This window comes from Teleopsis dalmanni, chromosome 1 (genome assembly GCF_002237135.1).
Source record: "Teleopsis dalmanni isolate 2A chromosome 1, ASM223713v2, whole genome shotgun sequence".
NCBI classification, from domain to species: domain Eukaryota; kingdom Metazoa; phylum Arthropoda; class Insecta; order Diptera; family Diopsidae; genus Teleopsis; species Teleopsis dalmanni.
Window position 1 is genome coordinate 49,918,717 of NC_051846.1, and position 63,670 is coordinate 49,982,386.

General features: G+C 29.4%; 6 protein-coding genes across 10 annotated transcripts in view; 2 read left to right on the forward strand and 4 right to left on the reverse strand.

The window, feature by feature from the left end:
- The window catches only part of LOC119669586 (nucleolar protein dao-5-like), a 3,851-nt gene extending 1,805 nt beyond the window's left edge, over positions 1 to 2,046 (reverse strand). For both annotated transcript variants that reach the window (XM_038079539.1, XM_038079538.1), the window contains exons 1-2: positions 1,850 to 2,046; positions 1 to 1,663 (exon numbers count right to left, since the gene is read on the reverse strand). The exon at positions 1 to 1,663 is cut by the window's left edge and continues 221 nt beyond it. In XM_038079539.1, the coding sequence (XP_037935467.1) occupies positions 1 to 1,663; positions 1,850 to 1,945 (1,759 nt within the window). In that variant the 5' untranslated portion in view covers positions 1,946 to 2,046. The remainder of the gene's footprint in view (positions 1,664 to 1,849) is intronic.
- A 3,833-nt stretch (positions 2,047 to 5,879) lies between these two features.
- Positions 5,880 to 6,467, forward strand: LOC119669588 (small integral membrane protein 8-like). Of its 2 annotated transcripts, none has more exons than XM_038079541.1 (3): positions 5,880 to 6,078; positions 6,137 to 6,223; positions 6,288 to 6,467. In XM_038079541.1, the coding sequence occupies exons 1-3, from the start codon at positions 6,046 to 6,048 to the stop codon at positions 6,444 to 6,446; spliced, it is 279 nt and encodes a 92-aa protein (XP_037935469.1). In that variant the 5' UTR covers positions 5,880 to 6,045; the 3' UTR covers positions 6,447 to 6,467. The 2 variants fall into 2 exon arrangements, with proteins under 2 accessions (XP_037935469.1, XP_037935470.1); XM_038079542.1 differs by having other exon boundaries at positions 5,883 to 6,078; positions 6,159 to 6,223.
- Positions 6,468 to 6,477: 10 nt separating this feature from the next.
- LOC119669587 (eukaryotic translation initiation factor 2A) lies at positions 6,478 to 9,631 on the reverse strand. Its single transcript, XM_038079540.1, has 6 exons — positions 9,522 to 9,631; positions 8,496 to 9,293; positions 8,265 to 8,435; positions 7,901 to 8,075; positions 7,568 to 7,839; positions 6,478 to 7,243 (listed from the first exon to the last, which is right to left on the reverse strand). Exons 1-6 carry the CDS (start codon positions 9,559 to 9,561, stop codon positions 6,759 to 6,761), a joined length of 1,941 nt encoding a protein of 646 aa, XP_037935468.1. The 5' UTR covers positions 9,562 to 9,631; the 3' UTR covers positions 6,478 to 6,758.
- A 5,220-nt stretch (positions 9,632 to 14,851) lies between these two features.
- LOC119668142 (delta-1-pyrroline-5-carboxylate dehydrogenase, mitochondrial-like) lies at positions 14,852 to 22,193 on the reverse strand. The gene is made up of 9 exons (XM_038077548.1): positions 22,114 to 22,193; positions 17,724 to 17,869; positions 17,160 to 17,666; positions 16,931 to 17,102; positions 16,280 to 16,467; positions 16,003 to 16,225; positions 15,578 to 15,945; positions 15,389 to 15,507; positions 14,852 to 15,322 (listed from the first exon to the last, which is right to left on the reverse strand). Exons 2-9 carry the CDS (start codon positions 17,786 to 17,788, stop codon positions 15,207 to 15,209), a joined length of 1,758 nt encoding a protein of 585 aa, XP_037933476.1. The 5' UTR covers positions 17,789 to 17,869; positions 22,114 to 22,193; the 3' UTR covers positions 14,852 to 15,206.
- Positions 22,194 to 25,996: 3,803 nt separating this feature from the next.
- Positions 25,997 to 34,328, reverse strand: LOC119670220 (mediator of RNA polymerase II transcription subunit 12-like). The gene is made up of 11 exons (XM_038080392.1): positions 33,408 to 34,328; positions 32,159 to 33,353; positions 30,707 to 32,095; positions 28,970 to 30,656; positions 28,725 to 28,912; positions 28,468 to 28,669; positions 28,099 to 28,413; positions 27,774 to 28,037; positions 27,319 to 27,601; positions 26,364 to 27,263; positions 25,997 to 26,307 (listed from the first exon to the last, which is right to left on the reverse strand). The coding sequence occupies exons 1-11, from the start codon at positions 34,018 to 34,020 to the stop codon at positions 26,144 to 26,146; spliced, it is 7,200 nt and encodes a 2,399-aa protein (XP_037936320.1). The 5' UTR covers positions 34,021 to 34,328; the 3' UTR covers positions 25,997 to 26,143.
- A 2,877-nt stretch (positions 34,329 to 37,205) lies between these two features.
- On the forward strand, positions 37,206 to 60,512 carry LOC119670221 (bifunctional 3'-phosphoadenosine 5'-phosphosulfate synthase-like). Of its 3 annotated transcripts, none has more exons than XM_038080396.1 (5): positions 37,206 to 37,482; positions 58,965 to 59,079; positions 59,237 to 59,766; positions 59,843 to 60,116; positions 60,178 to 60,512. In XM_038080396.1, the coding sequence occupies exons 1-5, from the start codon at positions 37,441 to 37,443 to the stop codon at positions 60,480 to 60,482; spliced, it is 1,266 nt and encodes a 421-aa protein (XP_037936324.1). In that variant the 5' UTR covers positions 37,206 to 37,440; the 3' UTR covers positions 60,483 to 60,512. The 3 variants fall into 3 exon arrangements, with proteins under 3 accessions (XP_037936324.1, XP_037936321.1, XP_037936322.1); XM_038080393.1 differs by lacking the exon at positions 37,206 to 37,482 and adding an exon at positions 48,283 to 48,683; XM_038080394.1 differs by lacking the exon at positions 37,206 to 37,482 and adding an exon at positions 53,864 to 54,004.
- Positions 60,513 to 63,670: the final 3,158 nt, after the last annotated feature.

Consider the following 63,670-nt stretch of genomic DNA (forward strand, 5'->3'; position numbering starts at 1 on the left):
TTGCTTTTTGTGGCTTTTTCGCTGTGGTTTCATCATCATCTGATGAACTGTCATCGGATGTACTATCATCTTTCTTTTGTGGTGCACTAACTATTGTTTTCTTCACTACAGGTTCTGTTGATTTTTTCAACTTTTTCGCGGTAGGTTCGCCATCATCCGATGAGCTATCATCTGATGTACTGTCATCTTTCTTTTGTGGGACAGAAGCTGTTGTTTTCTTCACTACAGACTTATTAGTATCTTCATCATCTGAACTGTCTTCATCAGAAGACGACTTATTATTTTTAGCAACTGGTTTTGTGACAGCTGCAGGTGATTTTATATTAGGTTTTTTTGCTGCTGGTTCATCGTCCTCTGATGAAGTATCATCGGAACTAGACTCTTGTTTTTTATTAATTACTTTTTTCTCAATTACTGTCTTTGCAGGAGCCGGCTCGTTATCATCTGATGATGAATCATCGGAACTTGATTTTGCTTTTTTTGCACTTACAGCAGCTGGTTTACTTACGGCTACAGGCTTTTTAGTCGCCGGTTCATCTTCAGAAGATGAATCATCAGAACTTGATTTTGATTTTTTTGAAATTGATGTAGTTGATTTATTTGCTACTACAGCTTTTTGAGTGGTTGGTTCGTCGTCTGAAGACGAGTCCTCAGAACTAGATTCTGCTTTTTTGTTTGCTAAAGGAATTGGTTTGTTAACTACGGCAGGTTTCTTAGTAGCTGGCTTATCGTCATCAGAAGAAGAGTCCTCTGAACTTGACTCAGCTTTTTTTGGTTTAGCCACGGCTGCTGGTTTTTGCACACCTGACTTCGTAGCTACTACAGGTTTATTAGCCTGTGTAGGTTTCTTACTTGTATCTTCACTTTCATCTGAAGAATCATCAGAACTTGAGTCCGGTTTTTTAACGGAAGGAGTTAAAATAGATTTTTTTACCATAGGCTTTACAGGTTTTTTCTCTTCTTCACTTGAGCTCTCTTCGCTAGTAGTATTTGGTTTTGGAATCAAAGGTTTCAATTTCTTTACATCCTCTTCCGAGCTATCCGACTCAGAGTCAGAACTGTCCTTTTTTTTCAGGACAGGTGATTTACTAGGTTTGTCATCATCGTCAGATTCTTCAGAAGAACTTGAAGCAGCTTTCTTAGCTGTAGCTGGTTTTGTTACCGTTGGCTTAATAGCTGCAGTGCGTTTTTCACTTGAGTTTTTCACCGGTGCTTTACTTTTTTCATCCTCATCGTCACTACTATCGTCACTATCAGATGATTCCTGCTTTTTTACTACTGGTACTTTACTGACTTGTACTTTATTTGCCGGTGTTTTATTTGCTGATAGTATAGACTTGTTTGCTGCAGGTTTCTCATCTTCTGACGAAGAATCTTCAGAGCTAGAAGCAGTTTTCTTAGCTGTAAGCGTTTTCGCAGTGATGGGTTTTCCATTTGTCTTGGCTGGTTCCTCTTCATCAGAACTATCATCACTGCTTTCAGCTTTTTTACCAAGTTTACCATTTGTTAATGCAGCAGCAGTTATATTAGGTTCATCATCTGAGCTATCTGATTCACTTGAGCTCTTTTTTGATTTTTTAATATCTTGAATTTTCTTTTTACTATTTTGTTGATAAAACAGAAATATATCTTCTATGGTTGGAGAGTCTTTTCCAATAACCCCCTAGAATATAAGTGTAACCACGTGGTGTGTTAAAATTATGAAATAACAATTGGATGAATTTATATTAATATTGATACATAAATTTTTTGTATCTAACAACTTTTATATACGATTAATATATACATTTATAAAGTGGAGCCAGTTAGTTTTTTTTCACTCCACATGCAAACATTTTAACATACTTACAGCTTTTGTTTTCCCCTGAAAAACTTTCGCAAGATTTTTATCTTTTTTTTGTAAATAATTAAGCACAACGGCAGCAACAATCTCTGCAACCGCCATTATTAAAATTAATCTATTAACAAATCAGTTTGTTTTAACAAAAAAAAACACGTGCTAATACCGAATGTCCGACAAATGCGTTCTCAAATGTGGTATGTAGATATACAAAAGTGTACTAAAGTGAGTTGCCTTATTATACAAAAATTCTGTATTAAAATTGGCAGTAGGTTTTAGTACAGCAGTTTTAGTACAATTTGGTGTGCATTTATAATTGTAAGTTTTTAATATTAAACTATTTCAATAAATTAAATTTGTAATTATCATACAATAAAATTAGCTGTGATGTGTATAATACTATACGAACATTTATAAATAAAACTATGTAATACATTTATAATTTAAAACTATGTAATAGTTAGTACTATTACGAAAGTAATAAAGTACTTTATAAAATTTTATAATAACTATTAATCCTATGTGTACATTACTATATTAAAATTATTAGTTAAGTTCACATATCAAAACAATATAAAAGTTAGTTCAGAAACCAATTATCAATTTCTGTCATTTATGTTAATGAGCTCATTTAAGCAGCTGATCGAACTTTTATAAAATTTTATAAACTTCACTTAATAGTACATCACATAAAAAAATTAAATATATAAATGCTATAAATACATTTTATATATCAATTACATATTACATATCAATTATCAACAACAAAGATTTTTTTAAATATTTACTTTCTCAGTATATGATACATATTTCAAATTTCCCTTGTGAGAACTTTATTTTTAAGGGTTGTATTCGATAATTTTCGCCTTAAATAAGCTGATTTATTGATAATGAGTTCATTTACATGAAGGTTGTAATGTAAGCCGTAATGTAAGGCTGTAATGAGCCGTAGTAAACCGTATGATTTATTCAACATTATGTATAGAATAATGTAAACAGAAAACATATAATCAAATATTATATTTGTCATTTTGGTGTAAATATGATTAAACAAATAACAAATTAATTGCAAATTAACCAATTTGGTATTTTTTGCTTAAATCCTAAAAGTAGTTTTAATGGTCTTGATTCATTTATAGCTTACCCTTATTAAGAAATTGTTCTTAAAAACACTTTTAAGCCGTGTGTGAGTTCGAGTAAATTGATGGTAAATTGAGGGAAATAGTAAATTCTGTCGGTATGGCAGCAAATGTTGGTATTTACCAGAATTTCGAGTAGGGTAAATTATATAAAAATTAGGTAAATTAGGTGTGAAAATTATATAAGATGTTTAATTAATAAATAAATAAATTTGAAAACTTTTAATCAAAAATAATAAATAAGTGCAATAAATAAATAAATAAATATTTACATAAGTGCAGTGCAAAAAATCCCTAGGAAATTTCAATTTACTTTACCTCGATTTACTCGGATTCGCACACGGCTATAATAATTTTTTCTGCTGGCAAATACAAAAAAAGGTAATATTTGCAGGTAATTTAAATTTTTCAAAATATGCACCAAAGAATACCTTACAAGAACGGCAACTCCATTGTGAACTAAAATTTGTTTTTTCGCACAACAACAATTTGCCGTAGAGCTCTTGAAAGTGTTAGTGAAAAGTGCACTAACACCAGCTGAAATCACTGAAATTTTTCACCTTTTCACCTTTTTCCGATGCTTCGAGTACTTTTGAGAACGGAATATTTCAAAAAGTTTACCATGAAGAGTGTAAGAAAGAGTGTGGTTTTGTTTTTTGGTTTTGATTTTTTGAGAGTAATATAAAATTTCGTTGCGCCAAATCATACAAAATTTACTGCGCAAATATTTAACAAAAAGTAGTTAAAATTTTGCAAACACTTTAATAGCAGTTACCAAAAAGTAGGTATAGCACAATTTTTATACCAAAAATTAAAAAATATACGTCCATATGTTTGCTGTCAAAACTGCAAAACAGACAATATTTTAACTCTTTTTATAAGGGTACGCATGTATTTCCTGTTAAAATTTTTTAATAGGGTTCTGAATACACCTGACTATAAGCAAAAGCTCTTGCGTGTAACGCATTCATAAGCTTAGTTTTCCACATGATATTCAGTTGACTTTTACATATAAATTAAGTTTTTACTTTAATAATTTTTTGCTTTTAGTTTATGTATATTTAAATTTGCAATTAATTTTTAAAAGTATTGTAATTATTATTCTGTTAATTTTGTATTTGTAAAAATCTGTAAAAAATTATAACCAATATATAATGGTGGATATGCCTCTTGGGGAACCGACATATAAACTCGGTAACGCACCTTTATGCATACCTATTGGGTGGTGTGGAAAATGCATACCAAATCTTGAACTTTGGTCGAATAAACTACATAGCTAAATAAACTAAATGTAGAAATAGGAAAATACAAGGGATGTAAAAAATTTGTTATAGTTCTTTTTTTAAATTTTCACACAATAATGATGAAAGAAAATTAATTTTCATTTAATTTCTATGCATATTTCTAATAAAACAGTTTAACGAAAGTATTTTACTATTTATTTTAAAATATTAGTAAGTGTGCATTTTATGTTCACATTGAGATTAAAATATTTAAAACATAAACATAAGGCGCTACATGTTAATGATCATATCATGAACCCTAATAAATTTATATTTTTAAGATCATTTAAATTCTGAAGAAAATATTCATATATTCTATACATAAACAACACAAAAAAAATAAATATGTTTTTAATTTTTATTTTATGTAAATATTTATAATATTCATTAAACAGATGAACTAAAAATGTATAGCATATATCTCGTTTAAATCTTGCATTAATTCTGGTAAATAATCAAGTCTATTTCATTTCATAACAATAATAAATTATGTAAACAACTTGTACTTCTTTTAATTAAACTTAGCTAATATTTTTAAATACTTTAGTATTTATATATAAATATATTTTATAATCATAATATAAAATTAAAATTTTTCAATATTAAAATTTAAAAATTGTTGAATTTTATATAAAAATATATCTTCATAAGAAAAACTCATAAATCCGACAATGAATGCGCATGCACCCACTCTTATCAATAGATTTTTCGCTACTGATCACACACTAATGTACGTAAATTAATAATAAGTATTATTCACCACATACATTTAGAGCGGATGCGCGCACATCCTCCCTTATCAACAGATTTATTGTTACTAATCAATTAGAAATGCATGCAAGGCAATAATACGTACCACACATTTAAAGGGAATGCGCGTACACCCTTCCTCATCAACATATTTTTTGGCACTAAATTTAAAAATTAAGTCTTCGCAGAGAAACACAATTTATCATGGATCACTTAAGTGCTGCCGTATAAAAAAGTGAATTAGTAGTAGCTTCAATCTTTGTTATTAATTTCACATCAAAACGGTATTTAATGCTATTATATCAAAATTGTTTTTGAAATAATGTTTTACACGCTCAAAAAATATATAAGAAAATATAACTCACTAAATAAGAAATATTCAAAACTGTTTGTTTTTATTTAATTAAAAAATTTGCTTCTACAAAAGTTTGTTGCCGAACGTAATAAATTAAAATACTATAAAATTCATATGAAAATAGCAACAAAAATTAATTTACTGAATATATATTACATTATTAAACAAACTAAACTGATTTAAATTAATTGATTCAAATTATTATATATTAATTTATAAATTTATTTATCATATATTACTTGTTACAATATATATTTTGTTTACGTAATGTAATATTATTAACCAAATAAGGAAGCATAAGTTTTTTATATTACTAAAAAGTTAACATATGATTAACAAGTAGCAGCAAATTATTATACTGCAACCCCAAAAAGAGAGCAATTTGATGTTATCGTGGTAAGATCACATGTATTTAATACGTGTGCCGAAATTTTATAAAAAATAAGTTTTCAAAAACAATTTCAAATGCACTCTCACGAAGTGGGCGGAGTTTCCGTTCTTGTAAAGATATTCTTTGATATGCACACTTAATACATTTCGGTAAACATAATTATGTCACACCACACAACCCATTTTGTGGTCGCAGGGTGATTGCGAAGCAAATAGTTATATCAAGTTTATAGAAATTAATATATAACCGAAGCGCACTTATTTATTGAATAATGGAAAAACCAGATAATGTTAAGACTAATATGTCAACACCCGGAGATGGTATAACATAGTTCTTTTTATTTTTGTATAAATTTTCGAATGTATTTTGTAAAAGTAGTTTGTTTATATCTTTGTAAAAGGAATTAGAGCTGTTCGTACCACAAGTGTTTTTCGCCTATTAAATTTTGAATTATACGCTAAACCTGTAAGTATTTGTTTGGAACAGAATCTATCTATAATGCAACGTCACGCATTCAATATTTTTTTAGAATAAAATAATTATGGGTGTGGGTATTGCCTGTTTTGCTGGTGTTCTTGGTTATATTACATATATGCGATCTAAATATGAAGATCTCGGCTATTACGCTGCGGTTCAAGATGATGGTAAGGAAACATTCACAAAGAAAGTCTCTAATTGGGAAAAATAATATGTATATTGTTTTAATAAAACGTTCATTGTTATAATTAAATAATTTACTTTTATTAATTCTTTAGTGGCTTATTCCTGATGGTTCACAAATCACAATAGTTTAATTTTGTTACAAATTTATAAGTAAAAAAAAATTAATTTAACATACAAAATATATATCAAAACTCAAACGAAAATTTACCAATGATAATTTTGAATTTTTAAAACAATGGAAAACGCTGGACGCCAAACCACATAAACACTACAAATTTAATTGAGCGTTAATCATGCCAAATGACAGAATTGCTCCCACAGGTCCTTGTAAGTAAATCTAAGCAGATAACTTCAAAGACTTCAATTCCTCAAGCAATTTACCTTCCATAGATATTTTGTTCAGTTGATTTATTTCGAGGGTTTCACCTTGCTCTTGACGAGCTTTAAGTTTCTTAATGTCAGATAACTTTTTAGCAACAACTCGTATTTTCTTATCCTTTTCAGCATTAACCACCTTTCTTGGTTGCTGTTGCTGTTGCAATTGCTGGTGTTGCTGTTGTTGTTGAATTTCAGTTTCACTGCCATTTTCTTTTACTGTAGCAACAACTTGCTGATTTGCAGCTTTATTTTTTGCTTGTTGTCTTCGATTCGTATTTGAAGACCGCTGACGTTTTACAGATTCATCAGATTTAGTTGTGTCAAGATTTGCATTATCTACAACTTCACAAACAGGACCTTCAAGAATAACTGCAGCTTCCTTTTTATTTCGCGACTTATTCTTGTTTGATTTTGAAGAATTCCGCTTGTTTGCTGCTCCATTTCCTTCAATAAAATACAAGAAAAATATATTTTTTAATACTTTATTTTAATTTATATATAATATAATATGTATATAATATGAAAGTATCTTAGTGTTGTCTAATTTAAAAAATGAGATATCTAATTAAAAGCTTAAGCAAATTTTTTTTATTTTAGTTCAACGTCTGTTTTTATAAGGTCGGTAACGATTATTTGAACGATAAAGGTAACCATCATTATTAGTGGTTTTGTGATGTTTTTGATTTTTTTGTATATCAGCTCTTTGGCTTGCCCTCATAATAGGATTGTTTGTATCATATTGTTTTTGCCAATATTTGCGTTGATTACCTGTTGTCATTCCTGGAATTGTGACTTTCGGTTGTGGAATATAATTTTCTGGATTTTTACCCTCCTTCATTAGGCGAAGATGTGGTGGCGTATACGCTTTTTTGCTTGCTTCAGGTTGACTCGATTTTATACCCTCCTGCTTCACTTTTGTTATAACAGGTTCTGGGAAAGTGTTTTCAGGAAACTGTTGCCATTCTACTCCCAATAACTCCTGTCCTACCGGCCAAATAGTTTCGTGCATTAATGCACCAGAGTAATGATATACCTTAAACCTGTTTAAAAAAAATTTAAAAAGTTCATGATATTAATAAAGAAAACATTATTTCAACTTACCCGTTACCTATTCGTAGTCTCGGGGATGTAGTGGCAGTGATAAAATACTCGCCGTTTGGATTCCATTCAAATTGGGTAGTGTCAGGACACTTAATATTCACCAATTTTTCACGCTTTTGAACGTCCCATATTTCAACATTACCAGGCAAGTTTCCAAAACCAGCTAAAACAACTAGTGCAAAGTAGTTAAGGAATAACTTTCGAAGTTATAATTCTATAAATATGTATATAAATAAATATATATTATATATTCTTTATCGCACCAATGGTAGTTGGATATATTAAGGTTATTTCTAAATTAATTAAATTAAATTTTATCAAAATATATAATTAGGAGAAAAAAAGCTTTGTTTGTAAAGGATATAATTTCCAAAGGCATTAAAATATGCACAATTGCGAGGGCCTTCACCAAAATCGAAAACAACGTCGCATTTTAGATTATATAAAGCAGCTTTGGATGGCATGAAACCATACACAACAACGAATTCATTAGCCTTTGGACTCCATTTAACACAGTGTACGGGTCCTTCCTTAGCTATTGTGAAATAAAGAAATAATTTAAATTTATTACATTTTTTTTCAGTTATATACGTACATAATGGCACCGAACACGTATCACCTTTTGTGGCCATAAAATGCAACGCTTGGTTACCATAATAAGAGGCACCGCTCTTGTCTACTTCAGTACTTGTCAACAAAAGCAAGCCTGTGCCTCTCTTATTCCATAACATTTCTATGCGATCAGCTTGGAAAAAGCTTTTACATGCTATGGTTTGATTTTGCGAAAGTGCAGGATACTTATATAGTTTACACATCGATGGTGAATCCTTACCCCCTGGCGTATAAAATGCTAAGAACGGACTTACACCAGGTCCCAAGGATAACATTCCACCTCGACTGCCGCCAATTTTTCGCATTGTTTCCTTGAAGCCGGCAATACCCTTGCTTAAGTCATAAAAAAGTGCCTCTCCGCCTACAACAATGGCAAAAATGGACTCGTCCGTCGACCATGATGGTTCCCAGTCTGTTTGTTTCTTTTGAACAATTGACAACACTTCTTCGCCAGTCGTTAACTCATATACAAACATATTTGGTGAACCATCTGGTTTATCCTTTGTAACGGCATATAATTCCCAAGTGCATAAATAATTGCCACGAGGAGAAAATTTGAGATAAAAAGCTTTAGGACGCGGCAATGAACATTGTATTTGCCAATCATTGCTCTTGAGAACTTTAATTTCATGCCCGTTAGACAATGCGAAATAACGACCATCCGGACTAAATGATATCGATCGAGAATTTTTCGTCTCCTCTCGTGGAAGGTTTGACTTGTACTCGTACGGGAGTTTTGCACCCGACGAAGCCCAAAGTTCTATCCCCACGCTAGAGCGAACTGAAAAAAGTTTTTAAGTCAACAAAAAAATGCAAAAAATCGAATTACATTATCTACGTTTATATAGAATGAGTAATAGAAAAACTCATTAGTAACAATGTCTCATTAGTAAACTTATAAAAATTGATATTTTAAAAGCAAATAGTATACACTACTTTATTAAGAATTGCATTAATATATAAAAAATTTAATTTTTATATATAATTTTTAACTTTATTTAATATTTACTTGCAAGGGCAGGAGAAACACGACGTCCGTCCGCAGCCATTGTCAAAATTCTAACCTCGAGGAATTGGCTTGTATACAAGGTTGCAAGATGTATTGAAAAACATATTTAAACATTTACTACTATTTGACATATTAATCATAGCCAAGACGATACAATTTTTTTTAAATTAATATCTATCACTTTTGAAATTGTTTATACAGAATACTTAGAATATCTATATTCTTTATTTGACAATTCTTTCCACAGAATGTGAGCAGTCAAAAATAAAATTATTTAGAAAAGTCTATAGTATATAATTCTTATATGAAATGTTTAAAATGTTTCTGAGTTAAAAAAATAATAGCAGTTGATAAACTATATCGCCCTTAAAGTGTAAATTCTTTCAGCACCACAGAAAATATTTTTTTTAAAGTAATATGTATTAAAGCTTTATATATTATTTAAATACTTTGATATTCTAACTATTCGCCGAAAATATGTGAATGTGACTTGCATCAAATAATCTATATGCATAAAAAAGTCAGTATCTTATCGATATGAAAGCAATATGGACTCTCCAAATATTTGATATTTTTAATTCTCATATGGTTAGATTTTTTTGCAAATCATTACTTTTAGCATGAAAGTTTTTTGGTGAAATATAATTTTTAATTAATGGTTGGTTGATGTTTTAAAAGACTTGATAACTTTATAGAAAAAAATTATAACATGCATATGTATATTTTATATCATAATCAAAATAACATGGTTATATGTATGTATGTATGTATCTATAGCAGAACAAATTGTTTTTGATAAACAATTTATTAAAATTTTAACAAATTCAATTAATAAACTGCGAATATTTTCACAATTACATTATTTACAATTTGCTTTGACTTCATATTTATTGCTTTGATATAATATTATAATTTTATATAATTTATGATTACTACAAATCAGCTAAATATGATTCAGGGCTTTCATTGAAGCGCAGCAACGCGGCCATCTTTATTCTTTTGTACTAGATGATTGCTACTAAACGTTTCTATTACTTTTACAGTAAATCTTGAAAATATATCACCAAATAATAAAAAATTGTTATGCGTCCAAAAGCGATGAACACTACAGTATACACCCTTAATAATTTCCAGATATTCATTAGCGATAATTTCACAGTTCAAATAATATGTTGAATAATTTTATATTTATTAAAAAATTAAAATTAAATTAAAATTGCAATTAAAAACCAGCAAAGTATGCCACAGAAAATTTAGACTTACGAATTAAAATCAATTAAATGAAATTAATAAAAATTAAAATAAAAGTAATATAAAATTAGTTTTAAAAAAGAATTTTTATTATATTAATTTTATTGTTAGCATATTATGATATGCTAATTGTTACACAAATTTAAAACTATCCATCAAGTCACATTACACAGAATTGTAAACATCCGAATAGTCTCGGCTATTCACATATTTTCAGTACTCCCACATGAGATATTAGTAACTATCTGGGTAATTTGCAATACCAAATTTTGCAAATATTTTATTTAAGAAGTATTTACTCTGTCTTGCAAATTCATTGCAACGTCCAATGAGATTGTACGAGCCTGGAATTGACAAAAACAAAATATACACATAAAGTTTCTTGCAATTGCTTCCTATACCCATACGCTTGTACATATGCTTGCAACGAAACAGGAAAAAAACAGATGTTTTGACATTTCTTGCTTATCATATGTATGTGGTATGCTGCGAAAACAGCTGTTTGATTTTGATGTCGCAATTCTTCAACAAAGGTGTTCTCTCACTCTTGCAATTTTAATATAGCATTCTTGCATTTCGTACACCTTGAATTGACTTTGCAAGACAGAATGAATATCCCTATTATATTGTTGAAATGAAATGAAATGCCTATAAAAATATCTCATATATATCTACACAAAACAGGTTCAGTATATTGTTATGTTGATGTAGCATTTAAAGAAACAATAGTTGTTTGTATGAACACATGGGTATATAATTAATACTTTTTTGCAATTAACTCTAATAAAATACATATCAAATACAACCCTGTATAATTGAAACGATTTGTATTTTAATTTGTTTATGTGTACACTCGCAACACAAACAAATGCGCACTTAGAAACAATTGGGATAAGATTTTATATTATATATTTTTGTTTATTAAATAAATTGATATCAACAAAATTTGATATAAGGTATTAAAAAATATTGTGTCAATGATACAATAACAAATGTCATCACTAAATAAATGTAGTCTGAGGCTTTTATTTTAATTAAAAGGCGTATGATATATAAAATCAACACTCACATATATAAATGGTAACTGGATTGCTCAATACTAGATTTAAATAAAAATATTAAAATCATCACGTGAGGGCTCAATTGATATAGCATTGTAAACGGAAATTAAATTAACGCATACCTACTGTGGCAATGTTCAAACAAATCATTTTCAATTTCTACTTGCGAACTAACATCAAAATTATTGCCGGCACATTAATCGTTTGAAAGAAAGAAGTATAGGAATATCATGTATTATTTATAAAATGATGTAAACATTTTTCTATTTTTATTTATTATTTACATTATCATATATAGTCGAGCCTACTCAAAATAAAAAAAATGTCCAGCTTTTCACAATTTTTGCTTTTAAAGCAAAAATATCTCGCTTCAAACTTCAGTTTTGTTTAAAGATTTATATGCAGGTTAGTAGAAGAAAAGGGATATAAAATATATAAATAGGGCGCTAATTGGTATTAGCCTTAGTTTAAGTGAAAGAGCACTGCCATTTCGATTAGCCATAAATTTATGTTTCCAATTTGCGTGTGTTGGAACACGATAATAAATGAGCAACATCAGCGGGAAAGATATGTGATTATAGTACACATTGAGTTGAGAATAGGCGTGTTTATAAAGATTACAATATATGTATATATATTCTTGCTTTTGCGGGCATCCTACAGTTGCCATGATTGATAATGTCCTTTCTTTATCTTTCATTTACCGATTCCTTTTCTTAATATAAACACATCGTGGAATGTTTCAAAGAACTGCAGTATCAGTACCTATCCGTCATAAATGAGGTGTAGTAACAGCACGTATCCGTCATAAGTGAGATGCAGTATCAGCACCTATCCGTCATAAGTGAAGTGAAGTATCAACGACCACGTATTAAGACCACGTTTGTATCTGAAATCTCTAAAGATGAAAATATTCCATGATGTAATTGATTTCGTGATATATATATATATATATATTTTTAATTTTTTTTCATGGGTCCAAATTATATTCCGTAAGTGATTATTATTATTTGATATTTGAGTCTGTATTGAAGGTTCGGATGTTTTTTTAATACCATACTACTAGTCTAGCATCTAATCTCTTTCAAGAGAATCGACTTTTAGTTTTTTCGCCTGCAATAGTAAATGCAAAACTTTAATCTTTGCTAATTAAGTAGGTATTAATTTTTCTTATAGTATTGTTTTCGTCAAACGATTTTTGTCTATTGGCCGAGTTTTATTTTTGGATTTGTATAATTCGGAAGAATTATTTAATTAAGCTAACAATTTATTCACCTTTATATAGGTGCATACTCTGAGTACTCTATAAAGGTCGGGGTACTTTGATTGAAGTTTGCCAGGAATATATTGCACCGAAAACAAATACTTAGACAATACTCAGTTTTTTTTTTATAATAATTTTTTTTTTACACTTTTCATTTTTCTGTAGCTACTTTTAACAGAACAAAGATTGAAAACAGCATACTGAATTTAATCGAAAATTTGGAAGTTCTGTATATAGGACTTCCAAGGTAGTCTTAATTATTTCAGTGAAAGCTATACTAAACAGACACTTCTAAAATCGTACATCCCGTTTTAATTGTTTATTCACAGCATGTTCTCTTAACATCCCATAATTATTGGTTATTGGCTGTCAGTATAGACATCCGATTTAATGGTAACAATAATATTTATTCCGTTTTGTTGTGATCCTACAAACATGTATTACATGCGTTTCAAACGCTTAATAAAAATCACTAAGCCGGAAACAAATAACATCTTCGATACTGTATTGTAAGATAAGACATTAAAAATTTGCAAGGTTGATGAGGTAATAGGAGTTTCATATGATAAATGATTGAATGTGTGTGATTACAACGTTGTGATAAAGTTGATAGCAAGACAATTATCAAGTTTGCGCATATTCGATCTGAAACGTAGCGTGGTAATCCAAAACAAGTTGTTTTATTACTCTATTGTAGCTTGTCACATTCACTGCAAATGTTAGTGCATTATGAACTACTTTTTCGTTTCTATATCGAGTTTATACTTTAGGAATCAACGTCGATCTTGTTCAACGAGCTTTGAATAATATTTGCTAGTGATCGTTTTACCTTTCTTGAAGTAATCGATGTGAATGACACCGCTTGCATCCCAAAAAACTGTGGCCATGATCTTGTTGGCTGACAGACTCTGTTTGGCCTGCTTCTTTGGTTCACGTTCACCTCTAGTAACCCACTGTTTCGATTGTTCATTGATCTCTGGCGTGTTGTGATGGATCTATGTTTCGCCCACAGTAACAAAACGGCTCAAAAATTCGTTCGGATAACGGCTAAACATCGCTAAACACTCTTTTGAAGTGGTCTTACGATTGCGCTTATGGTCGAGTGTGAGCAATCGCGGCACCCATCTCGCGGAGAGTTTTTTCATGTCCAAATATTCGTGAAAAATATGATGTACCCATTCAGTTGAGATACCTACAACATAAGCCAACTCACGCCAATTCACAATTCAAAAAGCCACTGACTTATCAAACCGCCTTCGTATATTATATTTAATATTATTTGCATGAAAACTACCATCAGTAAAGTGTTTACTCGTCGTTAAGGTCGAGTATTAATTAAATATAATAATTGGTAATTAATGGTGCGTGCAGTTTTTGTTTTTGTTAGTTACATCCCATAGAGGAATGTAGTCTCCAGGAAAAAAATCGCTTAAAATAACTAATTCTACTAACAACCATTATGAAATATATAACAAATATATAAAGCATTTGATGTAATAAAAACTCAGTTTTGTAGTAAATGCATGTACGTTTATATTTATACGTTCTCAAGCACAGTGTTTAACATTTTATTGAAGTTTTTGGTTATAAACACATCCATAATAATTATTAATAATGTATTGTCAATGTATTTTTAGTAAACAATGGTAAATAAATTTGTTTCGAGAATTTCATATAAATTCCTAGTATATTCTATTAATATCATCAGCATATCAAATTACATTTCAAATTTTATTTTTATGGAAAAAGGGTACAATAAAATAAATTCTACATGTAACAAAATACTTTATTAATACAGAATTGTAAATTTAATAATTTACTAATTACACATATCGCAAAATATACAGAGATTTTTTTAATTTTTTTTAAATTGCTGCGAAAAATTATTTTCACTTCCTAAAATCGTACTAAAAATATTTAAAAAAATGTATACATATTCACTCTACTCACTCTTCTCATTCTTAATGATTGATTTCATTTTAAATCTCCAAAAATATTAAACAATAATAACAAATAGTGTAAACAAAAATAAATGAAAATTATACTTATTTTTTTCTTATTTGGTTTTAACTGATAATTTAGTATTTTTCTGAATTTGCGTCAATGTATTTAGGCATTCATGTATGGATACGTGATATCACGTAATGGTACAAATGTTTCTTTAATAGCTTGTGGGGAGGTCCATCTTAATATGTAATGAGGGCCACCAGCCTTGTCGTTTGTGCCTATAAAAGTTGAAAAGTCAAATAATACATATTTTTTATTGTATTTTATTATTGACAACAACGAACCTGACATGCGTCCACCACCGAATGGTTGTTGACCGACAACAGATCCAGTAGATTTATCATTAATATAGAAATTGCCTGCAGTCATTTTAAACTCCTCCAAAGCTTGATCTAGGAAATTCCTACCAAAAACAAAAAAAAATTAATGATATATGTATGTTTAATGAAAACATATATTAATTTATAACTTACTCGTCACGTGCAAACACTGCACCAGTTAAAGCAAATTTAGTAGATGTATTAACTAAATTCATAGCCTGATTTAAATCACCATCTTTGTAAACATATACGGTCAAAACGGGACCAAAAATTTCTTCAGTCATAATTCTATCTAAAGGATCTTGGGTTTGTACAATTGTAGGAGTCACAAAATAGCCAATTTTTTTTGAATAAGTTCCACCAGTAAGTATATTTAAAGATGGTGTGTTTTTAGCATGTTCAATATAAGACGTAATGCGGTTAAATGCTTTATCATCAATAACTGCAGATGTAAACGATGTAGTATCCTGAACATCACCAAGTTTTAGTTTTTCAGCCTCTGCAATCAAACCACTCTTAATCTGAAATAAATTAAAATTTTCATTACAATTCAATCAAGCTCAAATAGGGAGCATTACCTTAGACCACAATGATTCTGGTACATACATGCGCGAACAGGCCGAACATTTTTGTCCGCAGTATTCAAATGCTGAACGAATTGTTGCACTTACAACTGTATCAACATCGGCTGTTGGGTGCACAAAATGAAAATTTTTGCCACCGCATTCACCAATAAGTCGTGGAAAATTAATATAACTGTCTATATTGTTACCAACTTGTTTCCACAACCGGTTAAATGTGCTGTAGACATTAATTTAAGAAAATATTTTAAGTTATAAAACAATTTTAATTTACGGAACAGATCCAGTAAAGTTAATGCCAGCTAAATATGGGGATTTAGTTATAGTATCGCCAAAAACTGGTCCATCGGCTGGTACAAAATTAACTACGCCATCGGGTACACCGGCTTCACGCATAATATTGAAAATGCGCCAATTGGAAAGCATGGCTGTATCGGAAGGTTTCCATAGAACAGCATTACCCTGTTAGAAAGAGATTTTTTTATTCAAATTCTATTATACATTTTATACTCGTATATAAATAATTTATTGAAAATTTTTATTGCCCAAGCAGTTCGAGTATACTCGAGTGCAAAAATTTGAATCGAACTTTTCAAAGGTTCGAACAGCAAATATGGTTATTAATACATTTTATTTATTTTTTTTACAAATACCCATAAAAGAAAAGGCTGGAATATTTAATGTAAATTAACACGTAGCTAATTTAAATTACTTCAACTTAATTAATATTTAAGCAAATGTTGTTCGAACATGTTTGAGTGGGCGATGTGCTGGAGCACAATCGTTCCTAAATATCAAAGTGTTTGAACCTTCAAAATGTTGGATCAATTTTGAAAGTTATAATATGAAAAAATGATTAGATGAACAATTACGGAATAGAAATATTTTAATTTATTTTATGTTAACAAAAACAAATACAACTTACCATCAAAGCTGGGGTATAGGCCAAATTTCCACCAATTGCTGTAAAATTAAAAGGACTTACAGCAGCTACAAATCCATCAATACCACGATATCGCATCGAATTCTTAGTAACTTTAATATTTTCGCTGATTGGTTGATACTTTGCACATTCTTTGAGGAAGTAAGCATTCATTCTATTTAATCAAAATTTTTGTCAAATTACTAAAGTTTAATTTTGTTATAATATTCACCTTATGAAATCAATAAGTTCTGCTGAAGAATCGATTTCAGCCTGAATCACAGTTTTCGATTGACCAAGCATTGTAGCTGCATTTAAATCTTGTCTATATTTACCCGCCATTAAATCTGCTGCACGTTCCCAAATGGTTAAACGTTCGTTAAGGGGTGTCCGATCCCATTTTTTTTGTGTTTCTACCGCAACTTTTATAGCATTTTGTATTATTTTACTATCCGCATAGTAAAATTTAGACAATTTGTGTGAATGGTTATGTGGCATTACCTGATAAACAACATTATCAGTTCTTATTTCCTTGCCACCAACAACTATAGGTATTTCTTCACAAGCTGCAGTTGCAGTTTTTAAAGCCTTTTCCAACTGTGAACGCTCAGCGGACCCCTTTTTGTACTCAAGTATTGGTTCATTTTTAATTTCAAAATCTTTAAGATTTGTATTTGGAACAACTGAACATATATTTTGATATTTCTGCAAATAACTTGAGTTCGATTCAAGAGCTAGCCTATAAATAATTAATATTTTATATATATTAAAAACATTTTAAATAAAATATATATACTTTTTCAAATATGCAGTGCCTTTGCCCTTTGTTGCGGTATACGTCACATGTCTTAATTGAAACATATTCGTTTTGTATATTTAGTGACTTTTGTGCTAGAAAAATCAAGACGTTTGCACTAAATCAGTTGTTAGAACATCAATTGTCTGAAATTTAAAAATTTTAAATGATGCACTTATGTTTATGAATCAAAATTAAATTTAATGAAAACTAAATCACGCGTTACTTATATACCCTTATATAAAAAAAATATATAGTATATATACACAAATTACTTGTGCATAGAGGCATACATAAGTAGAAAATAGAAAAATGCTCTTAACCTTCACTTTTGGGGTCATGGCTAAAACAAGAATTAGCTTTCATTTTTATATTTTCATATCAAAAATTAAATTGCTCAACAGTGCTGGATTCAAACTTCAATGGAGATAATATATAATAATAAATATTCAATATAAATAAGTCATATAAAAATCAGTTCCTCTACTGGGTTTAACAATTTTTATACGTTTCTACTTTTACTTATTGATAAAAAGGCAGGCCCCCAAGCTAAGCACTTGCAGAATGTATAGACATACATATATGTACAAGTGTATGCGTATATATTTAATCAATGGCACATGGCAAGCGCTTCAACGTATTATTATTATTCAATTAATATTGATAACAAAAGTAATGCAATAACAATATTAAAGATTGATTAGAAAATAAAACAGTTTCCTTCCGATAAGTAATATAAAAGGCAAGGGATTTATATCAAAGAAATATATTTGATAATAAATGCCAATAAAATTCAGAAGATAACTCAAATATGATGTCTGTTATAAATAAAATCCTAATGGTAAAAGAGTAGAATAATGAGTATTAAAGATAATAAACAAATAAGAACATAAAAACTTAATAGAGGAGCAAATTAGTTAATGACCAAACGCTATAGACTTTATAGAACTGAAACTGATATTTTGTCATTTTTAATATAACGCGTATTTCAGCTGAAAACTATTTTAAATGGGCATACGTAATGCCAAGACTAATATTAGTTTTAAGTATAATAACAACTGTGATAAATAAAAAAAAATTAATATTGCTATATACTAAGAAAGATGAATTCAATTAAGTCTTTAAGCATAATTGTACAATAGTGTTAATATGCTAATATCAGTTAGTTGCTCAATGCTAAGTATTTTCATAATTAATCTAAATCTGTTATAGGTTAGGTTAGATTTTACCGGCGATCCCAAGGGATTCACTTAGGCCTATGGGCTCATTGTGTTACCGTATAATTAGAAACTCAAGCATTAGAACCACGTAGAACCTTTAGCAAAGCTTATAATGCTATTCAAAACGAGATCTTACAGTTCGCTAAGATTCTCGAAAAAGAAAGCCTCTAAGTGCATGTGCTGGACAGAAGCAAAGCAGATAGGAGGTAGTTTCATTGTCCTCTCCATACTGCGGCAAATACGGTTGAAATGAAGATTTAATCTCCTAGTATGGTTACCTAAAATACGATTACCTGTAAGTAAACCTGCTACAAGACAATATCTCTACGGGCAACTCAATGAGAGAGTTTGATTTTCTTTTGAATCTGTTATAATTTTGAAATATATAAAATTAAAAAATAATAGGAATAGATGTATTAAGTCGTTGATATGCAATGCAAAATGTCTATCGTTAACGAATTTCTAGTTACAGAATCGGACAGTTGTTTTCTAGAAATCCCATACCATTCTAAGCAGAGAAGACATTGTTAAGCATATTTAACTTGTGAAGATATTTATGATTAAAGCGTGTTATTACACAAAAGGTGTTTTTCTTTTTAAATTAAAATATCATTGAAATAATTATATGTAGCTTAGGATAAATTTCTGTCACCACTAAACACTAATTACATTAAAGAAATTACCAGGCTTACTTGTAATATAGAATATGAAGATTTAACAGTCTAAAACGTGAAAGAATATTAAGAAGACTATGTTAAGCGCCTTTTTAATGAATGCTTTGAAATATTATTAGAATTAGTCACAGAAAGAAAAAAAAACAAAAAAATAAGCTAAGTTATACGGAAACGATTAATCTAAACTATAAAAAATTTCACAGATAAACTATGTGAGTTATATAACGATTGAGAATAAAGTGTCAATAGATGCGCATCATCAGTTCCATTAGACTAGACTATGTTTCAAAATTGTTAATGACAGAAAATAAAATCCAGCTTTAATTGTTTAATTTAAAACTGGATATTTTCATAAAGAGGATTTTCGAACAGTAGTGAACTACAACCACAAAAATTCATTTTATATTATTTTAATTAATTGAATTTTTGGCTGACCATAGAGCTGTTTCAAGTATTGCAAAATACCCTTCATCAGATGTGTTGGAAATAATTCTTATATTTGATTATTCATAAATAATTTTATGAGACTGTAAGTACCGGGGATGGAACTCGTATCCTGCTAAATTTGAAGCTCAAAGTCAGTGCACCTTAATCAACTGTCCCAAAGCCGTACTTGACTTTTATGTTCGCACATTTTCTAGAGTTTTGTTAATTGGCTGTGAAAGTTTTATTAACAAATTCAATTGCTGTATTTATATTAGAGCGAAATCATAAACCAGCTGTAGAATAATTAAATTTATTAATTATATTTTTATTTTTAATATTGTTAAATTTCAATACTATTCTGTTTGTAGAGGCAATATTTGTTGCATGAGTTATATATTTCATCTTATATATACAACCTAAACTAGGAACGTAATACTGAGGAAGTAATGCTATGTTACTTCACGATTCGCATCTAAAAAAATGTAAGATCTAAAATTTTTTAAGCTTAGTTTTTTGAACATATATACAATATGTACACGATATTTCATATTAAAATGCATTTTAAATTTGTAATATATTTACTTTTTATTGTGTTAATAAAATTGTTTGTTTTATTATAATTAATGTAAATATTCGGCATTGTATATATGGGATCATTGAACGATGATTCAATTTGTGCCGGTTTTTATTGGAACAGAAATGCGGCGTAAACCGGCGGTTACCTGTATCTAACTATTATACACATATATTGCAATATTGCATAAAACCTATATACATATAAAGATATCATTATTATAAAGATATCATTATTAACAAAGACATAATAATAGAACATATTAATTTAATATTTAGCTTAAATACACATAATTGTTGACGTAAGTCATCGTTTATATCTGCAGAATTTTATTTATTTATTAATTAAAAAAAAGTGTGGTAAATATTATTATACAATTTTACAAGGAGCAATAGCAACAAAAGCCTAATCTCTATATACCTATATACATAGTTATTTTCGTTTGTATAAAATAAAAGATTTACTGAAAGAAGAGTATAATGCTAATATGTGTATAATGCTAATAAATTAAATTGCAGGTAATAAGTATATTTTGAGAAAGGGTTTACAATTTCTTCCAATGGTTTATTTTTCGTCAAAAACAAAAGAAATATTTTAATTACAATTTATTTGTATAAGTCAGCCTAATGTTAACATGACAAACTGATATGAAAAAACTTGCTTGAGAAGCTGTTAATTTTATCATATACGTTTGCATTCATTTAGCACAATATGAAAAATTAAACCCAAATTTATTTGTATGTATATAAATACATACACATATATTTATTTATTAACTGAATACAAATAAGTTATTTTATTATTTTAACCAGAATTAATATGTCTGTACATTTACAAGTTCGTATGAATCAAATAACTTTATGGGTCTGATGACATTCTCGTAATAATTTTATTCGGATTTAAATTGAAAATTTTTCAAATGTATCTATGTATGAAGAATTTACAGATCGATTTTTTTCTCTTTCACTTTGTATATCATATATTCCAAAATTTGCTGTTACTCAATTTATTTATATACTTTTAATTTTATTAAAACTATTGGACATTATAGTAAATGCATTGCCAAAATTTTGCTTTCAATAAAAATACTGCGATTTTCGCTTTTGTTTGTCATTCATTTCCGAATATTCGACACTTTCCGTTTGATATCGACCGACCGACCGACCTTTACTTTACGTATTTAATGAAAGGGAGAATACTACAACCAATGAGAGAATTGTTCAAACTTTATAACTAACGCATTAATTTAATTTGCATATATATTATAAATTTTATTAATAAAACAGGTAAAATATCATATTTATATATGTATTTTATTAACTATTACGCAACTGTCACATTATTATTCCGGTATATTTTCATAGTATAGATCAAATATTTTATTTTAACCAATAAAATTTATAGATCACAATCGGTAAAGTTTTTCATAAATATTTCCGTTTTATTGATGTTTAAATAAGCCCTACACGACTTACAAAACCAACCACACAACTTACATTAACAATTGCCTGACGTGAACTGTTTTGTTTTTTACTAAACAGATTGCAGGCCTGCAGGTCTGCAGTCTTCAAGTTTGTTTTGATAAAAAGTGGATAAATCGATAAACTTATCGAATTAATAAAAATGTGTTCAAAAGTATGTAGTAGATTTCAATCGTGGGATATTAACATTTAATGTAAACAAATAAATGACAATAAATAAAAGCATTATAAAATGCTTTTTATTAAATTTAAAATAAAAATAAATAAAATAAATAAATAAATAAAAATAAAAAATTTAAATTATTGGATGTTAATGTTTAATATAAACAAATAAATCACAATAAATAAAAGTATTTGAAAATTTTTTTCAATAACTTTAAAATAAAAGTTAAAAGATTTCAATTATTGAATGTTAATATTTAATATTAACAAATATATATTGAATCCTTTAACTCCTAGGAGAAGCAAATATAATATAATATATTATAATTTTATTAAAAGATTTGAACATCTTTTTCGTTAATTTCAAGTATTTAAAAAAAAAATCAATAGATTTTAATCATTGGATGTTGACATTTAATATAAACAAATAAATCACAATAAATAAAAGCATTTGAACATTTCAATAATTTTAAGTACAGTCAAACTTCCATAACTCGAAGTATCATTTTGCAAAGAAAAGGTATTCGAGTTAAAGATTTCAATTATTGAATGTTAATGTTTAATATTAATTTCAAGTATTTTAAAATAAAAATCAAAATATTTCAATCATGGGATGTTAATATTTAGAATTAACAAATAATCCTTTAACTTAATCCTTTAACTCCTAGGAGAAGAATAGGGCCACAAATATTAACAAATAAAGCAGAATTAATTAAATGAAAAGATTTGAACATTTTTTTCATTAATTTTAAGTACAGTCAAACATCCATAACTCAAAGTATCATTTTGCAAAGAAAAGGTTCTCGAGTTAGAGAGTTTTTTTATTTTTTTTTTTATTTTTGAAAAAAACTAGAATTAAATTTTAAGATATTTATTTATTTGAAATCAAATACATCACAAAAGTTATAGAGAAATAGTGAAGTGAAACATTCAGAAATTAGGGTTTGGGATTTTAATTTTTTTTTCTTATTTTAAGTAAAAAAAGAATCCATTTTATTTCAAACCTTATAGTGATCAACATTCGTTTCTATAGTGGAGTATCATTCGTTTGTAAAAAAAAATTTTAAATTTTTATTAAGTCTTCTACTTCATTCTTGGAAGGCTAATGAACAATTTCTTCCACCGAACTCTCATCACTTTCCGCTGTGCTTAGAATCGGATCCAGTAATTCAGAGCTATAATGCTTAATAATATCGCCATCTGTACGAAACCTTGATGTACAAATATCATTGTCAAGGTCAATATAGTCGTTAAGAAGAGCATTGGAATTTATTTTATTTACTTTAACCAACGCTGCCAGCTTTTGGCATTTGCACAAAGAAGCAACATAAGAAAAAAAAATTAAATATTTGATGGGGAAAAAGAAACTTTTCCTGGATTCATACTTAAAACAAAAATTCGACTTATAGAATGCACTTTCCCATTCCTATTGACACGTGAGAATATACTTATATGACTTTGTAAGTAAGTAATTTGCTCTCTAAAACCCTATTCCACTCTTTTTAGTGCGAATTATAGAAAATTGGAGTTATAGAATTTCAATTTATGGAAGTTTGACTATATTTTAAAATAAAAATGTAAAGATTTGTTTATTTTGCAATAGAAATACATTTCTTGTCAAATTAATTTTAGACAAAAATAAAAAAATTTAAATTTGTTTAAACGTAATAGCTTATATGGATATTTTCTTCTAATATAAAAACCATTAGAGAAATAAATATAGAAAAAATAAATATGATTATAACTTTTTAAAAAAATAATAATTTAATTTGCTTTATATTATATTTTTCAAAAATTATTATTATCATGTGCCTTTTATTTTTCCAAGCAAAAATAACTCAAACACTCTATTTTTATTTTGAAACGCACAAATACTGTTGTTTTTGCCTTAAAAATATAAAAAGATAATACAAAATAAAAGGAATAACTTTTATTTTTGAAAACAATTGTTAGAAGAACCTCACTGTTAGTAGAGAGTAAAAGTGCTCAAAAGTACACTGTAAGTATACATGATTGTACTTTTTTCTCTTAAAATTTTTGAAATAACTGTTATTTTCAGTCCCTGGTTCTTAATCAAATTTTTATCACAAACGTTTTATCCTCAAGGCGGGTTATTCAAGAAAGATATTAAAAAGTTAAAACTAATTCAAATTTTTTTTTAAAATTCGAATTATTTACGCTAAAAACGTAAAAAATATATTGTATATAAGTATATACAGGGAAAACTTTTTTAAGAAGACAAATTTAATATCCTTGCCAACTTTTGTTCGATCAAGAGAAGAATCTAGACATAAGAAAAAATGTATTCATTTAGGAAGAGTCCGTTAGAATAATTTCCACTGCATATTGATATTTTGTTTTTGTTTCGGTAGGTGAAAAATACTGATAGCTTCAAAATAAGACTTAAATCAACTAAAATCACCTTTGAAAAAATGTACACTGGATAAATTTTTACCTTTATGTAATTCTAAAAACAGAAATGTATATACCCTACTTCAGTAAAAGATATAAAAAAAATCCAAAAATTTCACATTTATATAATAAATATATCTAAACTGATTTTGTAGTACAAATTATTATGAAGAAGAATATTGTTAATGCAGGGTACTTAATGACTTTATAGATAAAAAAAACGCAGTCTAGGGGATATTCTAATAATAATTAGAGAACAATGTTTTAGGAAAAGAATATACAATATTGTCTAAATAGAAATCGAGGAATTGAAACGACATGTATCTCAAATTCTTTCGGCATTTGGCAAGGAATTGTTGCGCGAAAGCCTGAAATTTACTTCAGAAGAAGTTTCAGATTATATCTGAAACTTTTTTTTTTGTTATTTTACAACGATGAATGATGAATTACCTTAAAATTAATGGCAACTTGAAGCTTAAAATCTATCTATGTGCTACTACACAGAACAGTTTTATACGTTAATAAAAACAAAACAGATTTTAAGCTTTATGTTCCACTATAGTATAAACGTAACTTAAATGATATTCAACCGTTAAATAGATAATCTGAATAGGGCCAATAGAAGAGAAATATCTACATACAAAACAGAACGTATAAGAAAATTACCTATTGTTTTTTTTTTAAAAAAAGCATTTTTTTTTATTTGTTCATTTCGTTGAAAAAATAGGTAAATTGATCCATGGATAAGATATTGGTATCACATAATCACAATCACAAATCACAAGAATCACAATCACAAAAATGATCGAATATTTTCCAAAAAAAAATAACTTTAAATACTATAACATTTGAACCAATTATAGCTAAATAATTTTTAAAATTTTTCCATTTTTTGGAGTTATCCTTCAACAATTTAGTATCTAATCTTGCATTAAAAAACAGGTATAGGTTTTGAAGCAACAAATGTTTAGATTTTTACATGTTTTTGTAAAAATAATTGAGCTAAATGTAAAATATATTATATGCAATCTTTTACAGAAGCTTCGATATTTTAGTAACACTAAGCCATTTATTTTTAAAGGATCTCCTCTTCTATACCATTAGTTTATTGATCTTAATTTCATTCCCAAGCTTTTTTTATTAACTGATAATCATTGTTTAATTTTGATTAGATTTCAATAGTAATGTTTTGGAACGCTCAAATGTGATTCTTAGAGAAAAATTTTAATATAGTGTTTAAATTAAATGTTCAAATTCGAGTGGCTCGCGGTTTCTATTTATTTAATTAAACTTTCTTTAGTAAAAATATTTTTGTGTAGTTAAGATAAACATATATTTATAATTTAGTCTCTAAAATATAATTATATTACAATTTCAATATTTTTGATATAAGTATAAGTGCAAAATTATCTAATACTAAGAATATTCCAAACAGTTTTGAATTTTATGCAACAATTTCAAAAAATAACTTTTAATATGGTGGAGGCTGATGTTGGAATTGCTGTCCCATCATATTTTGTTGATTAGGCATTTGTCTCTGTAATTGTGCAACCAAGTTTGGAGTTTGTTGCTGTCCCATACTTTGAGTTTGTTGTTGCCCAATAACACTTCCACTATTATTTTGTTGGTTCATGCCTAAAAAGTTGATTACATATAGAGTTTGCCTTTATACTATATCTATTTTAACAAACCTTGCAGTTGCATTATTTGATGAAGACGTTGTTGTTGTTGCTGTTGAAATTGGTGCTGTGACGATACAACTCCAGGTTTACCGCCACTATTTTGCTGACGCGAATATGGAGGTACTGTACCTTGACCCACCATGGTGTTCATTGTAACATTTGGTGCTTGATTCATATACTGGCCACGATTGTTAACAATGCCAGCAGGACCACGTTGCTGCTGTTGTGTCATGAAATCATTAGGATTGTTCCGCTGATTCATTTGATTGAAGCCACCCATAATATTATTTTGCTGATTTGGACCCGTTGCATTTATGCCCTGTTGATATTGATTAAAATTTTGAAACTGGCCGGGTCCTTGATTTATCATGTTCTGGTTAACAGCATTATTACTAACTCCTCCTACATTTTGCTGCATTATATTACCAGCGTTAACTAAGTTATTGCTAGATTGGCCACTCATTAAATTTGAATTATTATTAGAAACAGAACCTATCATTCCTGTATTTTGTGCCATTGCCATAGCCTGGGGATTATTTTGCGCCATTTGTTGTTGCTGTTGCATCAAAGGGTTTGGAGTTATATTTTGCCCTATATTAACAGCATTCATGTTTGGTGCAATTTGGTTAGGAGCAGTACCACCCATTTGATTTGGTGCAATACCCCGAATGGCTCCGCGTATAGCGCCACGTACAAATTGTTGCTGTTGCAATTGTTGTTGTTGCTGCTGTTGTACATTATTTAATCCGGCTTGTTGCTGTGGTTGCATACCCTGACCTTGACGTTGCTGTTGTTGCATAGCATTGAATGTAGTATTATTATTTTGATTATAATTGGGTTGGCGTGCTCGTAACATATTAGACAGGGCTAATTTAGGGTCATTCAGCTGAGGACGTTCAAAGCGGTTCACTAAATAAAAATGTTAAAATATTTGTAAAAAAACTCTAAACTGATAATTACATACTTTGTATTCCTTGCTGTTGATAAAATTGTTGCTGTTGCTGTTGTTGTTGCATGGAATGATATTGATTCTGATTATTCCATTGTGGTTGCTGGGTGTGACCTGTTTGAGGCATGTTTTGAGGTCCAGCTGCCATAAAACCTAATTGCGTATTTTGTTGTTGAGCATTCCCACTATTAAGTTGTTGTTGTAAATTACTTGGTACATTTTGCATCTGCTGTGATTGCATTATCTGTCCAGAGTTCTGTTGCATCATTGGATTTGGTGCGAACTGCTGCATATTTACCTATGTTTTTTAAACGAAAAATTTTGGTTTAATATAACTTTATGAAGAATATAATCTATAATTTTATATATCGAAATTATAATTTTTTGTTATTTAAAATTGAAATTATTTAGCCAACTTTGTTGTTATTATATGATATAAAAAATATAACCAAAATAATATGGGTACTTACCTGCATATTCATTTGCATTTGACCCATTTGATTTGGATTTAATTGCTGTGTTGTTTGTTGTTGTGTTGCACTAGATGTTTGCTGTTGTTGTTGCTGCTGCTGCTGAGCAGTCATTTGCGGTTGTACTTGAGTATTTACTGGAGGAGTTTTTGGATTTTTAGTTTTACGTTTACGTGTTGTACCTTTACCCCTACCCCGACCAGACACAACTGCACTTGGAGATTGGTCAACTGAAGAAGGTGTGTCAGCTTTCATTTCGTCCTTCTAAAAACACAAATGTCAATATTAGTATTATATCATAATCTACTGCAAGTTGAACACGTACAATACAAATCTTTTCTGGAACAGGTTCAATATCTTCAGGTGGCAGTGGTAAGGGTTCATAAAAGTAACTACTAGGCTTAACAAGGCTGTGTGTGTGATATTTTAGATTTCGATGCGCCTCTTCATAAGCTAATGGTTTGCGTTCTAATTTTACTGCTCCAAACCATACCCAAGAAAGTGGTGCAGGATTTTTTTGTCCCTCTAATATATCCCATACACTTATCCGTTGTTTATCTGATATGCGTAATTGCTTTTTATCCATATCGCAAATTTTATTACCTTTTGTATCAACCCCAGCTGGTTCACATGAAATAACCTAGAATAAATTTTATAACTATATATAAATAAATTTAAAATTTTGATAATATACCTCCGTTGTTTGTTTGTATAGTGGAAGCAATTGTCTTATTACTTTTATAGAAGAATTCGTTTGTTCGCCTATTTCTTTTTTTAATTTTTTCATTAAATTAAGATACGATTTTTTATTTTCATCTCTATCCGATTGAGTATCTGATACCAACGTTGAATGAACAAGTGTCGCTAACATATCCACAACAGTAGTGAATAATTCCCTATATGGTACAAAATTTTAATTAAATATAAATCATTTTAGTTAAGCATATGCACCTATTCGAACTCAAATCGATTACTCCTTGGCAAACCAATTGTGCTAATAACATTGCCCAATCCGTTGTAGAAGTACCATTTTTTTGTATCGAGTCAAACATACCACCAAGAAGTGAGAAACGCAGTTGTAAAGCATCTAAAATTTCTTCACGAGCTTGCGGATTATCAACACCTCCAATTGTATCCAACTGAAATAAATTAATATTTTATATAACGAAATTTTTCAATTATTAATTTTTTAATACCATTGAAAATGATTGCAAACATTGAGATAATTGAGAATACAATGAAGCCAATAATCCTTCCTTAAATTCGTCTTGGCCTTTGAGGCACGTTAAAATAAGCTCCAAGAATGGTTGATAGTTAAGTGGTGGTTTTCGTCCACGTGAACCACTATTAGAACCACTATAACTACTAATTATGCTACCGCAACTATTACTTTTTTCCCTTTCATCACCGCTACCTGAACTGTTGCTATCCATTTTTGATACTTTAGAAAAGTAATTCATACTTTCAAGCACTTGACCGGCCACACGTAATATGCGTCCCTGCACAGCAGGTGTTAGTTTTGATATAAGTGGTGCCACCAGCCATGTTGACGGCTTTGCCCTATATTCGCTTCTATTACTATTAGGTAAATTTATTTCTTCCATCTGAAAAACATCTATAGCAGCACGTGCCACAGTATCCAGCCACATATTAAGTTCTGCTGGATTATTCATCAGTTGTCGATACATAAGCTGTAAATCGAGCCAAGATATACGTAATGTCCATTGTCCAAGATTTTCAAGTATGCGCACAATCATAGAACGTTGATCCATTTCTGATATAATATTATATTCTGCTTCAGGATAGCAGATCATATGTAAAACACGTTGTACCTGCTTCGTTGTAAGCATATCATCAATAATGAAATCACACAATTTTTCAGCATGCTTTAAACATCTTTCCAAAACGTGTTCCTGAGCACAGATTTGCTTAAGTACATGATGTGCAAACTCTAGCAAAGATATTTGTTCCCCCTGATTAGAATTAGCTGATAATGAATTTTGTTGTGCCATTTCTTGATCATCATTACCCAAACTATTAAGATCACTCGTGCCTAATATTTGACTTAAATCAACGGGTCGTTCATTACTCTTCGGTGTACTTCCCGGATGGACAGGAGTATTGAAACCACTACGTTTGCCACTGCAATAAGCAACGGCACCAGTAACTGAAGTAGGGGTCTTAAGAGCTGCTGTGTCAACAACATATAATATTGCTTTTAACACAGCTAAGACTGCCTCCACTGGAATATTTTTATGTGCACCAACAAGCAAATGCCGATCACAACTTAACTTTATGTTAGTTGTATTGCTGACTACATTTATTGGATTTGGTGATGTACTAACAGAGTATAAACCAGGTTGTGGTATTTCGATAGTTTTAAACAGCTTTAATAATAAATGGCAAGTCAAACGAGCTCCAGCTTCGGCATCTCCAGTGGTCTCTGCACATGCTGTAACAAGAGTCGGCAGAGCGAATTTGACAACGAAATCCGACAGTGGAAAACAATGACGCGCGACTAAGATGCACATAAATACTGCCAACGAATTATGTATTCTGGTGTTGTGTATGTCAATTTGCCCAAATAAATGTGGATAGCGTGGTTTCTTTGTTGAATTACATATGCACTGCAATGCTGCTATCCATTCCGTAGATAATGCATTACAACTAGCAGTCAGTTCTGAACATGAAATTGCTATATCATTTAAACGATCATTGTCTGATTCACGGCATACTGCAATAAATGCATTCGAAACAAAACTATACACGTTTGTTGGGGATTCATGGAGTTGTCGCACCCATAATTGATCTATTTTACCTCCACGTTTCGGAGAAGAAAAAAGTTCTTGAAGGAATTGTGGATTATATGTTGGTGGAACAATGCTAAAATAAGTAATGTTAATTAAGCTCATTTATATTATAAATAGACTTACTTAATTTGTTCTGGAGCAACAAATATTTCTTTAAACTTTTTAATAACGTTTAACTGCTGAAAATATTCTGGTTGCTGCTCTTTGCTCTTTAATATAACACATGAATCATGCAGGTCACTTAGATATGCAAGAATGCAACGCTCGGCAGAGCTACATTCACTAGGACTGCCAACATGTTTGATAATTTTGCATAGTCCCTCAAAGATTGAAACAGTTTGTTCTATAGATAATAGCAAGCAACTATGATATCGCCGAAGTATGCCTACAATATATAAACCCAATAATGTTGTGTAACTTCTAATTAAATTAGACTTTTTGACAACCAACTGATTTTCTACTTCTGGTAATTCTTTTAAAATCTGGTCACAAAGCTCTATCAAGCTATAAATGTTAAGAGCCATTTCCATTAAATCAAATAAAAAAGCCACGTGCTCTTGAACTGGCAAGTAATTGTTGTTTCCAAGTGCAAAACTGTTAAGTTGTTCAAGTACTGTTGCAGCACATTGCGACGTTACTACATGCTGATCAAAGTATGCCATGTTTTGACATTTACTAGTTGTAGCTTCAAAATTAAACTCATTTCGTGAATGTTTCTTTACTTTCCCTCCTTCTGCCACATCAATACTAAATTTTTTTGAGAAAAGCTTACAAATTTCCTTAGACATTTTCTTAACAGCATGTTTCTTCTCATCACGTTCTTTGCCAACTCCAAAAAGCAGTATATATCTCTGGTTTGATTCACTACTGTACGGAGATGTTGGATCATCTTGAGGTATAGGAAAATGTTTCGTGTACACAAAATGACGTGATATTGGAGGCTCACTGCCACCAGCACTTGTATGATCAGGAATTTTTTCTTTAATGGTTTGCACTAGTTTTCCAAGATCATCGTCCACATTAGAATCATCATACTCAATTCCAGTCATGAAATCATCATCAAAATTGTGAGTCGGCGGTGATGGTTTATTTGATACTGGACCAGTGCCACTTGTGCCGCTTATTGGCTTTGCTGTTGTACTTGAAGTACCATCAGTTAATAAGTCTCCACGTGAGATTAGTGTGTACATATAAGCATTGTGGGAAAAGACATCATGGCGTATCAAAGCGCTAAATAAATGAACAAGATTGGTGAACTGTGTACGATTTTGCAGGGAACCATTTTCATCTAATACTGGGGCGTCTTGATCCAAAAAATCCATTAATACTGACTGAAAAACGGGTAATCCACCTATTAAACCAACTCCCGAAGCAACAGAATCTTTATCTTCATTTGTATTACTTATATTTCCATTATTATTAAATTGTTCATTTTCAATATTAGGTGTAGTGACATCTATTTGTCTTTTATCCAACAATATTGCTACTACAATTGCCCGATGTTCACCCCATCTGTAACACATTACAAAAGAAATAAACTTTAATTTGAATTATTGTTTGTAAATTCTTTTTTACCTCTGATTAGATACTGCCCATTCACAGAGTATTTTAACTGTTTTAGCATCTTCCTTAGCATCGTATTCTTGACGTATTTCTTTTACCTCTCCATTTGAACCAACTTCACGTTTCACAGTCACAAAAGGTTTAAAAATATTTGCATAAAGAGATTCAATTGAATTACTTTGATCCATCCGTTCAAAACAATGGGTATCTAAATGATCTAGAATTGAAAGTACATGGTTGCACGGATTATTACTAGATTTTAACCATTTCTCGGCAAACCAACGATTTTCAGCATGTTTAGAACGTTCTCTAATTTCGGATTCTACTGCACGTAGTTGTCGCCGTATTTCAATGTTTGTAGTCAATTCACATTTAGACGGCATAGGAAGAACTGATGGAGCTAAGGGTAAATTATCCAAAGGACTACCACACAAAGCTGATGGTGCACGATTGTCCCCGATACCACACCAAACCATAGCTGTTGGACATTCAATTGTGATAATCTGTAATATTGTACTCAGATATAAGATTATATCACGGTGATGCGGGCAGTTCATATAATCATTTAACGCAGTTTCATAGGGATCTATCGTATTCCGTTTTTTTTCATCGTCATCCACCTCCATGTTTACTACACAATTTGATTGTAATGATTTACTGTTATTTTGCTGTTCCACAGTTGCGTTTAACAGATTAGAAAGCTTTTTAGCAACAATATAGGCTAGCTTACGACAAAGCCGCTCAGACTGAACAAAATCATGCATGTATTGCAAAGCAAAAGTAAGTACCAACTTTTTCAATGCTTCGTTAAATGAAGCTTGCGTACGCATTTTATCTAATAATTCAAGTATCCAATAAAGAAATTCCTGTCTATCCAACAGTGATTCTTCATGCATGTATTTACTGAGCTGAGTGCAATAATTCCAGTATTTTAAAGCATTTCGACAATCTTCAAAATTACTGCCTATTCCTGAAATTGAAGAGCCTGTTAAGCCAAGATTAACAGATCCTTGAGTGCTTGAAGCGTTCACAGGTGTTCCCCCACTTAGTACACCATGGTTGTTAGAATTTTGCTGACTACTTGCTGGACTATGCATAGAAACTGGACTGGCCATAGAAGGAACTGGTATAGTACTATTCGAATGTGTGCTTGAATTTTGTGTTGCTAGACCCGTGCTATTGCAATGAGACGCTTTGTCGCTTATACCTGTAAAATAAAAACTTTATTTTTATTTCAAATATTTAAATAAATTTAACTCACTTTGTTGATAGTACTCTTGTAATTTCGGTAATAATTCCTTCATAAATTTTATAAAATAACTAGTGCAGTCACTTACTGGATCATATATAGTGCGCTTTTTATTTTTCGATTCCGTAAGGCATGTAGCATAAACAGCACTTAATTTTATAAACCAGGTTGCACGCTGCATATTGACTTGGTTGTCACAAAGTGTAATGAAAATATCCTCCTTCTTATTAAAAGATGGAACTTTTTTTGCTAAACTTAACAGTGGTTTATTTCCAGCTAAATCCTTGAACCAAGCATCCATAGCAACTTTATTGCGAGGCGACACTGGCCAAAAATGATCTTTGCAATTGAGTTGTTGTTTCTTTTTCCCTGTATCTTGCAACGTCATGAGTTCTTCTTTCTTGACGAGTATTGCACTAAAAAATGCACCCATTTTGTTTGCATTGACATTGGAATTATGCGCTGTACCAAATTCATCCGAAAGTGGTGATGTAGTCGAAAACCCATGTTTTACATTTGCGGGTGTAAGCTCATCTTCTCTTTGTTTTGCATCTTGTGGATAAACGTCTGGTGGTCCTAAACGTGCCTTTTTTAATGGCCTTTTCTCTTGCAAAACGGACAACATTTCATTGAATACTTGTTCCTCCGTAGTGTATTAAGTGATTTCAAAATTAACAATAATTGAAATAATTAACAATAAATATTATTGTAATTATTTCTTTGAAACATTTTCTAACAAAATTTTGGATTCCACAAAAAATAGCTAATTAATTTTGTCTTCGAATAAAGATCGATTTATTTATTTTTGTTTACAAAAGCACATAATCTTATTTATTTATTTACTGCGATATTACTTGATATTTAATCTCATCAACATCACTATCGCCGCGACAACTTTTTTGCTGTTGTCATTTTTTTAGAGATGCCAGATTGCCACTTTATTATTTAGCAATTGCTTTTTTCGTATGCACGTTTTGCGCACATTTTTATAGAATTGCGAAAAATCTTAAAAATATTTTCAATTTTAAATCATATTAGTATATATATACAATTTTATTAGGTCTTTTTCACGAGCTACTCGTAACTTTGATTAACAATGTGTATACACAAGTGCGTTGCACCAGCAAACGCACTATTATACTTGCTTATAATATTTACTGACTATAAATAAACTATAAAAAACTGGAATCAGTTGGTCAGTAGGATATACTAGGTGAATTGATAAATACCCGGCGTAAGTAATAAAAACACATTTTTTTTGGAAAATTATATTTCATGCTTCGATATAGTGCTCTTTCAGCTTGACATATCGAGTCCAACGATCTTTCAACATTTGCACACTTTCTAAATAATATAATTTAATTTACCTCATTTTTCCATTCCACTTCATCATTTGATGTAAATCTCTTTCTCTGGAGTACCTGTTTCTCAAGTTTGGAAACAGGTAATAGTTCCCGAGAGTTAAATCTAAAGAATATGGTGGGTGATGAAGGTTTCGTACCGTAATTCGTTTAATTTTGCAATTTTGCAAATGTGGTCGTTTTTTCTTGATTTTCTTATTCAATCGATCGAATAATATGCAATAGTATTCAGTTGTTATTGTTTTTCCTTTTTACATATAGTCTATGAATATTATTCCATTTGTTTTTACGCAGATGTGAAGTAATGGATTGATGAAACATGCTATCAGTTGTCACTACTCTACGCTCACAGTCAGCTAGATTGTGTATAAACATTTCCAAACAAAGTTTTAAATGACAAAGTCGTTGTCGTTTTTGATCAAATGTGAGAAAACGCAGCACCCATCTTGCAGAAAGCTTTTTTATACACAAATATTAATGTATAATATTCGATACACGTTTATATGAGGTGCAGCCACAGCAAAACAAACGCTTGCGAATGAACGAACTTTTGCAGGTACGATTACCTGCGAATGTTCGTTCATGCACTTTCAGGCAATTTAATTTTTAGATCATCCAAAACAATATCGTGGGTTTTTTTGTTATTTCTAGATGGTGTATCGGACGCTCTTCATAAAAAAACATTCATACGTTTAAATTTCAGTTTTCCAATATTTTATTGCTATTAACGATTGTGCAAGGTTGCTTTAAACCGAATCTATTTCCCATTTAATTGCATCATTGTTCACTCCTTTTAAATGTAGGAACTTTGTTACTAAACGATATTCAATTTTTTCCATTTTTTAAAAAATCACCAAGGTGCACTATTTCAATTATTTGCAAAAAGCTTACCAAATATCTGATGAAGTTGAAACTTTTACAGGTGTCGTTTAAAAGTCACCAGATATATAAAATATTTTATGATTTTGTTCTTCTTTGTTCTGATTTTGTTACAGTTTTTTCTCTATATTCAAATTAAAAAATTTGCACTACTTTCAAAATATTTTCCCAGTTTTATTAAACTTAACTGTCACTGACAGTCATTTAAAAGAAAATATCACTTTTTCATTATCTCAACTTTATCTTTTGCTTTAAATTTATCTTACGCATAATTGCAGTTGAATAGTCGCTTAATTTTAGCCTTCGTTTCAACGAAATTAAGGCCATTTTCCTTATAGCTGAACATAGTATTGTCTCACAATTATGACAAAACCATTAAGGTCGTATGCGAGTTGAAGTAAATTGATGGTAAATTGAGGAAAATAGTAAATTATGTCGATATGGTAGCGAATGTTGATATTTACCAGAATTTCGAGTAGGGTAAATTAGATAAAAATAAGGTAAATTAGGTGTTACCATTGCAAAAATTTTATAAGATGTGTTCAAATTTTGAACATGTGTCTGCGCGCTAATTACCTAAGTAACATATTCAGTTATTTGGGTATTAAATATTTTAGCATTTTATTTAATATTTTAGTATTTTATTTTATATTTTTAGTAAATTAAATTAATTTCTAACAAAGGTTTTTCAAAGCCTTAAAATATTTGTTACCAAGGTTCTTTTAGACATTAAAATATGAAATGTAATAACAGAGATTAGTTAAAAATGTAAAATGTAACTAAAGAAAAAGGAAGTAATTAAATAAGGTAACAAAGAAAAAGGTTAAGGGACATTTCCTTTAACCTTGTACCTAAAAGAAAAACCTAATTAAACCTAATTATTAGACTATGTAAAATTTAGTATTTAAGAGCAAACATTATAGAAAATAAAGGGAGTCTTATATTTATTCTAAAACCGAAAAGACGTGTTTTTAGTTGAAGTTTCTAATCAAGATGTTTAATAAATTAATAAATAAATTTGAAAACTTTTAACTTAAAACAATAAATAAGTACAATAAATATATAAATAAATATTTACATAAATGTAATGCAAAAAATCCCTAGGAAATTTCAATTTACTCCACTTCAATATACTTGAACTCGGCCTATATATATAAAGTTAAAAACTTTTAACCAAACATAATAAAAAAGTGCAATAAATAAATAAATAAATATTTACATAAATGTAGTGCAAAAAATCCCTAGGAAATTTCAATTTACTCCACTTCAATATACTTGAACTCGGCCTATATATATAAAGTTAAAAACTTTTAACCAAAAATAATAAACAAGTGCAATAAATAAATAAATAAATATTTACATAAATGCAGTGCAAAAAATCCCTAGGAAATTTCAATTTATTTTACCGCAAATTAATCAAATCCGCACACGGCTGAATACGTTATAACGGAATTTTGCTGAATAAGTTAAATATTAAATATGAGTGTTGGCAACCCATTTTGTCTGAAGTATGGTCAGTTGTATTTATCGATAAACTTTTTAAGCACCACTAGTTACTATGTTCATTGAGATTAAGAATGTATTTCTATGCTCATGCCTTGAAAGTCGGTATAATATAAACAATTGTTTGCGAACCGCATTTTCCAGTGTTCGCTTAATAAAATCAAAACTGATTGAACGGCGTGATTTGACAAAGTGTCTTTATGAATAAAAATATTTTGCAAACTTTTAATTGCCTTTATTGTACTCAGTATTATATCGAGTGTTTTTGTGTTTATTACGGTAGTTGAGTTTCAGTGCAAACTATGAGTGGGGAGGGTGAAACCAGTAAAAAAAGACAAAAAACGGTAAGCTAATAAGTAATTTAAAATTTTCTTATCAAAATAAAATTTGTACGACAATAATTCATTCAGATTAAAATATTTATACAATTGCTGCAAAGCAATTCATTTGAATTTGATGTTAAAATTTTAATTCAATGAAGAAAAGTATGTTTCGGATGAAACTAATTGAAACAGCTGTGACCTAATAAACGAGCAGACTATAGTTTTTTCTTATCTATCGAAAAATTTGAAAAGTAACAATATGCTTTCCTATTGAGTTTATTGATATGAGTATGTATGAATATTTCTTGAAACACATTTCTTTTATTAACACCTTTACCTTTTACAAAATTGTTTGATTTATTAAATTTATTAAGAAATAAAATTAATGAGTATTTGTTTAGAAGTAATTAAGAAAATTTAAATATATAACAATTAATTTCAACTTTAATTACTGCAAGCATCAGCTAATGAACAGCTGAATAAGCATTCGGCAAAGAATTGAAAACAATATTTTTACTTATCAATAATTAGTTTCTGAATACTTACTTACTCACGTTTAATACACACAGTACTAACCAGATTCTTAAGCAAGTAATAAAGCACTTCATATAGCCCATATGCATGTGTTTTTTTTTTTGTTTTAATTTTATACATGCAAAATATTGCAGCTAATCAAGAAAAAGTTGTATATTTTTCCGACTTGTTGCTTTGAAATTCCATTATTATTTAATTGTAAAAAAAAACATATTTTAAAAAACATTTTAAAAATTATTTTTATAGTCAACCATACAGCTGCCTTATTATAATATTTTTTATTTAGTTTTTATATCTAATTATTTTCTTAACTCGATGAAGGTTTCATTTTCACTGTTTTTTTTTATATAACATATTGAAATCATAATGTTATTTGCTGTAATGTTTATTAAATATATTCAACTTAATTACATAATTTAAAAAATATACAAGTAAAGAGAACTATAAAAATTTATAGGTTTTAAAAGGTTAACACAGCACATAAAAAATTTATTATATCTAAAATATACATACATACATTAACGAGTATAAACATATATGATTTAATGTACCTTTAATAGCTAAATTGTTGTTTTATAATTTATGTAAAAACTTTCACTAATATTTAAATAATGTTATAACAATTCCTCACACTTTATTTCAATACTTTATTTTAATTTACTAAAATCTATAAAATAATTAAATTATGTTATATTATTTGTCTGAAATTCATTTGGTTTGTATATTTAATTATTATATATATTGCTGCAAAATTTTATTTCTTTGCAATATTTTTCTATATACAAATTCTAAAGCATTTCTTCCTCTTCTAAGGTCCATGTTATGTAGAGTGTCGCGTCTAATTAGCTCTGCTGAGCTATGACGAAAATGCATGTTATACTGAGTGTCAAATCAGTTTGTCAATTTAATAATTTTCTATTACTTTTTTACTTTTTGCTTGCGTTTACATTTTAAAGAAAATATATATACATACATACAAGACGGCTTTAACTGAGTGACGAGGTAGATATAGCCTCGGCTCTCATGACCGAATTTAAATCGACATTTGTTTTTTTCACTCACTCCTAGTTTTTTAATTTGCATTGAAATCAACAATAAGTTTGATTTTGACGTGCCCGTGACACTCTAAATAACATGGGCCTAATATTCCATTAAGTTCATAAATAGTCCTTTAAAAAGTTCTTTCTTCCTAATAGTCTTTAGTAGTCCATTAAGAATTGTAAATCAGATAATCTGCCTTAAATAATCTCTATTTTTTGCTGCTGTTTTTCAATTGTTGTCGTTTAATTTTATTAAGTCATTTTTAACACCATCAATCCTTTTTTTTTGCCTTCTGAAAACATTTTCAGTTACATATATCTTAATATAGGTTTATAGTATCTGCCTATATTACACAGTGTGGCAGAGTTAAAAATCGATTTATTCTAAACCACTAAAGACATTAGAATTATATTCTAATTTGAATATTATACTCAAATGCATAATTGAAAAAAATTACTTTTCTCAATTACTTTTTGCATCGATAAGCAATATATATCCATTTTGTCATATACATAATTTTTACAGGTTTTTCAAAACAGTCAATATTTTTATTAATAATTTGTAATTTTTTCTTATGTAATTAAATTTGCTTGATATGTCTTTTCAACAACTATTTTTTTAAATTGCTGGTTTTTAAATTAATATAAAATTTTTAACAAATATTATATATAATTCTCACCATTACTTGTTCTAGTAGTATGTAACCATAACCTGTGGAGAGCTATATTACAGAAAATATAAATATAATGTAAATACGGATATATGGGTTAGGTAGTCAAGAAAAAGAATGGTTGCGTGGGATTAGGGAGAAATAAAAATGTAAGTGTCTATGTCAAGGTTTGGGAACCTGGCGACTTCAATGGGGCGGAACCATAGGACTCATATGTAATTAGAATGTACATCACAGAACATATCAGAGTCTTCATTAAGTGTAAAAATGTAGTTGGGTCTCACAACTACAACTGTGTCTCACACAGCCAACAGATCGTAATAAAAGGACCTATTATTTTGTATGTATCTAGAATAGTTTGTTTAACTTTACTCTAAGAGGTCATGAATGCCTATATAATCTAGGAAGAAAAAAGGTGACTAAAAATCTTGTTGGTGATATAGGTGGAGGTTTCTATCATCAAAGAACAGAGTTATATGGGGAAGGTATACATTTAGATATAATTCTTGAATGTTAACATATTTTATGAAATTTAAGATATTGAAAAGGGTAATGAGTCCTTCAAACAACATACTACCATCTATATCCAATTTTTATCTTACCAATTATTTTAGTAGAGTTTATTGCAAAGTTTCAAATTAGAAGGCTTATTTAGGAACAATTTTTTTCAACTCGCTTTCCGGTGTCCTTTCATTTGTATCGGCCTGAACGCTTATCCAAGTGCTAACGCCTGTACTTTACTTTATAATAGCTTGAAAGCTTATATAGTTGTTTAAATTCGTTCTGTATAATTCAAAAAAAAGTAGTTTGAACTCTATTTGTAGTTTTATGTCTATATAAAACTCTATATTATACGAGTATACGTATGTGAAAATGTTTACTTTATAAGACTTTATCGATAAAATTATTAGTGGTTAACCTAATTTTATACAATTTTTTTGGGTGCCTTTAATTAGAACTTTTAAAATTGTTTTAGGAAAAAAAATCGATTTATGTTATGTATATTTATATTTATGTTAATAAACTTAATTTATATCACGTGTATTAACGAAGTTTTTTCCTGTTAATTTATTAAGTTTCTAGTTATTTGGTGAAGCTTAGTCACGCTATTTTATAAAAATAATTATAACATTTATTTAAACAATAAATTCAATGGAAATAAATACAAACCAAAGATATGTTTGGGTATTTTTGTTTTTATTTTTATTATAAATTTTTGTTGGGGTATAAAGCTAGAGTATGGGAAATGTATTTACACTTAAATGAAAAACTTTTTAAATATTTGCAAACGTGTTTTTGACTATATTTGTATATTTTCGTAAAGTTTGCCACAAGCATTTATGAGATTTATTCTAAAAATAATTTTTGGGTTTTTGCTCTTAAATATGTAAGTGCCACATAATACCAACTATCGTTTTTAAAAGAAAGTATATGCCAATAAAAAATACTACAAAACTTAACTGGTCAAGATGGTAAACAAGTTTTTTATTTTGTTTTTTTTTTATTTAGTCTTTGTTTAATCTTTTATATATTTAATTTTTGAAGACTTACAAAATGAAAGTTCAATGGCCTGTAAATGACGTGATATTGCAAGATCTACAAAAATGTTGCTATCATTACAAAAGTGGTAACTAAAAATATTTGAACATTAATTTGCACCTTTACTTTGGGGCACAATACCTATATACGCAGAGGTGGATAGAAACACCCATAATATTATATTTTATTGCAATATTTGATTTATGATGTATAAAATATTGTTGATTTCAGACTTCATTATTAGTAATATTTTTTTTTACAATCGATGTAGTTGTATGTTTAAATAAATGCAAAAAAAAGTTTAATTAAAATATCCACTTTTTGTTAATTCTAAACAAATTAAATTTAAAAAATATTTTCTTTTAAAAATCCCATCTTAATATCATAAAAATTGAGATACTCACTCAGATACTACATCTATTCACAGTCATGAGAATAGTCAAAGCCATTTGGTATATTAGTAAGAAAGATTTACATTGAAGTTCAGAGTTCAGAGACCTCGAACTGTTGACATCAAATATTTAGTAATATAATTTTTTAATAAAATAAACGAGCAAAAATAAACGATCGAAGAAAATATGCTTACAACCGGGCACTAAAAAATCATGAAACATCACAATATAATATCCAAATGCACACATTTTAAAAAGGAATGAGAATGTAAAAATTATACTCAATACTCAATGGAGTTATATCTTTTTGTGTATTGATTGCACTGCTAGTTAAGTACATGTTGACTATAAGTTAGTTACGACGCTACGTTTGTATTTGCTGTAAATGAATAAAAGATATATTATTGTGTTTAGCGATTTTTGTGTGAAATTTAAACGTAAATTAGTTCAACAAAGTATTTAAATGCTTCTTTCATAAAGCTATTTTGTCATAACCACAAATGTGTAAATTATTCAAATGATTTCTGGAAGATTAGGAAAACAATGAATATAGTACGAGGTCTAGGTTTCCTAACACGTTTTTCAATTGATGAAAATGCAAAAGAAAGTTAATAGTTTGGGCTTGCTAATAGCACATTCACACTGTCTCATTTAGGAGGTTTTGCTCATTATAGCCACTAATATAAAGAGATGTCATATATATAAGTTCATTTAAATAAATCAGCTCATTTAAAGCAAAAAATGTCTAATGCAATCCTTAAAAATAAATTTCCCACAAGGAAAATTTTCAAAATTTGAAATATTTGTCATGTGTTTTATATGTGAAATGTAAACAAACAACAGCTGAGCTGTAAACAAAGGCACCGAGGTAGTAAGTATTTGATAAAATCTTTGTTTTTGTTAATTGAATATGTAATTGATATATAAAATTTATATAAATGATTTAATGTATCTATTATATATCAAATTTTTTTGTGTGATATGTTATTAATTGAAGTTTATAAAAGTTCTATCAGCTGCATTAATTGGCTCATTATAATGTGAACGTTTACTCATTAATATAAATGAGCAAGTGCTAAAATGAGGCAGTGTGTATGTATTATAACAGAAGAATTAAGTTTAGAATGGTTGCTGAAGAAATAGGAACGTTCAATGGGCCCTGTTCAAATATTATTTTAATAACTTAAAGAAAATGTAAATTGGTCATTAAATTTTGTATTTAAAATAAAATAAAATAAGTTTGTTTAAATCTAAAATAGCATAATAATATCTGAATTCACATTTAAACAATGTTAGTGTAAATATGTAGATATGATAACACTTCATAAGTAACTCTTTCACATCTATAAAATATTGCAATAAAACTTACGAACACAATTGGAATTTTATATTTCCGTAACGAATTTTGTTAAAGGTTTCTTTAATAAGTTATTTTTAATTACATTTAAAAATCATAATTTAGTTATTCCAGTAGCTAATCTATGTGTCCCATTTATTTTATCGTTTATCTTTATTTGAACTCAATAAAGATAAACTGAAGTTAAAGAAACAAAAACGGTTTGGCTTGTACCGAATCTTCAAAACTCTTCACACGTTGAATTGTTTACAATATAATTAAATTTATTTTAGAATTATTTTCTAATTGCTTTGTTTTTATATGAAATCGATTGAAATTATGTTTTTATAGTATATAGGCACATAAATAAAATATGAAATATAAGTCTAAGGAATCAAATATTAACTCAACCAACTTCATTCATTGGTTGATTTGATCTGCTAGCATTGTAAAAGAATATTCTGTGGAGTGTTTTATTTAGTAAATTCAGAATCCGTGAGAGATTAATTTTTCAATATTTATATGGACGTCAATAAATCCATTTATTCCATAATACTGATTATTAATGTCCATATATATTTAGATTATCTTCTATGTCTCATATTCTGCGTTGTAAACGTCTGCATAAATTTAATATACTTGTTATTCATTATACTGCACATCTTGTTAATACAAAAATAATTTTTGTTTTTATTATTGTATTTTTTATTCAATATACATTTATTATTATTATATTTGACTTGGGAAATTAAGCGCTTGGATCTAGAGATCTATTGTGTCCCTCCATGGATTAAAAAAACATTTTCGATAAATGAGTTGTTTAAATGAAGTCTACTTTATTGAGTCTTATTTCTTCATCCGATTTAAGGTATCCTCCTAACAATTTCTGCCGTTTATAAATCAGAGCTGGGCTAACTTCTCGTATGTGTTTTATAGTCGAATTCTGTTCTCCATCTGTAGTGATCTGTCAGAACTTCTATAAAGATACTGAAATTATTCTTATTTGCTTACCTTTAATCCTTAAATCATATTAATTTGAAAATCTCTCTTGAAAGTAATAACCCTGATATATTGTGCTGGTAGGTTATAAGATGAAATTTTTCTATTCCTAAGTCCGGGCCTACAAGTAGCAAGCAACATCACGATCTGAAACCTATAGGTTATATATCTGATTTTTTGTCCAAAGATATTTAGCTTTTCCAGTGTTGATGTCATCTGATAAAAATTTAAAGAATAAAAATCTGGCTATCAATTAGAATTTTTCTGATTAATTATGCTCAAGGCTGCAACAAATATCTCTGCCTATCGCCTTTATTTTTGCTTGAAGTATAGTGATTGTTTTTTTCTGGATACGAATGTAAAGACATGTTAGTTCTAAGAGTATTTTCATGAGTTATCATGAATCAGCCAATAACTGTATGAACCCACTGCCTTAATTTTGATGTGTAGCCCTAATACTTCCTAAAATCGGTATACGTATCATAAAGTCTTTAGTAGTCCTTTTGCTATATATTCAATTTAAGATTCACACATTAATTTTTGGTTAAATATTTTTCACAAGAATTTTGTTTCTTTCTGGTGGTCCAACTTGATTTCAATCAGATTGGAGTTGCTTGATTTATATTTCCTCGTGGTAGTTTTTGTTGAATTTATATTCGTCCCTACCTTGACACGTTTTTGGCGTATGGGTTTTCTTATTTCACCGAACACTTTTGCCAAACAAATTTCAGATGTTTCATCTAAAATCAACAGTTGTTCGTTATTCTAATAGCACTGATATCATATATCCACTTCTTCTTGAAAATCAACGACCATTTGTTTTCAAGAATTTCGAAGGCGAATAAGTTTTGTTGGATTTGGTTCATCTCGAAACAACCATAAGATCAGTCGATCTTAGTTGTAGCCTCAAGTGAATAGACTTTAATTCACCACCTGTCATAATCTGACATGTAAGTATTTGACAGCACTGTTATTGTAATTCTTAAGTATTTCTGTACAATAATCAACATGAGAATATTTCTTAAGTCTTACTAATTTATGTGAGATCAAAAATGTTGACTCAGTAAGTAAAAGTTAAAGTTAACAGCACCAAAAATGGTTAAATAACTGAAAAGAACTTAAACTTTCATTGAATGTCTCTGTACGAGTTTATACATTTCTAACGCTAAAATTATGCACCCATTTAACAATTTTCGTTACAATCAAATTTGAGAACAACTTTGCAGTTTATTGTCTCACAATATTTATAATTTCAGTTAAAGTGCTACAAAAGAGCATTGTAATGCATTATCCAGATATTAAAAATATACTTACAGTATGCTCATATTATATAAGTTACAATGGTAGCTGAATATAATGTTTTCGTTCGTATTAATATACTTTAGATAAAGAATCCATTATCACTGTTCGGTGTTCCTAACAATAGCGTTGTTAACAAAAAAATAAAGTTCAAAAAATTATGATAATAGAAAAAAACGGAATCTTGAAACTCATATTCAAATGATAAGTTAATAAAATTTTACTTTAACCTCAATTATGAAAAACTTTAGTGTGGATTGTGCGCAAACTGAAATGTACATATGTTATGTACCTGTGGAACTAATGTCTATGGTTTCAATAATTAGACAACATTATCGTTTTTGCAAAGCATTAACGTTTTCTGGCACATGTGATTTTGGGTAACCTTTATCAGTTCTGTTCGTGAATAAACAATGTCCATCAAAATCAAATCAAAATCGTTATACCAGTATTTCATAGTTGTAGAGGAGGAGTTTTATCACAAAAAGCAGAAGTAAATGTTTCGATGTATTATTGTCTTAATAATCCACATAGAAAATCGCAAAACATTTTCATACAAACAAATCATTGGCGGAGCTAGACCAATTTTGCACGTCGGCGACATCAGAATTAAGAGGCCCCTTTATAACCCAGTTGTAAACTTTCAAGTTACATTGTTGAAAGTTATATTGCTAATCAAATTAAAATAAACACAAATTAAAATAAATGAATTTTCCTACCTTTACCCTCACTCAATTTTTTTTTAAATTAGGTCATAATTTGCGCCAGCTGCTATTTTTGCTTCAATTTATAGAATTTCCAATGGAGATAGTCTCTCTGGGATCATCATACTTTTCTAGTACGTCTTAATCAATTTTATCTTTGAGAAGCTTCTTTCCGTCAAAGCTATACTGACTGGACTTGTGAACATGAATCTGGTTACTATATAAACATTCGGGAATACTTCGAATATGGTTAACGCCATTATCAAACCAAATCGTTTAAAATATTTATTAAGTGTTTAGAATCCACAGTCGGTAACTTTTTGCGAGGCCTCTGGGGGCACGAGGCAGTCGGCGGTCGCCGATATCGCTGACGCCTAGCAACGCTAGTAGTGGCCGAAAATAATAATTTCTTGTAGAAAGGTCAGCAAGTATCAAATAATATTAAAGATTACCAATTATTATCAATTATTTTATTGGTTAGTATAATCGCACCAAATACGTGCAAGTTTCTTCAATCCTATCTGATTTGTGTTGAATTTCTTTCCACAATCTAAACTGTTGATATGCTTTGTGAATAGATTGTAGATAGATCGATAGTCTATGAAACTTGATGGTTCATTCAAAAGACATTTAGGCAATATTTGAATTTGTCATGCGAAACATGTGACTCATGTATCGCAATTCATAATTTTCTTATTAAGGTTCGAAAGATCTTAATCTTAATTCTATTGGGTTCCCAGGGGAACATTGGGTCATAAGATTCGAAAGATAATTAAAGATAGTAAGGAAATCTTTGTTTAAAGTAGTTCTTGTGGAAGCACATATAGACACAATTTGGAGTTTGTGGTGAATAAGTTCTGTCATTTTGTTGTTCTGCGAGCAGAAGAATGTAATTATGTTTAGTAGGGCATACGAAAGCATGCGAAATTCTAGTCTTTGTCACTTTAGAGATCAGCTATTGTCACCATGTTGCTAAAGCAACAAAAGCTGTCATCATTTATATTAGTAGTTGTACTTTAAGTTTTATCATATTCAAAGTATGTTAACGTATTAAACATTTAATTTTTGATCAGTACTACTTCAGACAATGAGGTTAGAAAAAGCTTCGTTGATGTTTAGTAAGATGTCGTTCACTACTTATACAAAAATAGTGCCGAGACAGAGAGAGCACAGCCTTACCGTATACCGCAGATGATAATAAATAGTCGGCTAGTTTTTTAAATAGTAGTTACAGGTTGTAATCGGTCACAACTAGTGGCTTAACCCAATAATTTTGTTTATGAATAGCTACCAATACTCACATATCAAATAGTAATTCTCGCGCTAATAATACAGGATTATATATTTATTCGTTCCGTTTGTAAACTTAAATAATACACAATTGTGATTGCGTTTTGATTGCTAGCAATTGGTGTAAAAAACAACATCATTCTATTATTCTCTATGAGACATCTTACTTGTATTGGATTCTTTTGAGGCAATTTTCGAGTCCTATCGCACACTGTCCACATAAACACTATACTTTGCTTAATCCCACAAAATAAGGTCCAGTGGGTTTTATATATCACCAATTCATATCACGTGAAATTGAATATTATTTCTATAGCATCATTGTTATTTATATATAGAGTATAAAAACAAAAATTTAACTATAATTTTTGTACTTTTGAACTGGCATTTTTTTTGAGTTCGTAGACAATTTAGTAAACCACCTGTGTTAATATACAGAATAATGTTCCATTTATTTTTATACCTCTGAAGTTGTTCAAATTTGAACATGTGTCTGCGCGCTAATTACCTAAGTAACATATTCAGTTATTTGGGTATTAAATATTTTAGCATTTTATTTAATATTTTACTATTTTATTTTATATTTTTAATAAATTAAATTTATTTCTAACAAAGGTTTTTCAAAGCATTAAAATATTTTGTTACCAAGGTTCTTTTAGACATTAAAATATGAAATGTAATAACAGGGATTAGTTAATGTAACTAAAGAAAAAGGAAGTAATTAAATAAGGTAACAAAGAAAAAGGTTAAGGGACATTTCCTTTAACCTTGTACCTAAAAGAAAAACCTAATTTAACCTAATTATTAGACTATGTAAAATTTAGTATTTAAGAGCAAACATTATAGAAAATAAAGGAGTCTTATATTTATTCTAAAACCGAACAGACGTGTGTTTTTAGTTGAAGTTTTTTATCAGAAGTCATTGTCTAAAAATTATTTTTAATTTTTTTTCACAAATATAAACTCGCGGCTATAATGTCGAGTTAACTGCAGACGTACTGTTTTATCAACAATTTAACAACTTTTCAAATATATTTTATTTGTTTATATTTCTTTGACGGCAGTACAGTGAAAATTCGAAGCCGCCGATTACTTAGTGTCAGTTGCAGTTTCAAACTTCAATGAGAAAGTCATTGCGTCAGTTTGTGGAGTGTACACTTTCTTTTTTCTTAAAGTAACCAAGTTTTAGTTGTTGTGCCTTAAATTAATTTAGTTTCGGGTTTGGCGTTTATTGGAATAGTCAAGATATCAGTGAATAGTTCAAAATAAATTAATATAAAAAAATATTATAAACATATTCAATAGAAATGTTCACTAAAAGAGCTCATTTATTGAATTGGAGCAATTCTAAATTATACAACAATAACAATAATTTAACCACAAAATGTTGTTTAAGTCATAATGAATGCACGGAACTGGTAAGTTCAGCTCAATAATGTAACAACTAAATTGAAAGTTGTTTGTGAATTACATGAAAAATAATATACAACAATACATCTTAGGATATGTAATTACTCATGCAAGAAATAAAAACAACAAAAACCGAAGTATTAACACAAAAGAATGCTTTACAAAATCAAGTTTTTTGAGAATTTGTGGTATTTAGAACAGTACCTGTGGTTTTTTATTTCTGATTTCATATAAAAAATAATTTTTTCTTATTGAGTTGTCAACTAAGAAAGCACAATGAATGAGTAAAAATTTATTGAAATGAAAATTTTTTTCAATATAAAGTGTTCTTATAGTTTTAATCCAGTTGGTCAAGATGAACAGTACTTTGGTTTATCATCTGAAAAGACAAAATAGCTTCGAAACCAAAATTGTAATACTTCTGGAACCAAGTAGATTTTTAAAATTTTATTTTCAGTCAAAATTAAATGCTAAATCTTGATTCAGCGAAGCATTACTACCTTACAAATAAATTAAATAAAAATAAATTAATTAATTTTTTCTGATTGGGATTATAAGTTTTCTCTACTTTGACAAAACCGATTTATTTTTTTAAATAGTGCTATTAAGACTTAATACCATTTGCATGGTATAAAAACAATGACGCCAACTTTGTTATCGAAGGCTCCATTTTCCCTCAGAAAGCCTGACATAAGTCAACCTGAGTGTCACCTGACTGCCAAACTGAAAACCAGATTGACTATTTCTGTATAGGAAATATGTGGAGGGATAGCCTGATAGCCTTTTGGACGTACGTTTCAAAAGCAATTGAGCATATAAAGAAAGCTAAGAAAATTAACGCAAAACTTCCTCTTCTAAATTCTACATTAAACCCAGACATCAATTCTGATTCCCCCTCAGCAAAATCAAAAGGAGTACCAGAACAGTGCCCATGTTTCTAAATTGTTGCACTATTGTCGGTTTAAAAATGATATTCTGATCTGTGCTTTCAAATCATTTTTAAAAGGTATAGCAGTATGTATGTTGAAGGGCTATATTGTTGGCTTAAATATTTCGTTTAAGTTTACGCTTGTGGTGTACTTTAAATAATATATATATTTTTCGTCTCCAATCATTCTTTCAATTCGTTATCTTCAAATTTTATTTGAGTGGACTTCTGACTTTCATATTAAATTTACCATTTTATTTATTAATGCTAAAAGATTTCTTACTATATATACTCGTAAATATTCTAAAGCAACTGACTTTGTTCAAGAAAATAAAAAAAAACAAAGGCTAAGTTTAGTAACATAATAGATTAAATAGAACACAGTAGAATCTCAGATATCAAGTTCATTAAATATATTCGAAATTGTCGAATAGTATTAAAGACTAAAAATTTGTTCACACATTTAATATAATAACAAATGAACACTTGTTTCTATTAAATGATTTAATTGAATCCTTCATTTGTATAACAACTTTATCTAAATGTTAAGCGATCTGATCAGTGATGAGTTATTGTTTCTTGATAACTATCATGAAGCAACTTTTTTTTTTGCCCTTTAGAAATGTTTTTTAAAAAACCAATTTGAGCATTGTTTCAAATTTTTAGTTGAAAAAAATGTATATAGTTTTTTATTGGTAGTTATCGTTCCTTTTTTAAAATTTGAATATATATTTTCTTTTATTTTTTAAAATTTTTTTGCTGCTTTAAAGATCACGTTGCCTTGAGACAACTTGCACAATAGAGACAACTCTATTAATAACACACACAGTGTTGTATTATAGATATATCCAATATTATTAAATAGAATTATTATACATTATTATTAGAAATGTACATTATTATTTTTTTGAAAAAAATACTTGATTGTTAAATTTATATGATAACTGAACTGAACTGATTATATATATCGAATATTGTTGTCCGATTTTAGTCATTCCTAATACGTTCTCAAAAAAATTATTTGTAAAATCATACTCGTTCATGATATTTTACACACTTAGAGATAAGTTTACTAAATCGACTCTAACGCATCCGATACATTTATTCTTCAGTGTTACATATATTGTGGTCTGCAGCCACGATACGCTGCAACTTTAAATAGACTGTCAAGTACGGAATGACATAATATGCTGTCCATTTTGTAAATTGTACTGGCCTCTATATATTTAAACTTTACAGTATTATGTTAGACGTTGGCAGGTCAATTACTTACTTTTGATAAAAATTCACTCCTTTATTCAATAACCTCAAGTTGGTAATTAATACAGATTTATAGTGCAACAACAATGGACTATGAGATAGTACTGTGTGTTATTTATTCCTACGACTTTAATTTTATTTATAGATTCAAGAAATAATAATTTAATTAACAAGTTTCATATGTCAAGTGTTTAAAACAGATTCAAATGATATATATATAAGTCTTACAAGTTTAATAAAAAATTCAATAAATTTTTAATTACTGCCAATATATATAATAAGCATATGTATATAAAATGAGCACAAATGGAATATTTGAATTTAATTAAATATATTAAACTAAATATATTAAATTTATATTTAAATTAAATATATATATACACCAGAGTAATACAATTTTTTTATGTCTTATTTTATTTTTATGTAAAACAATACTTAATTTAAAAAACTTCATAAATATTTATTCAATTTTAATATCATTGAATGTTTTACCAGAAGAATAAAGACAGAATTTTTAATTACTACCTATTCAGATTTACTATTCCTTATTTTTATTAGAAATGTTGTAAAATATATATATTAAAGTTTTTTCGATCGATCATAATCAACCACTCTTATTAAATTATCTAGCTATAATAGTTTTGATAATAAATCTTGTAACTTTTTCTACATCAGCTGTTCCTATCTTTATCAATTTCGTAAATAAGAACTCTTCCAAAGAACAAAACTTTCCTCTGGAACAAAATAAATCAATCTAGCAGCGTGCATACCTATTAAATCATGACCAATAACAACGGACGTGCGCAGGTTGTCACTATTCCATGTTAAACTTGGGACATTAGTACTGCCAGTCACTTTAAGTTTTTACAATCGATTTATTTTTGTTTAGACGTTTCAATGAGGATATCTGATACTATTAATTTTTCTGGAAAAATGCAATATCTGGTTTGCTTCTAAGGAAATTGATGGCAACTGCAGTATCATCCAAAATAGTATTATCGTTATTCCATATTGAATTTTATCTTCAAAGATGAGCTGCATAATAGATGCGATTAACTTTTAACGGTTCCTTAATTTAAACACTATATAGACCGTTAATTCGAATTTTGCTAATGAGTTTCAATCTTGACAGCGGAAATAGATTTTTATGTTTAAATATGAAAAATTAGGACGATATCGTCAATATCCATCGGTATGTCAGTAACCTCTTGCATAACTGTTGAGTGCTCCTATTGTATACCAGAGTATATTTACAAGTTTTATTACTTGGAGGTTTAGGAGGAAGACGAAAACTTTGATCTAAAAGTATTGAGTTAAAGCAGAATTAGGTGAAAAAAAAAATTTCTTTAAAAGATACTGATTTTTTATATACGATCTCCTATAATTGCAATATAAACAATCGTTTTTAATCCAAAGTTTTGGTAATCAATTCTCAAACTACAGTAAAAGTAGAATTAAATTGTTTTCTTTTTTTTATTTAATTTATTTATTTAATTTTAAATAGTACACTTATTTTAATACTGAAAATATTTTAAACAGTTATTATAAATTATACTTAGAAATAATCCTATTTCTTTAACTTGAAATTTTTATTCCCACTTCGATAATCGGTGACCAAAGTATCTTTATGTAACATTAATTATGTGCAGACATATAGTGATTTAGGATAAATACGAGTATGTTGAATGCCCGATAGGTGTAAAATTTGACCATTGTATTGTAATAATTTTTCATCGCGGGTGTTAAGTGAAACTTTATGAACAGTATTGTTCCTCTTTTACATAAGCCATACATGATCGATGGCTCTTACCAAGGTCTTGAAGTTTCTATGCTACCCAGTATAACCATTACTTTGATGAGTAATAATACTGTAAAATTCTAGAGCAAATAACATAATAATTTGTAGATGCTGATTGTACTGTAAGTTACTCAGCACGATTGCAGTAGCACGATTAAGTGCTTATTGTTTACCGGCTATAGTAAAGCCGCATTTATAATGTTTCCAACCTTATTCATATATAAAACCACTGACGATCTGATAACAGAAACAGCAGCGTTAGCAACACATTCCGTATGTAGTTTTGTTCAGACCTACACCGTGCGCAGGTGAATATTTTAAGTTAACACTATAAATTTAATAAATAAACATTAAATAATCAGTTCGACCGTGTCTTAACTCCACTTGCATTAACCTATTTTAAGAATTTATATAATTTTATCTCAAAATGAATGTGTTGAAATATATAAAGAAAATATTGTGGAAAGACCTCACAGTCCATACTTGTATCGTAAAAGATTTAATTAAAACTTGCTTTTTCAGGTTACTAAAATTTTAATGCTTAACAGTAATATTTAAGAATTAGAAACAAATTACTTTTTAAAATCTTTATTTATTTCACTGAAATAAACTTTATACTGACATACACACATAAACACGCTCATTTCTTCTCAATGCAACTATTTTTTTTCTAAAAATCTTGTTTATAAAAAATGCCTAGGAGGAATATAGGTTCTGGCATCTAACTTAATGCAGATACTATTTCCTTATATAAACAATATCAAAGCAGAAATGAATAATTTCTAAAATCAATCAAAATGCTTTCAATAAAGAATCTTATATTTATTTTGAGAAATTTATTGTGTATTGTACACTGACCTCTTCTAAAATAGCGAAGATTATGTATTAGGCGAAACAGTAAAAAACCACGTACTTCGAGAAGCACCAACGAAAGCAAATGCCACTGGCAACGGTTTAGAGATTTGCTCTTTAATAGTTTCCTCTAACTTCAGTTTATTTATGCAAATTCATCTCAAAAATATGTAACGCATATATAATATATTTTTTATATATAAATTTTTAATTACTTTTTTCTTCTTGTACCATTGCTGTTGCTCTTGCTTTCGGCTTATAACTCAACAAAGTCATATCAAAATTTTAGTACGTTCGCGACTGCACAAGAAGCATTTAGTATTGAAAAAATCGCGCGGTGATTGTGAATAATATTAAACTAACTCTAATAATTCATTTTAATTCGTTTGTTTTATTTAAAAATAAATAAAAATAATTCATATTTAATTTGCTAAGCATTGTTAATAATGCCAAATCCATCTAACGGCTTTTATCCCTTTTTTAAGAGAAGGGTAGGTTTAAAAATATTTTATTTCAAATTAAGCTTGAAATATTTTAGTTAGATGTGATAAGACTATTTAAACATATTAATATAAAAAATTAAACTCACTGAAATTGGGTTAAATAATATTGTTGTGTATGCCAAGGTCTCCGAATGTTTTTAGAAGTTGTTTATTATTAGTATACAAAACTATATAAAAAAATACTCTAATTGTTGAAGCAATTTATTATTTAAATTCTATTTACAAAATATTTTAAATAAAGGTGTTGTGCTGATTTATTTTGACACATGTTTTATTTGTTTTATAATTTCTTTTTAAATATCCGTAAAAATTTAAAAAAAGTATTAGTTCTAATACTTATATATTATTTTAATTAAAATAAAAATAAAAAAAATTAATAAAGCTATCCATAATTTAGAGTTTATTCATTCACTGTGTCTTTCGTTAGATACAATACAAATAATATAGTTGTCCTAAAATTAAAAATAATTAAATTACTAATAATAATTAATATTGGGTGATATAAAGTATCCGCCGTATTTTAGTAAAAAATTTTAATTAAATTTATATGAGCCGCTATTAACTGTGACCTTTTACCATTTTACGGATAGCATCATAATTCCATCAGTGATTTTTAGCGATCGTTCAGTGATTTTTAGCTGCTCTTTGGTTGGTCAATTTTTCACCAGGCACCAAAACAAATTATAGACAGACAGTGTCAGGTCTGGACTATACGGATTCATCAAAGATGTGTATGATTTGGTATTGTCATAATAGAACACACTCCCTTTGCTGTTGACAAATTCTGATCGCTATTTGTTGATTGTTTCGTTTAAGCAGTTGAGTTGTAAGCAGTAAATAACCGAATAAACCGTTGCACCAGGCTAGATCAGTTTGTAATTGACAATTACTTTCAAAAACCACTACACACTCAACATTTATTTTCCCTCGATACAGGCTTTGAAGTCAATTATGAAATTAATAATGGCTTTTGACTTATATTTCATATTTCATAACTTTTCAGCGGTAAATAATGTGGTACCCAAACATCCATCATCTTTGAGTAGCCTATTTTTTTATTAAATAATATGAAACTCATGATTTAGTTTTTATATCAGTTAATATAATGCTAAAGTGAGTCACAATTTTGGTAATTGTACAGCTTTTGAGCATTAATTTGAAATACCACCTGTAAGTAAAAGAATAATTTTTTTGCACCCTTAGCGCTTAATCCGAAATAATCCAAAATAAATTTTAAAGTATATTTAGATCAAGTTGATATAGTTCACTTAAATTATTAAAAAGCGTAATTCTAAATAAAATGTGATACCTTTCCTAACTTCCTTCCTGGTATAAATTATTTTAGTGCCATCCATATTAGCAATATAGTAAACCGGTATTAAAATCACAGTAACAATAATTTTCCTAAGTAAGTTTTATAGTACAATCTTACCCTCTAAAATTTAACAGATGCCGCATTAAATGCAAAACCTTTTGTTACTCTCTAAAGTTTAACAGATGCCTGGTCTTGTACTATTAGCGTTGGGTTATTATATGACTACCTACAGAACAATGACGGTATTTAATTCTTAATAATAGTAACTCTTTTGAGTTAAATCTTAAGTTCTAGAGTTCAAAACATACCAGCCCACTCTTAGATAGATTTTTAACGGCTTGGAAACTTATCACCACATCACTATATCCTTTGAAGATTGTTGTGACAAACTCATTTTAAAAATGCCATTATGTCCTTTGGAGATATGTTGCGAAATTTTGTTATAATTGGATAGGTATTTGATGAGTACCGAAATCTGAGTCTGGTGAGACAATCACAGTAACACTGAATGTATTTTGCTGTTTTCTATTCTTCATAGCAAAGTATGCAGTTATAGCTTTTTGTAATACCTACCAGCCCACTTACAAATAGCTCTTAATATCTATCACTCTAATCTATCAATAAAGTGTATAAAAAAGAATCTTATGAGTAGACATTTACTTTGCATTTATCAACGATATTTATGTCCGAAAATTTAAACAAGTAAAATACTAAACTTTGCCGACATTTCAATACCAAAACATCTGACAGCTCGACACCATTATTACACCTTATGAGCTGGTTTAGTGTTTTCCCTGCCGAAGTCTTTATCTAGAATTTTAGTTGACTAATCAAAGCTAGCGTAAAACTTAACCAGGGGCTAATAAGGAACCAGCGTACAATATCATTGATCTGGCTTAAACGACAAAAGCTTCCTCAGCAGAGGATTGAATACTGATGTCTACATTTCATCAATTAATTTGGTGTCCCAAGTATGTGAACTTCACAACAGGTGTCCTATTCCCCCTCGCTATGCAAACGGCGGCAAGAATCAAAAGCTTCCTGAGCAGAGGATTGAATACTGATCTCTATATTTCATCAATCTTAATTTGGTGTCCCAAGTATGTGAACTTCAAAACAAGTGTCCCGTTCCCCCTCGCTATGCAAACGGATTGCCCTCCATGCATAGAGTCTGTATTTTTTGAGATAAAGGAATAAAATTTTATAGTGTTTTTTGAAACACTTACTTATTTGACCATAACAGCCCGTTACCGAATTTCGACCTGACGCAGCAAGGTCCCAGTTTTTACAAGGACCTTTGCCGCGTGCACGCCTTCTTCAGTCCCGTACATTAAATCCGGTTAGTGCTCTTTTAACTTGATAATTCTACCGGAGACGCGGTCTATCTCTATGCCTTCTTTCTCCAATTACTGCTTTAAACACCTCGCTGAAGCATATTCATCCATTCTCACAATATAACCAAGCCTACAAAGCCGCTGGATGTTAATTCACTTAATTATATCAATGTCGTCGTAATAAAGCTCGTACAAGTCGTGATTCATTCGTATGCGCTTCGTTGTTGTTTAGTCGCTGTAAAGCAACATTTTCGTCCTTACAGGTTGATGCTCCAGGCTTAAATCCTTAAGTCAGACACGCGTTTTTTGAGTGAGTTTTTTGGGGCACGCGTTATTAAAATAGTTACATATGTTAAAATTGTGTACAAATCAGATCTGATTGATACAAAGGTTCTATATAAAAGTAGTAACTATATTTCAGAATCTTAAGATATTTCATGAATAAAACATAAATAGCTGCAATTTTCTTTCGATAAAATTCCGAAAATAAAGAAAAATGTCACATTCAATAGCTATTGCTCCTTGGCATGACGGAAATATAACTTACCTTAGTGCGAATATACTTTAACAGATAAATAGAGAGTGGACCCAATACAAAGTACTAAAAATATTTTAATTATTGGAAATGCAATACCTTGTAACAAGGTTTTTTAGTGTAGTTCGCTAATAGTTTTTTGTTTTGCATTCCTTATTAGTTTTTTATTGACGCTTCACACTTTTGCTTTGTTTATTTTAAAGTACAGTAATCCCCCGGAAAACTCGTTATAGGGATTCCCGCATACCCCGTATACACACGTTCAAAGGTATGCGAATCTAATTAGAAACTGTAAAAATCCTTGCGTTATATAGGGGAATGCTCGTGTTGTACGGAGGATTGAAGTCGCGTAATATAAAAACAGTTTATAAGAGTACAGCGTTATAAGGGGAATTACTGTATATATTTGTGTTAGGTTAAGCACTAACTACATGCGTGGCTGATTAAGAGTTTACCTCGTAATTGATATAAATTCAATTTAATAGGGTAATACATATTAATTTAAATATTTTAAATTTAGTTTAAACAATTAGGATCAAATTCTTTATTAATTTTGGTAAAAGGAATATTTTAGTTTTTAATAAATATACGTTACCTGGGAATAGCCGATTGAACTGTACACTCTCTCCTTTGTATATTATTACTGCATGTATATTGAAACTCATACCGCAATATCATTCGGTCTATAGCTGTGAAGACAGTTTTTTTTTTTAATGCATTTTTTGGTAACAGTTTTAAGTCCATATGTTACTACAAATTATCTACAAATCATATAACCTTTAATATTTTGGCTAAAAAAATGTTTTTTAATTTTAAAAGCAAGTTATTGGGCAACTTTAAAAGTATTCCATCTGAAGTTACAAACGTGTGAATTTCAATATATCTCAGAAGAACATAATTTTTATTCAATGGAACACTTTGACTTAAGACTATGGTAGTTTATGCTAAATAAAACGCGGCCTTAAACAGTATAATCAGAAAAGTAATACGTATTCTAAAATTATGATAGTGAGAAACAATATTACTAAGTTTCAGGAACTTTGTTTAAAAATTTTGAAAAAATCTAACAATTACATTATTCGTCTTATTAATTTATTAATATAATTAACGGACAAGGTTTTTACATTGGATCAAATTGAATAATTTCCAAAGTAATTTGCTCCGTTAAATCCAAAAGTAGTAATAAAAATTCTGAAAGTGATTATAGAGATACTAAGAAATTTCCATTGGATTTAAGAGGACAGGTCAGTTTTGAAGTTGTTGATCCATTTCTACTAAAGCTTAAACCTTTTCTGATTGCATTACTCACATCATCAGTAGTAGTAAATTTGCCTGTTGTTGTCGCAGTATATTAAGTTAAAAAGTTTTTAAATTTAATATTTATGTTGCAAAATTTAATCCAGGTAACATTTAAAAGTTGTGAATCATTCTATTTGTTGCTCAAATTACTTAAAAAATTAATAAAAAAAATTAACTAAGTTTAAAACTTAAGAAATTTTAAAAAGAAGCATTACTTCTTATGGATATTATTTTTCGTTTTATAATACCTTCATAGTTAATAAATATTAATAAATTTACCTCTTTCTCTCTTTCTTTGTTTTACTAATAAAGGGCAATAGACTCTCAAAATCGCTTACATTTTCAATCCGTTATCGTTTATTTGAATATTTTTTGATTTATATAAATATTTGCTAATTAATGTAAATATTTGTTTTATGCTAATAAATTTAATAATAAATAATTTATACTTTATTTTGTTTTCAGTGTCTACAAGTTGCCACAAATGTAACAGAACAAAAACATCATGTAACGAGAGAAATAAGAGGAAAGAATTTAGGTTTATGTCGAGGGTTTCGAGGATGCACTGTTTGGTTAACCGGTAAGACATATATACTGCTATCTAATACTGCTACTTATATTAAATAATAGTGTATAAAGTAAGATTATTTTATTAAATAAAATTAAAATTAATATATCTCAAAATAGAAAAATTAGACAAAAAAATAATTTTTTCCTATTTTTCCGCTAACTGTTAGGACTGAGTGGTGCCGGCAAAACTTCAATTGCCTTTGAATTAGAGGCTTATCTAGTGTCACGTGGCATTCCTGCATACGGCCTTGATGGTGATAATATACGCACAGGTTTGAATAAAAATCTAGGTTTTACACCGGCAGATAGAGAGGAAAATATACGTCGTGTTGGTGAAGTAGCAAAATTATTTGCTGATAGTGGCGTTGTAGCGATTTGCAGTTTTGTTTCACCATTTGCGGATGACCGTGAATTAGTGCGGAAAATACATAAAGACTCGGATCTTAAATTTTATGAAGTCTATGTAGATACACCTTTGTCAGTGTGTGAGACGAGAGATGTTAAAGGCTTATATAAAAAAGCTAGGGAAGGTATTATTAAGGGATTTACTGGTATAACGCAAGAATATGAAGTTCCACAACATCCAGAAATAGTAGTAAGCACAGATGGGTTTACGATACAGGAATCTACACAAAAAGTGATACATCTACTAGAAGAAGAAGCGATAATACCTAAAACCTTGCGAGACATCAATCAAGTAGGTTTTTATTAGAATTTTTATATATATATTATTTTTCCTCTATAATTATTTTTAATTATTCTTATTATCTAAGCTTCCTGAACTCTTCATAGATTCAAGTCGCACAGAAGCAGCTTTGCACGAAATAAAATCTTTAAAAACAATTCCTATCACTAAAATAGAACTGCAATGGTTGCAAATTTTATCAGAAGGTTGGGCATATCCTTTAAAAGGATTTATGCGTGAACAAGAATACCTTCAAACTTTGCATTTTAATTCCATATTAACGGAAGATGGTGCCTTCCGTGAAAATCAATCGGTGCCTATTGTATTATCTGTATCAGCTGATGCTAAAGAGAAATTAGATGGTATTAAATTATAGCAAAATACAAATAAAAAAAGTGTCTATATTCATAATTTTTTTTACAGGTGTCTCTGCGCTAGCTCTTACTTACAATGATAAAGCTATAGCTATTCTACGCAAACCTGAATTTTATTATCATCGAAAAGAAGAACGATTATCTCGTCAATTTGGTACAAGCAATCCTAATCATCCATATGCTAAAATGGTCTTTGAATCAGGTGACTATTTAGTTGGCGGTGATTTAGAAGTTCTTGAAAGAGTTCGCTGGAATGATGGTTTAGATCAATATCGCTTAACTCCAAATGAGCTGAGACAGAAATTTGCTGATATGCAGGCTGACGCTATATTTGCATTTCAAGTAAGTACATAATATATTCAAAAATGCATATTTTATTTTATTATATCCAATATATATGAAAATTTGCATAATAACAACTTTTAGTTTTTTAAAAGCGTAAATATCCTTTTGCATAACAAAATTCCTAATAAGTCAAATTTGAAGTTTTTACTTTTATGAGACCATGGTTTATATTTCGTACAAGATGACCGTGTGGGTCTGTATTTGTATTGTTATTAGACAATAATTTTTACTAAATAGTACAGGATTTTTCCTTCTCGTGCAACAAGGACGATTAATTCTGCCTTAACTTGATCCCCTACAGGTTCTTCCTTCCACTGTAGTTTCAAACACATTTTTGCTGGACCATAGCTGGATAAGATAGTTGTCTAAAACTCGTAGAAATCTAACGATCTTGCAAAGAATTTTTCTCTTTAACATTGTCAGTGTTGCGTCATTATTCTGTGATGAAAGTCCATGCTTCTACGGAATGCAGAATCATAGGTATAACCAACGAACTGTAGAGCGTAAATTGTTGTGATCACAGTTAAGTTCTATATCGTAATTGCGTACTAAACACATTGTAACCATGATTCTTGTTGGTTACTGTTAAGCAAAGACAATAGTAACTTTATGTTCGCTACCACTCATGATGCGTAAGCAAGTAGTTGGATACAAGTGTGATATATCGTACAATTGCGATTGTAAAATTGACGAGATCAGATAGACTGCTACCTTGACGAAGTTACGCCATGCAGTTACAAAGAAAACTTCCAACTTAAAGCGAGATTAAAGATTAGATCGATGCTTGGCCATAATGTAATTAACAACAGATGCCTGCGTAACCTGCCGGAGAGCGCAATACCGCTTATCACTAACGTAATTAATTGCATGCTCAATCTAGGTGAATTTCCTAAGACCTGGTAGCTGGCTACAGTCATTGTCTTACCTAAACCGGATAATAACCCACAATTATCGCAGAACTGGCGCCCCATAAGCCTGCTATCAACGATAGGAAAGCTAGTCGAAAGGGTAATTCTTGGTAAATTAAATGCTGTAGTGGCTTCACGGAATATACTCCCTGACGAACAATTTGGCTTTAGAAATAACCTGTCTACAGAGCTTCCATTGGCTGGAACGACCCAAATGATTCAAACAGCCCTCAGTAGACGAGAGTCGACTGGAATGATCATTTTTGACATTTTTAAAGCTTTTGACAAGGTCTGACACGATGGCTCGATAGTAAAAATGTATATAAAAAAAATGTAATATATGTGTTCAGGCAGGCTAACTAAGATCATCGGCAGCTACCTACGTGGGAGGTCGTTTCGCACGAAAATCAACAGCGCTCTCTCGTCAGTCCGAACTATAGAAGCAGGAGTTCCTCAGGAATCGCCACTTTCCCCCAATCTCTACAACATTTATACATCTGATATCTCAATGTTAGGGCCCTCGACTCTGGCGTTGTATGCTGACGACGTATGCTATACTCGGATAAATGTGCTCTCAACATAACCAATACACTTCAAGAGCATATAAACCTCATCCTGGAGTATTTCCAGAAATGGAAAGTACTCCACGCGTAAGTGGAGACAGAACTCGTCAAGAGTGAGAATGGGAGATATGGTAATAAACTGGGAGGATAGCATTAAATATCTAGCCATCACGGTGGACAAATACATGGCTTAAGCATGTTCAATTAAAAAGTATTAGCTATGCCAAAATTCTTCATCACCTCCAACCACTATTCAAAAATGAAAGTCTCAATACTAACAGGAAGCTGTTATATAACCAAATAATTCGACCGTCACTTCTATATGGATGTGTAGTGTTTAGCAAAGCCTAAAACACTACTATTCGCCAGCTAGAAATTGCACAAAGCCAGGCTCTGAGAAGACTTTTCGAGGTACCTTGGCAAATTAGGACAAATGACATCCTCAGGGACCTTAAGATTTATCTGATCAAAAAATACTGACAAGCTTACAAACACTGCGTTGTCGAATATCGGAATGGTTACAGAATGGGGAGCTATGCAGGTCTGAGGTCAATTATAGCTTAGTCTGATGAAGTGATAAACAATAATCCAGTCAAGGCGTAGAGGGATATTGAAGAAACCTCGCAGTTAATAGAGAATAAAAATGCTCAAGTGCATTGACTCAACTAGCCTCAACATAATACATAATAATTATAAAACTGATATATATAAATAAATACTAAATAATAAGGGAAAATAAATTAAATTTTAATAAATAACATACAATACGAAATATAATTAATTATTAGCAATATAATATTCCGTCTTGTGACCATACACAATATTATAATAAATTGAATAAATATGTAAACAATGTACAAATTTAAAACATATTTAATATATAATATTAAACAAATCTGTCGTAACACTCTGAGTTGGAGAGGGAATTCAGCGTGTTTTTAGCGGTACGTATACTTGAAGAGGTATACTTACGAATACTCTCGTATACCTTTTTCGTATACTTGAATGACTTATTAATTGTAAATGCTTGCGTTTTTATACAAATACAAAAAAGAGAGAAAATTTAAAGTTTCCTTTGACGCAATCAGTCAGTGCACAACTTTAATCAAATGCAATACAAAGTACATCTAAAGTCTAACTTAAAGCATAAAACGAATATAATTTCACAGAAAATGTCTGTAATTTTATAACGTAGCTTTTTTAAAAAGTGGTCTTACTTTAATTGGGCTAAATCATTTCGTTATAATTGATTGTTCGTGAATTCTATATATATATATTAGGGTGCCATTAATTTTCGAAAGTCGGAAAATTGCCCGCGGCACCCCCCAGATCGGTTCATTTTACTAAAAAAATAATCTGTGTGAAATTTTAGTTCAATTGGATAAGTGGAAATGGTGCCCCAAGAGCCTCAAAGATTGAAAAATATCGATTTTTTCCATAAAATTCATCTTTGATTGCTTATATCTCCGACATATTTAATTTTACAAAAAAGTTATAGATCTATTTAAAATAAACAATTCACTCATACAAAGTTTTTCTGTATTTCTAATAGTTATTGAATAAAACAAAAAATAAGTTGAAGTCACCCGATTGCTAGCTTTGAAAGTACTATGAATGTAATTGTCCGCTTCAGCTTTACAAAAAATTTGATATTTCTAAAAAATTTAAAATAAATTCAATATTTCCAAAATTTAATCTTTCTAATAATAAAAAAGTACTAATTCTA

What these genes read in the sequence shown, in the direction of transcription:
- LOC119669588 (XM_038079541.1), top strand. Translation starts at nt 6,046, where the DNA reads ATGTTAAGACTAATATGTCAACACCCGGAGATG. An exon ending in TATGTCAACACCCGGAGATG is followed by an intron (nt 6,079 to 6,136) that starts GTATAACATAGT and finishes TTGTAAAAGTAG; the next exon opens with TTTGTTTATATCTTTGTAAA. An exon ending in TTGAATTATACGCTAAACCT is followed by an intron (nt 6,224 to 6,287) that starts GTAAGTATTTGT and finishes ATATTTTTTTAG; the next exon opens with AATAAAATAATTATGGGTGT.
- LOC119669587 (XM_038079540.1), bottom strand. Translation starts at nt 9,561, where the DNA reads ATGGCTGCGGACGGACGTCGTGTTTCTCCTGCCCTTGCAA. An exon ending in TGTTTCTCCTGCCCTTGCAA is followed by an intron (nt 9,294 to 9,521) that starts GTAAATATTAAA and finishes AACTTTTTTCAG; the next exon opens with TTCGCTCTAGCGTGGGGATA. An exon ending in AGACTACGAATAGGTAACGG is followed by an intron (nt 7,840 to 7,900) that starts GTAAGTTGAAAT and finishes TTTTTTAAACAG; the next exon opens with GTTTAAGGTATATCATTACT.
- LOC119668142 (XM_038077548.1), bottom strand. Translation starts at nt 17,788, where the DNA reads ATGTTTCAATTAAGACATGTGACGTATACCGCAACAAAGGGCAAAGGC. An exon ending in CCTATACCCCAGCTTTGATG is followed by an intron (nt 16,468 to 16,930) that starts GTAAGTTGTATT and finishes TCTTTCTAACAG; the next exon opens with GGTAATGCTGTTCTATGGAA. An exon ending in CGGTGGTGGACGCATGTCAG is followed by an intron (nt 15,323 to 15,388) that starts GTTCGTTGTTGT and finishes CAACTTTTATAG; the next exon opens with GCACAAACGACAAGGCTGGT.
- LOC119670220 (XM_038080392.1), bottom strand. Translation starts at nt 34,020, where the DNA reads ATGTTGTCCGTTTTGCAAGAGAAAAGGCCATTAAAAAAGGCACGTTTA. An exon ending in ATCGATTTGAGTTCGAATAG is followed by an intron (nt 28,670 to 28,724) that starts GTGCATATGCTT and finishes TGTACCATATAG; the next exon opens with GGAATTATTCACTACTGTTG. An exon ending in TCAAATAATGCAACTGCAAG is followed by an intron (nt 26,308 to 26,363) that starts GTTTGTTAAAAT and finishes TCAACTTTTTAG; the next exon opens with GCATGAACCAACAAAATAAT.
- LOC119670221 (XM_038080393.1), top strand. Translation starts at nt 48,573, where the DNA reads ATGTTCACTAAAAGAGCTCATTTATTGAATTGGAGCAATTCTAAATTA. An exon ending in ATGCACTGTTTGGTTAACCG is followed by an intron (nt 59,080 to 59,236) that starts GTAAGACATATA and finishes GCTAACTGTTAG; the next exon opens with GACTGAGTGGTGCCGGCAAA. An exon ending in TGCTAAAGAGAAATTAGATG is followed by an intron (nt 60,117 to 60,177) that starts GTATTAAATTAT and finishes TTTTTTTTACAG; the next exon opens with GTGTCTCTGCGCTAGCTCTT.